We start from the raw sequence: 72,089 nt of genomic DNA on the forward strand, positions 1-72,089 counted from the left end.
TCTGTGGCACTTACTGGATGTACCTGGTGGGCTACTTTGCCACCAGGGACCTTCAGGATTCAAGGGGACTTAATAGGGATGTCACAGTTAGAAATTAGCATTTAAAAAAACATTAAAATTCAGTTAAAAAAACATAGGTTTCAGGTACGTTATAGTTAGAAATTAGCATTTAAAAAACTTTGGAAATTCACTGAAAAAACCATAGGTTTCAGGGACGTTATAGTTAGCTGGACATTTCACTCTTACAAAACCATAGAAATTCCACAGTTACAGTTAGTTCAGCTAACTATAACTCATGCACCCGCAATGCTCTTGGGTAACTTTTTGGAAACAAAGGTACACGGCGGCTCCAGGCCATGGAAGTGAAGCACTGCCCCTGGAATGTAAATGTAAATGTAAATGTAAATGTAGGAATTTGAATTGGGTCTGCTTGGGGGAGAGTGTTTCCCTTACGATGGACATGGGAAGGAAAATAAAACAAACAGGCTGAGTCTCAATCGGAGTCTCAAGGGAGGGCTGCGGTATTGGTCCCTTTAATGAACACAAGCAACTAACCCACCGGAGGGGTAAAAAATGTATAAATGAAACAGCAGGTCCCAGCAGGCAATGCATAAGTGAATAAATTAAATGGCACACCTGAGGCCAACCTGATTGTATTAGCGTGCAGAGGACAGTGCAGGTGCACGTAATGAATGCTGCTCGTTTTGGCCTCTGAAGAAAGGGAATGTTTCCCCGAAGCGCCTCAGGCCAAGGGGCAAAATCTTTTATTGAGAAGCAGCCTGTTTTTGAAATAAAGGATTGTTACCTACCTGACCACGGAGTGCGGCTTCATCTCTGGGCAACATTTTAGAAACAAAGGCCCTGGAAGCGACGCCCCACCCTTGGAAGCAACTGGGTCTGCGTGGGGGAGATTGTTTCCCCTTGCGATTGGCATGGGAAGGAAAATGAAACAAACAGGCTGAGTATCAATCGGAGGCTCAATGGAGGGCTGCGGTATTGGTCCCTTTAATGAACACGACGAGCAACTAACCCACTGGAGGGGAAAAAAATGCATGAATGAAACAGCAGGTCCCAGCAGGCATTGCGTAAGCGAATAAATTAAATGGCACACCTGAGACCAACCTGATTGTATTAGCGTGCAGAGGACAGTGCAGGTGCACGTAATGGATGCTGCTTGTGTTGGCCTCTGAAGAAAGGGAATGTTTCCCTAAAACGCCTCAGGCCAAGGGACAAAATCACGGATTGAGAAGCAGCCTGTTTTTTAAATAAAGGGTTGTTGCCAACCTGACCACGGAGTGCGGCTTCATCACTGGGCAACTTTTTGGAAATACATATATATATATATATATATTACCTACTGGCGGTCGCCAGTAGGTAGTTATAGTTAGGACCTATTATCCATAGGAAAACCGCAACATTCTATTGCCAATAACTTTGGCGTCGATTGATGAATCTTCTTGAAATTTTCCAAACTTTTGACCAGCTCAGTTCCGCTCCTCCCCTGAAAGGTCCGTGATTGGTGAAGCACGGGCCGAGAAAAAAGGGGTGTCCCAAAATGCGTTTTTCCAATGCAATTTCTAATAGGACCTTTGGCCACGGCTACAGCTCGAGCGGCTGAACGGAATTACACCAAATTTGGCAGTCCTCAGTTCCGACTTGTACCTTTGGCATATCTAGTGTCAATCTGTTCAGTAGTTTCTTTGAAAATTACGGTTAAAGACATTTATATATCTATGGGCGCGGAGGATCCACGGATTGTGCGAGGATTGGCCTCGTAGGATAAGCGCACCGTTCCGATCACGCGCTGAATTCTAATTGGCTGTTAAGCGGTTGTAAACATTCGAAACCAGGAACTGTTGGCAGCCATTTTGTGCCTCGGTAGAAGTGAGGGTGAAAAAGTCTGTGAAATATGTTGGCAAAACGTGAACAGGGGCAGGTTAGACACACCCTGACCCCCTAGGCCTGCGCAGGAGGTAACATAGGGACCCATAGGGAAAAAAAGTAAGAACATTCTTTTACAAAAAAAGTCGTGAGATGCGCGTAGGATCTGCACATTTGGTCGCTGAAAAAAACGAAGCATGTATTTTTGAGATATATATCAAGCTTATGTGTATAGATGTTGGGTGGTTCTACAAAGAGCCCTTGTGTTTATTGAGAGATTTTAGTAATTACAAGTAAGTACCGATGCAGAGTCTAAAGTTCATGTGGAAGGCTCGGTTTCCTTCATCTGTAAAATGCACACTACCTCTTTAATGGATGCCATGCATAATGAAATGCAGATTGTTGTGGTATATGGACAATATTCTATAGTCTCGTAGAAAAGTAGAAAGATTTATTCACATGTTTATTCACTTATCTGCGCAGATCAGGTGTTCCAGTCTTCCCCTATCTCGACGATTGGTTGTTGAAGGCGGGCTCGCCCCAGACAGTCGTCTCCAACCTCCAGACTACTGCGACCTCTTGCATCTGCTGGGGTTGTCCATCAACGTGCCGAAGTCGCACCTGTGCCCCTCTCAGAAGCTCTTCTTCATCAGAGCGGTTCCGGACTGGGCGCAGTTTCGGGTTTTTCACTCCGAACATCGGGTTCGGGATATTCAGGCTCTGATTCTAATCTTTTGGCTTTTATCCCGGGTCTCGGTCAGGTTGACGCTGTGGGTCCTGGGGCTGAAGGCCTCCTGCATCCTACTGGTGCATCACGCAAGGTGGCATGTGAATAAATATAAACATAGGCCACGCAGTTTGCCTCCCGTAATACACAAATTTCAGGGGGTGGTGGTTCTCAGGGCTTGATGGGGGTCGTTGAAGCCCACATACTTGTAATGTTGTAGGGGGGGTTGGGCGCGAAAGTGGTGCAAGGGGGTTGTAAATCTGCTACACAGTGTTTTGTTTTACTTTGCTTTCCTTTCTGTGATATAGAAGATCCTGGGTAAATATAACGGTTTTTGTACAGCCAGTAACTTTTAACCCTACCCCCAAACGGCTTTTTGCCTGTTACCATAGTAACAGTTCATGGAACACTTACGTGAGCACAGAGGTTAAATGTTCACCACACTATGTTGCTAATGAGTTAGCCTCAGAATTATACTTCAAATTATAAATATCATTTCTATTGTAGACTGCTACCCCCACAAAAAAAACAGACGTATGTACTTTTTTAATTAACTTTTAATAAAACAATAACTGGAACTATAACTAAAAGATAACAATACAATAAATAACTAGAACTATAACTAACAAAACAATATAATAAACAACATCTAATATGGACTCCAAAAGAAGTATTGTAGTCTGCAAAACAAAAAAGAAAATTAGTGTTTAAAATTAGATTGATGTGACTAAATGAGGTCAAACATTACAAGTCAAAGTAACACTTGAAGATATTTATATTTTTTAAAATGTTTGCAGTGTGCCTGAAATGCTTCCACTGGCATTGTACATGCAGACTTTGGTCCACCCTTTTTATCCATTTTTGAAGTTTGAGATATAACGTCCTACCTCTGTTATTCATCTCCTACTTTCTCCTTTCAAATTCTCTTGTAAAGACCTTAACAACAATTAAAGGGAACATTTTCTGCATATTTTTAATAAAGCATTTGACCCAATGCATAGTGACACCGTATGTATTGAATGTTTTGAAATTAATTTTCACAAGTCTTAAAAAAGGTGAATGCAAGAAAAGTTACTTGCCGCATATGCAAGACTACTTTCAAGAGAAGACCCCAATAAAGAGGACTGGTGTGGAACTTCAAGTATGTGGAAGCACTTGCAGACTAAGAATCCGGTCAACTTTGCAAAGGAAGAGTTAGGGAGATTGAGAGAGGCTCCTCCTGCTTCATGAGGAGGCCCAAGTACCAGTGGAGCAACACCGTCAACCTCTACTGCACAGCCTAATATTCGTCCCCAATTTGGAACCCTTTAAGAAACAAAGTAAGAAGGTTGGGAGCTCTGTATGCCATCCTAATACCTAATCATCCTTTAGTTATACAGAGATCTACCCTGTATCAGACCCATCCATACAAGTGTGAATTGGAGTTTATCTGCCACCAAAAACCCATCAAGTACTTATATCCATTACTTTTTAACTTCGTCGAGTAGTCGTATTGTGAGTATTTACCTTAAAGTGTCCGTTAAAAATGTGTCAATCTCTCTGGCTTCATACAACTAGTTCATGCCATATTTGAGACATCAGTGAAATAAACTGGAACAGGAGGATATACTTTTTTCAATGTTGGTAACTTGCTGCTGACTTATGTAACATTGTGGTAACTGAAAAAAGAGTTAAAATGTATATGTTGTACATATGTCCAAGCTTGATTTTAATGTTCATAAAACAATTGTTCTCAATAGGATTGGGGATGAAAAGTAATCATCAGAGGTTATATTTGGACAGCAAAATAGGAAATAGTATTGCATTATACAAATGTTAGGCCGAGATTGGTCCCTCACTTTATTCACAAACTCCTGGGCTTGATCCGATAGAACCTTTTTTGGACTTCCATGATCTAGAAATTGAGAAATAAATAGCAAGGAAAATTAACAGACAAGTTTAAAAAAAAAAAATTAAAAACAACATTTTTACTTTGTATCTGAAGCACAGACTGAAAACGTGTAACAAGCATTTAAATAAGAAATGGGTTTCAGAAAGAAACGTCTATAAGACTATCACAATGCTGATTTATATTTTATAAAAAATATTTATAGAAGCAAGAAAAATTATAACTCATACATTGTTCAATTTTAAATCACATATGTGGGCAATAAAATCGGGAGGACATGCTTTTTTATGTTTGGTTCATTTCAGAATGCCTACGAATTCTAGTAAAACATGACAATAACACAGTTATCCATCTGCAAACACATGAAATACACAAATGCTTATCTCAGAATGGTTTTCTATCATGAAATGTTGAAGTCAAACCTGATAACTCCATTAGGTCCATTGCAATTTTCGGCTGATAACATATGGAGAGCAGTCAGTGGATTTGGTGTGTCGAGTTGTTCATCACCACGTGGTATAGTGTATGGGCAGGACAGCTTGTGGCGACCAGTACGTCTCATGGTTGAGATATCTGTATAATGAGATAGAACAGGAGGCAAATGAAGTTTAAGGTTATTAAAAAACACGGAGAGTGTGCTAAAATACAACATTGACCAATCGATTACATGTGCAGTGCATGGGGAGGAAACAGCACGTGACGCACTACTTAAAAAATTATATGCGGCAGGATTAAGTGATTTGCCCAGAAACATCGCCTACCAAGGCAAAATATTTAAGTTATAAGAGCTGGAAACCGTGCTAAAATACGCTTTTGCCAAAAACATTACTTTTGCAATGCATGGGGCACGTGACGCACTACTTACACGAGAAAAACTACATCGCATTAACATGAACAGCACATGGCACACTGCTGCGGGAGCGGCCACGTGACACTTGGTAAATTAAACAAACCCAGCAGGATTAAGAGATTTGCACAGAACAAAGGATAGGAAATCAAGTTTAACGTTATTAAAAAAAAATGGAGATCATGCTAAAATACAACTTTGAACAATCGATTACATGTGCAGTGTATGGGGAGGAAGCAGCATGTGGGGCACTAATTAAATAATGAAAGGCGGCAGAATTAAGTGATTTGCGCAGAAACATCGCCTACTACGGCAAAATATTTAAGGTAGAAGAGCTGAAAATCATGCTAAAATACACTATTGCCGAAAACATTACTTTTGCAATGCATGGGGCATGTGACGCACTATTTACACGAGAAAAACTACATCGCATGCACTTGAACAGCACGTAGCACACTGCTGTAGGAGCGGCCACATGGTGCTTGGGAAATTTAAAAAACGCACCAGGATTAAGTGATTTGCACAGAAACAAAAGTTACGAAGTCAACTTTAACGATATAAAAAAGCAGGAAAGCGTGCTTAAAAACAGCATTGTCAAATCGAACATGAATTTGCATTTACAGGATATTTATAGATTGTTCAGATTAATTAACTTAATTATTCTTTAAAAAAGTGCTCACCTACGAAGAAGTGGATATACGAACACTCTCAATAGCTGTGACTGCGGAATAGGAAAAGTTCTAGAAGGTTGGCAGCTTATAAATGCTTTGCAGAAGGATGATTGGTTGAGCATGATGTCACTGGTTGTGAGAGCTGTGATTGGGCATGTTGTAATTGAGCATGCGCAAATAAAATAAAATACGTTAGGGGTACATAGCCAGACGGTGGGACGTATTGTGCGCATGCGTAACATTAACATGCATGCGCAAAGTGAAGGCAACTCCTACGAGGTACATACATAGATGGAGTTCGGATGTCCCTGTGGTCTTGAAGTGGCTTCAGGAGGGGGGCTTTTCAGCCCTCCTCCATAAAATATGAATATATAATTAGCCATGCCCCGGGGGCTGGGGACCCCGGTTCCCGGAATTGGGCACAGGACGGGGGCCACGCGGCCCACTTCCCATAAAAAAATGTAATACGTATTCTCCGCTTATTGTCATCGTACCATAAGCGCACCCTTCCGATCACGCGCTGAAGGCTAATTGTCTGTCAAATGGTTGTCAACATTCGAAATTAGAAACTGTTAGCAGCCATTTTATGTCTCGGTACAAGGGAGGCTGAAGTAGCGTGTGAAATGTGTGTTTAAAACGTGAAAAGGGGGAGGGTAGATACACCCTGATCCTCTAGGTCTCCTCAGGGGGTCCCACAAGGTCTCCCAGGGCCCCTATTTCTTTTTTTTTGGGTAAAAATCACGGGGTGCGCGTATGATCCGCGCATTCTACCGATATTTAGAAGAAAGAAAAAGACGTGGCCTTCCGCACGTCTTTGGTAATTTGCATTATTTCAACTGTTTAGAGGAGATGCAGCAGTGCTAGATCCAGGATCCACCAATGAGTAAGAAAAGGTACCAATAACACTATTTACCTGCTAAGCAAATTTCCACCCATAGGATAACAATGATGTACTTTTTGAGAAAATTATTAGAATAATAACCTCAGATAATCTCTTGTCTTAATATTTACATTAAATATATATAAATAGGTATTTCAACATTGAAAAAATTCACGGAAGTCGCGCACACACGCGTCTGATATGCATATGATGTCACGCGCTACCGCGCTGCGGTCACGTTGCGTTCTACGTACATCTCGCGTATGCGCAAGGCATCGCGCACAAGTCGCATCGCAACCGCGTGGGATAAGTTGTACCCGTCGCACACCCTACACGGATCCTAGACAGCGACCGTAAAATGGCGGACATGTTTCACGCAGTAAATGAGCATGGTGTTCGTAGGGTGCGCAACTGCAAAAAATAATAAAAATAATTTAAGTATATTATAGACAATATAAAATAATGAAAAAAATAGTTTTATGTAAAAATAATTCATTAAAAAATGTGTAATGTAATTTAAAAAATAACATCTAAAATAAAAAGATTAAAAATATGTAGTTAGAAAATATAAAAAAACAATAAAAATATTTACAAATTTACCATTGAAATTCCCCCGTTATAGTTAGTTGTACTAACTATAACTCACGCGCCCGCAATCCACTGCTGATGATGTCACATATTATATCATTCATGACATGGTCATTGACATCACTGATGACATCACTGGTGACATCTCAAATGACATCACTGATGACATCACTGATGACATCATCCAGTGAATGTGGTTTGGTTCGATATTTAAATAAGTATTTTATATATATAGCAATCTGCCTTGAAGACTGAGTGGATGTATAAGTGTGTGAATGGAGGATTTAGTAAGAATGTGATTGACTGTCTAAGTGACGAATTTAATGTGTCTCACTAAATGTATGGGATAGTGATTAAACTGTGTGAATACCTATATTACTCTATCTCTTGTTGTGTTAACTACTACATAAGTTGGTTACTAGCTATGTGAAAGTCTACATTAGTTATTAATTAATTAAGTGAGTATTTGTATGGGATAGTGAATGAATGTGTGTGTGGTTGGGTGGGACGTGTGTGACTGTCGAAAGATGTGTAAATAATTGATTTAGTAGGTATATGAGGTTAAGACTGTATGTGGAAACAGTTGTTTGGGTGAGTGAATCTCTTTATGGGTGTGGTGATGAGTAAATATATTTCTCAATGATATATGTCCAACAAACTAAAAATATAAATGGCAGTGTATAGACTCAGTGATTGTATGATTGATGTATGGGTAACTGAATAAATAAAGTGGTGTTTGTGTAAGTGTGTAGCTTAGTAAATATAAGTATGATCAATTGTTTGCATAAGTGAGTAGGATGTCTGCATAAGTGAATAGGATATGTGCTGGTGTGTAATGTTGATGAAGGTGTATAAGTATATTTAATAGTGTTGCATTGATCTTTGTTAGCATGTATGAGTGAATCTATAGGTAAGTGTTTAGATGTGTGTGTAGATGTAGGAATCACTGAGTGGGTTTTTAGAAACTTGTACTGGTGTGTCAATGGTTTCAAATATGGTGCTTCATATTTTATAATGTGTGTTAAAAGATTATGCTACTGTATGATCAGATGTATCAGCTTGTCACATGGATGATGTCATCTGTGATGTCATCAGTGATGTCATTTGAGATGTCATCAGTGATGTCATCAGTGATGTCACTGACCATGTCACGAATGATGTAATATGTAACATCATCAGCAGTGGATTGCGGGCGCGTGAGTTATAGTTAGTACAACTAACTATAACGGGCGAATTTCAATGGTTTTATAGGAGTGAAATGTGTAGCTTACTATAACACCCCTAAAACCTATGGTTTTTTCAGTGAATTTCTAAGGTTTTTTAAATGCTAATTCCTAACTATAACTTATCTGAAACCTATGTTTTTTCAGTGAATATATATATATATGTATATATATGCATATATATATATATTCACTGAAAAAACCATAGGTTATACACCATATATAGTTAGGAATTAGCATTTAAAAAACCTTATTTTACTCACACAAAACCAATGAAATTCCATATATAGTTAGTTGTACTAACTATATATCGCGCACCCGCAATCCACTGCTGATCATGTCACATATTACATCATTCATGACATGGTCAGTGACATCACTGATGACATCACTGATGATATCTCAAATGACATCACTGATGACATCACTGATGACATCTCAAATGACATCACTGATGACATCACTGATGACATCTCATTTGACATTACTGATCACATCACTGATGACATCATTCATGTGATAATACGATGAACCTCTTCAGACTCTATTATAACCTTAGATACACTCAGTGTAAACAGACACTCACAGACTGTCACTCATCCATGGAGTTACTTACACACCTAGTCAGTCATGCAAAGAATCAATCACACCTCCATTTTCACAACTATACAGTTATACACACCTTACTTATTCAAACATATACTAAAACATATTTACTCACTTATACAATCCTGGATACAAGTTCACAATGATCCATACAGCCACTCACACATTCACTGGCTCTTATGCACAGTTATTTATATATGTCAACTCTCACATGTACTGTATTTTACATATGTACTTACTTTGACATGTAGCACTGAGATATCCATTCACTCACCAATACACTCATGCACACAGTCAACCACCCATCCAGCTGTTTCCACATGCACTTTTGAACCCATACATCTATACACAGAGTCATACACCTCCCAGCCACCCACACACACACTCAGTCTCCCATACAAATGCTTGGGCAACCAATCAATAACCCATATAGTTACTCATATAGCTACTGATCAACACATGCAGCAGTTTACAGAAGAACAGACATAATGATGCACAAATTAAGACAGTTAAGTCACTAACCCATGCACTCAGTGAGACACATTTAACCACTCACTCATACAGTCAGTCATGCACCTACTAAATCCTTCATCCAGACACTTATACATCCACTCATTCTTAAATATGTAAGACATATTTTAACTTTACAGAAAAATACAGTCACTGGATGTTGTCATCAGTGATGTCATCAGTGATTTCATTTGAGATGTCATCAGTGATGTCATCAGTGATGTCATTTGAGATGTCATCAGTGATGTCATCAGTGATGTCACTGACCATGTCATGAATGATGTAATATGTGACATGATCAGCAGTGGATTGCGGGTGCGCGATATATAGTTAGTACAACTAACTATATATGGAATTTCATTGGTTTTGTGTGAGTAAAATAAGGTTTTTTAAATGCTAATTCCTAACTATATATGGTGTATAACCTATGGTTTTTTCAGTGAATTTTCAAGGTTTTGTAAATGCTAATTCCTAACTATATATGGTCTATAACCTATGGTTTTTTCAGTGAATTTCAGTGGTTTTTTAAAAGCTAATATCTATAGCTGTAAAATGTATTCTTCTTTAAATCCAAAAATATATTTTATATGTTTATTAATAATTTTTTTAAAATATTTTTTTTGTTTCGCTCCCGGTCCGCGAACCGGAAAGCTTTCCGTTAGCTCAAATTGATGCCGCGACCCGGTCCGCGAACCGGTAAGAAATCAACATAGTGACGGTATCGCGTTGCCGCGTAATGCGTCTTGTGACGTACCGCGTTAGCGCACCCGGAAGTGCCCCGGGGCGCGGACCGAGGCGCGAAGCGCAGCGACCCGGAAGCTAACCGGGGCGCGTTCCGCAGCGCGTAACATGAGCGTGAGAGGTCATGTGACTTGTTAATAAAACTTTTCATTGGTTCATTTCACTTTTGGTTTCATAATGATGTAAGGCTAGGTCAGGTGACCTAAAAATAACACTTTTCATTGGTTTAGAACTATTTTTTTTCCCAAATGATGAAAGCCCCCACCTTTTTTCTCACTCTGACTTTCAACTTTGAGAAAGGAAGACCTGATCATTTGCTCTGATTAAAAAATGGCTTCAATAGTAGCTTCAGCTTCTGCACCCCCACCACCACCACCACCATCTCCTCATAGGAAGAGAGGACCACCTGCACAGTTTATTGGAGACACAGAGGAGGAAGAGGAAGAACAAGACGGAGAGGAAGAAGAGGGACCACGATTTGTCAAAGAGTTACCCCGGGTATCTCATCGCAAAGTTAGCTTTATCTGGCAATTTTTTTCCATTCCACCAGGAGAGAAAAAAGTCAATGCACGCCATGCTACGTGCCTTATCTGCCAAGATAAGTTATCCCGGGGCACTAATAAAAAATACGGTTATGGAAATCACACGATGCACCGACATATGCAGAGGTGGCATCCAATCAACTATAGTCATGCAGAGATGCGTGAACTACAACAGAACCCCCCAACTTCGGTGACAAGAACATCTACTGATATCTCTCTCACAGTTGGAGAGGCCAACGAAACAGTGCCAAATATTCAAAAAAATGTTGTCCATATGAAGCTGACATGCTTATATTGTGGCACTTTAATTTCATGCGCAAACATGAGTCTGAAATTTATTAATTTGGCTTTCGAGAAACACCGATGCTCCAAACGCAGCAAGTTTTAATTTTTTTTTTTGCTCCTGTTGAGCCTTTTTCAATGCCTCTTTCTGTTCTTTCCCTTTGAAAAAAAACAAAAAAAACAAATAAGTGTTCAAAAAATACAAAAAAAACAAATAATGTTCAAAAAAGAAAAAAAAAATATAAAACAACAAAAATATAAAAAAAAAATTCTTTTCAGAACTACCTCCCCGTTATTAAAAAATTGCTAGAATGTTTAGCACTCTGGCAAGCTCTATTTCTTTTGGTTCGCTTCCCGGTTAGCTTCCCGGTACGCGGACCGGGAGCTAACCCAAAAAAAAAAAAAAAAAAAAAATAGAGTAAGTATAAGGAAAGTAAACAGAGAGTGATGTTAAAAGAAAGACAGCTATAGGGACTAAAGAAGAGATACTGTTTAATAGATCTATTTACCGAAGAAAAGACGGAAGAGGGTATAATTGTGAAAAACAAAATAGATAACGAAGTGAAAGAAAAAAAAAGAGAGTATAACATTAACAAAGAAGAGTTTCTTGGAGAATGTGAGTGAATGTTCAAAATAAGATTAAAACATGAAGAATAACAGAGAGAAAAAATAGAAAACAGAAAACAAAAAATAACAGAAAAAGATTAATTGAAACAGCAAAGAAATGTAAGTAACATAGAGCCATATCATCAACATATGCAATAAAAGTTTTGCAGCTTTTATTGGCAGAAATGTGTCGCTAAAGCTGCTTTTGCGGCAGAAAACTGCCGCTAAAACCACTTTTGCACCAGTTTTCTGCCAATAAAAAGAGCAATAATTTTATTGGCTGTGTTCATAATATGCCCCTTAGTGTGCTTCAACTACACAGAGAAAGCATTATGAACAAATAGTGATACAGTGATCAGTCAAAGACACTAAGAGTAATAGAGACGGAGTGAGTGAACAAGAGTGAGGAACTATGAGAAGAGAGGGACTGAGAAAAAGAGTGGAAGGAGTTGAGTAAGTAGGTAATAGAGAAAGGAATGAGGGAAGTAGCAAAGGCAGGAAACTGAGGGTTAAAGAAATGAAGCAGTGGAACTAATAGAAGTTAAATGTGATAGAAATGTAACGAAAAGAGTACAAAACATTTACCTTATAATTGTCGTTAAATTACTCACTTTTTGTTTTTATACTTTCAATCTGTGAAAGAGAGAACAAACATTTGAAAAATATTAAAACATGTATTTAAAAATTACAAAAGACAAGGGAAAAGATTGAAGGACAAACAGTTTTTCAACAACTTTGACACTTACAGAAGCTTCTGCTTCTCCAGGCCCCCTACACAGTCCTAAAGATATACATTTTAAACTAACAGTATCTTGATGCAGATGAAGTGAGGCCTATCTTAAAACATGGTGCATCTTTTGCATTGCTGTTGTCTCAGAAAAGTGTCGCAAGACACTAAAATTTTAAATGATTGCTTCAGGATGCCAATAAGATGTGTCCTATCCAGAGGTTTGTTTGAGGTGAGGCCTACTCAGGGTTGCAGATGAAATTTCGAGTTGTTGAAGAGAATAGAGGACATAATACATGTGAAGGTCTACCAATGAAGTGAGTCATGTCCACTGCACTCTTGAACAAAGTCCAAACCTCCTATGTTTCCCTGGACAGACCTAAACTTGATCTGCACAATGTGATTCGTAATGATAGGAAACACAGGTGATGTAAATGAAATACGTGCAATTTATTTTGCTCATTTCACAATCACATCACTTGTGTTTCCTTTGCTTAGGTATCTCATTGTGCAGATGTAGTCCAGCATATGAAAGAATACGCAGAAGTGCAGCACTGCATGCAACAACTTTGACACTTACAGAAGCCTCACCTTCTCCATGCCTCCTACACAGTTCTACATATACATCATAAATGCAAACAGTACAGAATTAATTATACATGTTAAATGGTTTATTTTTGCTGTTCTCAGAATGTATCAAAATTCACTAAAAACAGTGACTTAAAGGTATTCATCATATAACAGCGGGGAAAAAAAACACAATCAAAATGATTGTGTTTAAAAAACCCATACAACATAACAAATCAGAATTCAGAACTCCTTAAAGTTAACTTACTTTCCATGACGTCAAAGGATGTCCTATGAACAGCTTACACTCTGTTGTGCTGTTATTACTTTAAACCCGCCACTTTCTGAAAGAAAATCTCCATCGTTTTTAAAAACATGTTACATGCAATAAATGACTTCTTGCTCTCTACCACAAGTTTCCACAAGGCCAAATCTTGTCAGAGCCATTTATAACTCTTGGATTTCTTGTAAGCCAATCCCGTCATTTGGCATTTCTGCAACTTTCAGAATTAAAATGTTGAAGATCATTTTCACAATCCTGGAATAGTAATATCTTCCCCTTCTTGCTCAGTCATGTTCTACATTTCCTATGACACTGATACTGCTTACTATGAAGCAGACTTACACTACCTCTATGAGTACTACAATTATTTAATTCTCTACATCACTTTTAATCACAAAGCAATGTAAAAGAGTAGACAGCATTGCAGACTTACATTCCCTCTACTCTATGTTTTGATTGGCTGCTTCAATTAGCTTATAAAAAGAAATAGTTTTTCTGAACTCATTCAAAGTGCACTTATTTCTCCATGACGTCCAGTCTTATGGTTAGAAGTTATGTCTCTGAACTACACTTATCCTCAAGGCCAAATTGTGTAGGAGCCATTAGAACTTCTTGAAATTCCACAGAGCACATCCCGAGATTATTTCCCTAAAATTTTGGTTTTAAAAACACCAGGTAAGAGTTTTTAAGGTCATACGGCAATTTTTTTTTGAAAATTAAAACAGAATCATTGCAGAATGACCAGCCATTTCTAGACTTTAAATAAGCTGTGTAATGTCCTGATGTTATTGAAGGGCCGTCATGATATATAATTGCTGCAGTTACAAAAGTCCTTCCTGATATTGACAACTGCGAAGCTACAAAATTTTTAATTAAAGTTGTCAATTTTGTTCCATCAGGCCTACATCGTTGGAACATTAAAATGACATACTGGCCATATGTTCGTATAAATAATGTGGACATCATTTCAGATTTACATTGGCTACACTCCATGTTGTGATCAGCTGCTTTTACTAGCTTATTAAAGGAGACTGATTTACTGTCTGGCAAAGTTAAATATATAAATCTTTCTGAGTCTACACTAGTAGTACTTGATACCATACAGTTCTCGCAGTCATGCTGCCATTGATAAGAAAGCCCAAACAGCTGATCTACATCTACACCTTCAGCATGCAATACATCAAGCATATACATTAAAAACTCCTGACAATCTTGCTGAATATTTTGAGAGAATTGTGTTTGGCCTGAACATCTGTCTAACAGATTTCGAATTTCAGACACACTTTCTATGTTTGTTCTATCAGTGCTACATTTCTCTAACACAGAATTTAACAAACTGCAAAATCTTTGATCAGAATTGACCACAATCTCTTCTTTTACATTTTCTAGAGAAAACAAAACATTAACCACTACATTAGCATAGCAGTTGACACCAGAACTGTTTTCAAATTGAAAACCAACAACATCTTCAACAGAATCCTTTTTGTTTCTGCTTGTAATTTTAGGTTCATCGACTTTTCGTCTTTTTGCTACAACCTCCCCAGTATTGGTCACATTTCTTCGTTTCCGGCCTACCACACGTTTCTCAAACAAAGGATACTGAGGCAAATGTGGCGCATACTCTCTTCTTAACCTATTGTATTCCTTAACACAATCTAGATCCGCACAAATGTTTGTGACATCACACTCAATCAAGTACAATCCCAATAAAGTTCTAACTCGTGACAATGCCACATATGCCATACCCTCCTTGAACACAGAACTGCCAATATTCACCAATGCACAGTCTACACTTAAACCTTGCGATTTATGGATTGTCACCGCATATGCCAAGCAAACAGGAAACTGCTTACGGCGAACATATAAGTCTTTTACAAGCAAAAATCTAGCAGAGCAACGACCAATTAGCTGTACTTCCTCAATGCCATCAAATTTAATTTTTAAAAATCCAATTCCATCTCTATTTCTGTATTTTACAAAATCAACAACATTACCCATTGATCCATTTACCAGACCTCTTTCAACATGTAAATTCCTTCTTAAAATTATACGGCAGTTCAAGCACACATTCAGAGTCTTTTCAAAACCTGCAGTTTTAGATATACTCTTCTCTAATGAATCCAATTTTGTTTTCAGATTCTCAGACAAAATAATTGTTGATCCCATATGCTCTACTCTGTCAATAGCTTCCAGTTTCACAATCTCTTGCTTTTCTAAATGCAACATTTTGTTGTTGAATTTGGCACATTCTGCAAGAGTTGGCATCAAACATATTCCAGATTTCTTATCAGTAATTTTCTGAAAAATATTCTCAGGCACAACATCTTGTTCTGGATATAAATTTGACAGTAATCGTGCATGTAAAGCTTCTTTCCCATGCTCGGTCACTTTTCCAATTCTAACATCTTGTAGAATAGTCTTGTAAACTTCATCCTTCGCCTGACGCATATTTTCATGCAGTTCAGCATAATTGAAGTTTAACCATATATTGACGTTGCCAATGCTGCCTAGGCACTTCCTGGTATCTTCATGCGTGAGCATTTTGAACACAGGTTGCCCTTTCACTGGTGTCAGCTGCAAAAGATCTCCGAAAACAATGATGTGTTTGCCACCAAATAACACATCATACTCTGTTTTGAGAACTTCTTGCATTCTCAAATGCACAAAGGCAAGCATGACATTGGAAACCATGCTTACTTCGTCAATGATAAGAAGTTTCATTTTCCTCAAGATTCTTGAAACTTCAAAACAAGCATCTCCAGATAGCTTGTGATATTGTAATTTGTTGTCATGCTCCACTGGCAGCATCAGTAAACGATGTAAAGTAATCCCTTTAATGTTATGTGCTGCCAGTCCAGTTGGAGCGGTGACAACACAAGACAGCGATGACTCTGTCCTTTCCTGCAAATAGCATGAAATTGCTTTAATGAGGAAACTTTTTCCAGTTCCCGCTTCTCCACTCACGTACAGTCGGACAGGCTTCAACGACGTACATGAGCACTCTTTCTTGTCATGACTTAATCCATGATCAATTTGCATGGTAACTTCGTCATATATTTTCCTCTGCTCAACGTTGAGTTGTCTTTCCAACTCTTCTAAGTTAACCGCATCCTCCTGAGCATGTGCCATGGCTCTTTCCACTTCATTCATAGCAGTGGCAGCTTCATTTTCGATAACAGGTCCTCCTAGTGGATCCTGACTCAATGAAGCAGAACTCTGACTGTCCTGAGAACTGTCTCTGGCAATCTCGGCTGCAATCGTTGCTTCCTGCTCAATTTCCGCATTCAACATTTCTACATATTTGGGAAAAGCAGGACATTCTATGGTCTCCTTGGCAGCATTGAAAGAGTCTTCGTAACAGAGGAAATCTCCAAGCAGTTCCTCTTCTGCACGCCAAGGCTTGAAAAGTTGCAAAAGTGCTAAATAGAAAAACTCCTTTTTTTCAGGAGATTCGCCAGTCAATTTTCGATGGTTTACCAAGTGGCATTTTCTTTGCTTGACCAGACATCCCTCACTTCCTATTACAGCATACACTCCTTTCTCAGTATCTTCTTTGATGTTCCTCTTGAATATGTAATTTTGAAGAACCTCATACAGACAAACATTGTCGAGGTGACTGCTTCTATTTGGATAATATGTATCCAACATGTTGGTCTTCAAAATGTCAGTACTGTTTGGCTCCTTTTCTGCCAAATACTCAATTTCCTGCACAGGTTTCAGAACTCGATTACGCGTTGCAGCAAGACCAAGACTCGCCCAAACGATACTCCTGGACTTGGCATAGAGACTTGCTGAAGACAACCGGTCAGAGCATTCGTACGCTCCGATTTCTCGATGCGACAACATCTTCAGACTGAAACTGTACAACTTCTTGCTGAGGCTCTTTTCATGGGAAATGTCCTCCCACATATCCTTCAATTCTGTCTTCTCTTTTTTGGTGATGTAAGATGTCACATACCGAGCCACAGCCATACAGTTATCAGCCACAAACTGTATATCCATGTTAGCATTCCACATGGACAAAATCACCGGGTTGTAGTCGTTGATGTACTTTGACTCTTCGTTCCTCTTCAAATTGTATGTGTTTTTAGGTGATTTCTTCATCACATTATGTCGCAGCGAAGACATCAAACTGTTTACTCTTCCTTTAGAAATCACCGGTCGTGGAAAGCCGAAACGACATTTGGTGTAGAACTTGTCCTTGTTTCGGAATTTACGACGGCAGTACTTTCCACATCGATGGCTTTGGAAACGCAGAACTTTTTCTCTTAGGCTTTTCTTCTCCTTTGCGTTTGGAACAGCACACGTAGAATACTGTTGGATGAAACTCATCACTGAGTCTTCTGGATCCGTTCCAAATTTAGGTGCATCCTTGATCCACAGCAGCATATGTATATGAGGAGCACCTCTTGCTTGGTACTCCTTTCTCCAGAAGAAATCCAACACCTCTCCAAGAGGTGGATTCTTCTTATTCATGATGAAAGACATCATAGCTTCAAATCTATGATTGAAGTACCTACATACATTGACTGGATCCAAAGAGCACAGTTCTCCGGGTGTCTTGAATTCGATGTTATCTACGTTAGCATTTGCCTCTCGTAGAAATTCAAGTAAGTCTTCCCAGCCATACTCGGCACAGCTCAGAGTGAGGAACCATGTGGGAGTACCTAAGTTCCTCAGCATACATTTTAAATCACCATGACGACGGTACCAGTACTCATTAGTACCACGCTGACACGCCATGAGATTAATCAGGTGAGAATCCAAAATACTGTCTTGAACATTGACTTTATCCATAAAGTCACTTGCCGAGATGTTTTGCATGTGTATACCACTTTTCAAGATGTGGTTCACTGCATATGACAGTCCAGACAGATCGCTTTCAAACAGGAGATGAAACAAATAAGGAATGCATTGTCGAAACCTAGCATCTCCTGCATACAATCGCAAAGTCCGGTATTCAGAAGCAGGAATTTGATGAGGTCGCTCATCATATCTTCCTCCTTGACCTGTTGGAAAAAGCTGTGGGAAACACCGAGCTTCCAAACTTTCCTCCCAAACACTAATGGGACTCCCTTTGGCTTGTTTCATTTGAAACAACTCAATAGCATTCCCCATGACTTCCTTGGAATGCAAAGGATGAACACTATAATGTTCATATATTTCTTCACTAGTAGAGGGTTCTACTTTCTCAATTTGACCAGCACACAAATCGCTATCCTCTTCCTCACTTACTTCCTCTTCTGCAACATATACATTCTTATAGTATTTATTATTTTTTTTCAAATACAATGTTGCCTTTTTAACTTTCCTAACATCTACTAAATCTTGCCATATTTTCTTATTCTTTGTCGGAACCCCATTAACTAAGATAACCAGAGGTTCCTCTTCCACTTTTTCTACTCCAATTGTGTTAATGTTTTTCTTCAAATCTAGAGGCAAATAAACAACTCTTCCCTTCAATCCTCTCTGTAAATCTGATGGAGGCAATTTCCCTGTCTTTGGCTCCATTCTTACAATAGCCTGAAAGGGATGGATACTTTGAATCAAAATAGATTCATAAGTATTTAAATCCTTCAATTCAGAAGGAATCTCAACCAATTCCAGATTATTATGAACTGCTCTAGCAGGCATCTGGTTTTGATTTAATTTGCAACAACAATAAGTACACACACGTTGATCCAATCCCAAATCAAAACAATTTTCTACCATCAAGTATGTTGCGAAATCCTTCCATTCACTATTATTTTCCCTTTCACTTTTTGCATATAAATCCACTAACTTAGTCTGATTCTTATAATAAGTGCGTCGACAACACACACAAGTGAAATTTGGCCTCTCACTTGATTTGACCTGAAATGTGACAATTTCCCTCTGGAAATTATCTGTACTGGAAACCTGTACACTATCTTCCACATTACCCGCTTCTTCTTCGTCAATTTCAACATTCTCCTCTTTACTTCCAAAGTAAGAAAACTCAATTTCTTCACATATATTCTTCACATCTATTTCAGAACCATGCAAAAGAGCAGCACATAATTGTTTAAGCATAATTGCTGGACTCTTAGCATAATACAACATTCTAACTAATTTCCTCACTTTATTATGATGCACTGCTAGCATCCTGAAATGATGAAAACCACTCTGGCATACTCTCCTGGAAAGACAAGCCAGTGAATGACCATGCAAACCTGTCACTTCTCTCACTCTGCAAGGATCTAATTCTTGCAACAACCTTATTTTCTGCTTCAAACTTTTCTTATTAAATGACCGTACAAAATCACAAAGCAAATTGATGGAATCCTGTCGCACACTACAAATACTACTACACTTCCAGGTGTACACAGGACCCTTAGCACGTCTTCCTAAAACCTCATTACCTAACACCTCTTCTGCCTCTGTTGTCACAAGTTTTTCTTTTTCAACTGGACAACCATCTTTCACTTCATAAGCACGACCACTGGTGTCAACTGCATGCACCAAATCATTATCCTGGAAATAACGCTCCTCATTAAAAAATGCCTCACAGCTTGAACTATGCATCCATTCTCCAGAAAAAACTTCACAAAAATTACTACGATTAACTATTCTCTTCCATCTACTATTTCTTTTGAAATCATAAATTGCCTTGTTTAGCTTCCTAATTCTATTGATTATCAAAATAAATAACTTACGTTTAATTTCAAATGCCTGATCAATAACTTTCTCAACTTTTTTTTTTCTCTTATAAAAAACCACTTTCTGTTGACCTTTCGTAATATTTTTTAACAAATTGCCAATTATCCTGTTGCGGAACATTCGTTTACGAATGTCCCTAAACTGTTGTTTCCTTCTACTATCATGCACAGAGTTATCTCTTGCTCTAGCAGTAACATTTTTGATTGGTCTTTCCTTTCCATTTGAATTGCTTCTCTTTTTATGGACTGAAACATTTTCTGTAGTAATATTTTTTTTACTACACATATTTCTTATGAATGTTTTTGTACTCTTACCCGGTGCTTTCTTCGTGACTTGACAAATCTTTTTGTTAGAGGACTGCTGCTTCTTTTGATTGGCCTGCTGTCTTTGACGTTTTGCAGCCTTTCTCTCTCTTTCTTTCGTTGGCATGGTGAAATGTTGAAATGATCTGCAGTTGAATCTGTGGTAAAATATATTAAAAAATGTTATTAACCACTATTACCAAACAGTAAATCAATAACAGTGATCAAAAACTTAACACACTACTTGACATTTTAAATAGAAGATTTTTTAGTCCTTGGCAAATTTACAATACAGAAATAGCAGAAAAGAAATGGAATTTATATTCATGTTACCTGTGCTATTTTATATGTGAATCTGATCTAATTTTATGAGCATATTTTAATATTTTATTGAAGACACTACACATAACCTGTTTTTGAAGGTGTCTTTATTTTTAAATTAAACGGTTTACACTTTTACTTTTTATTTATTATAAATTTTAAAAATAAATGTTTATAGTTCCATAGGCTCAAGCAGGTCAGCTTCCCACCCTATGTCATATAATTCGGACAAATCTGCATCCTCATCACGCTCTTCTTCATCCTCAGGATTTAAATCATCCAAGGGATCAACATCCACTGATGTTTCAATTACAAGTTCAATGATGAGGTCAAAATCAACTGATTGCAGATTGTCGCTCATGTTGATGTTGTCTTTATCTTTAAAGAAAGATAACAACAATGAGATGTTGCAGAGTAAGAGACAAATCTCAGAGATTATAATAGTAAAATTGTTTAACAAGAGTAACATTTTGCAGCTATTATTTAGCCATGTCCAGCGATGCTGAGCAGGTGAAGCCTATGTCTAATTTTTCAGTGAACAGGACTCATCTCTTCTTAACCTTGGATAAGCCTCACCAACTCTGTGTCCCCTGCACATACTTAAATGTAAAGGGGCAGATTTATGTTAAATGGCACATCCCCAGGCATGCACCAGTTAACGTGCACCGCTGCTCTGCCACCCATGGTGTGCCGTATTTACAATCAGATAGGAGAAAGCTGCGTCAAAACCCTGCGCCTGCTTTAAGCAGGCATAGGTCTTGACGCAACATTGTGGAGATGGGGCACCCCTGAGCCTTGCTTGAGCTGCATCGCACTTGCGATACAACTCCAGCAATGCGCCACCTTTACAGCACAGATACGTCACGCATCTGTGCCATTTTTGCCCCATGCTGCGCCGCATTGTAAATGCAGCACACCATGGGTGGCGGAACAGCGGCGCAGGATGACTGGCACATCCCTGGTGATGCGCCAGTCATCATAAATCTATCCCTAAGCTTCTTATCTTGTTACAGATGAACCGCCATATGTACCATCAAACTATTTTGCATTTCCTAAATAGCGAATTTTAAGGAATAAATAGCAATTCTTTACCATTCCTAATTTGCAATGAGCAAATTGCTAATTGCAAATTACCCATTCATTTCCATGGGCTAGGAGGCTCATAGGAATGAAGGTGCAATTTGCGATTAGCAATTAGCTCATCGCAAATTAGGAATTTTTCCAAGGGTGCATGGGTGTCTCAAGAACACCCTGCTGCACCCCTGAAAAAGAAATTTGGGGGCATATGGCGCACATACATGCCCTAAGGGCATGTATTGGCGTCATGTGGCACCTTTTGTTTTTTTTAAAAAAATGCTTTTTGAAAAGAATTTGCAAATTACCACCAACTAGAAGTTGGTGGTAGTTTCCAAATCCTTAATGTCATTTTTTACATATTTTTAGTTTGATACATTGCATTTAAGGAATCGCAAAATTTGCAAATCCTTCAGTGCAATCGCAAAATAAGGAATAGCAAATTTTGCTATTCCTTATTTTGCATCAAACTTGTTTGATACATACCATTTGTCTAATTAGCATTCGCAAAGGCTGAAATTTGCAGAATTTTGATCTTTGCGAATGGTAATTAGCTTGATACATATGACCCCAAGTGAGGCCTGTCTTGCAACATGGTGCATCTTTTGCATCACTGCTGCATCGGTTTCATGTGGCACGTTTTTTTTACACCATGACATATCTGCCTAAATGCATCAATTTGTAATTTTCTCGCCTCATAGCAAATCTTTTGCACCGCCACTGCATCATAAAACTGACGCACAGTGGCGCAAAAGAGACATACACCTATCATAAATCTGTCTCTACCATTTTAAATGATTAATCCAGGATGACGATAAGGTGTGGCCTATCCAGAGGTTTGTTTATGGTGAGGCCTACTCAGGATTGCAGATTAAAATTACGCTTGATAAAGAATACAGAGGAGATAATACATGTAAAGGCCTACCAATGAAGTAAGTAATGTCCACTTTATTGCGCCAGTCATCATAAATGTATCCCTAACCTTCTTATCTTGTTACAGATGAACCGCCATATGTACCATCAAACTATTTTGCATTTCCTAAATAGCGAATTTTAAGGAATAAATAGCAATTCTTTACCATTCCTAATTTGCAATGAGCAAATTGCTAATTGCAAATTACCCATTCATTTCCATGGGCTAGGAGGCTCATAGGAATGAAGGTGCAATTTGCGATTAGCAATTAGCTCATCGCAAATTAGGAATTTTTTCAAGGGTGCAGGGGTATCTCAAGAACACACTGCTGCACCCCTGAAAAAGAAATTTGGGGGCATATGGCGCACATACATGCCCTAAGGACATGTATTGGCGTCATATGGCACCTTTTGTTTTTTGGAAAGAAATGCTTTTTGAAAAGAATTCACAAATTACCACAAACTAGAAGTTGGTGGTAGTTTCCAAATCCTTAATGTCATTTTTTACATATTTTTTGTTTGATACATTGCATTTAAGAAATCGCAAAATTTGCAAATCCTTCAGTGCAATCGCAAAATAAGGAATAGCAAATTTTGAATTAAGGACATTTTAAGTCATTTCCACATGTGCAGTGTTTTCAAATTATGATTTGAAAATCGTTTTTGGGGAAAAGGAATGGTTTGCAAATTTATGACAAGGACGTAATGGTGTATGCTTCTCTATAAGGCATTTCACTGTCTCTGATGTCATTTTTCCCATATTACATTATAAGACCTTTCCCCATGGAGCACATTCCTTGTAAATATGCTCCCACCTGTGCATGGTGAATTTAGATTTTGACTGTTTGAGTCACATAGCCATGTTAAAAGTGACCCAAAAAAATTGCAAACGCTTTAAAAAAACACATTCATGTGTCTTAAGCACATTTTAAGTCATTTCCCCGTGGACAGTGTTTTGTAAGTGGCGCAAAAGAGGCATACACCTATCATAAATCTGTCCCTAGCATTTTAAATGATTAATTCATGATGACGATAAGGTGTGGCCTATCCAGAGGTTTGTTTAAGGTGAGGCCTACTCAGGATTGCAGATTAAAGTTACGCTTGATGAAGAATACAGAGGACATAATACATGTAAAGCTCTACCAATGAAGTAAGTAATGTCCACTTCATTGCGCCAGTCATCATAAATGTATCCCTAAGCTTCTTATCTTGTTAGACATCAACCGGCATATGTATCATATAACTATTTTGCATTTCCAAAATAGCAAATTTTAAGGAATAAATAGCGATTCTTTACCATTCCAAATTTGCGATGAGCAAATTGCTAATTGCAAATTACCCATTCATTTCCATGGGCCAGGATGCCCATATGACTGAAGGTGCAATTTGCGATTAGCAATTAGCTCATCGCAAATTAGGAATTTTTCCAAAGGTGCAGGGGTGTCTCAAGAACACCCTGCTGCACCCCTGAAAAAGAAATTTGGGGGCATATGGCACACATAAATTTTAACAACATTCCATTACCTCAAAAACGATTTTCAATTCCTAATTTGAAAACACTGCCCACAGGGAAATTACTTAAAATGTCCTTAAGACACATGAAAGTGTTTTTTGAAAGCTTTTGCAATTTTTTTGGGTCACTTTTAACATGGTTATGTAACTCAAACAGTAAAAACCAAAATTAACATGCACAAGTGTGACCATATTTACAATGAATGTGCCCCACGGAGAAAGGTCTTTTAATATAATATGGGAAAAATGACATCAGAGACACAGAAATGCCTTATAAAGAAGCATACACCATTATATCCTTGTCATAAATTTACAAACCATTCCTTTTCCCCAAAAACGATTTTCAAATCATAATTTGAAAACACTGCACATGAGGAAATGACTTAAAATGTCCTTAAGACACATGAAAGTGTTTTTTGATTGCCTTTCCAGCATGGTTGGGTCACTTTTAACATGGCTATTTAACACAAGCATTCAAAATCTAAATTTGTCATGCACAGGTGGGAGCATATTTACAAGCAATTTGCGCCACAGAGAAAGGTCTTACATTAAAATGGGAAAAATAACATCAGAGACAGTCAATTGCATTATAAAGAAGCATGCACCATTATGTCCTTGTCAGAAATATTATAACCATTCATTTTCCTCAAAAACGATTTTCAAATCATAATTTCAAAACACTGCACATGGGAAAATTACTTAAAATGTCCTTAAGACACATAAAAGCGTTTTTTGATTGCCTTTGCAGCATGTTTGTATCACTTTTAACATGGCTATGTAACACAAACATTCAAAATCTAAATTTACCATGCACAGGTGGGAGCATATTTACAAGCAATTTGCGCCACAGAGAAAGGTCTTACATTAAAATGGGAAAAATAACATCAGAGACATTCAATTGCATTATAAAGAAGCATACACCATTATGTCCTTGTCAGAAATATTATAACCATTCATTTTCCTCAAAAACGATTCTCAAGTCATAATTTGAAAAGACTCCACAGCTCCTATGCAGAAAAACACCCTGTCAGTACTAATACTTCACATTTTCTCCAATTACATTTTCTCAAAGAAACAAAATCTATTTGTAAAACACTTGAGACAAAGCAACATTTGAAAAACACAACTTTCTTCATAATTTTCTCCTTAAAGCACACTATTCTCTATCTAAATTAAAGAAATATTTTCTCGCCTTAGCAAATACTTTGAGTTTGAAAACAGTCTCAGAAGCACACCAATTTGTCTTCAGCAGAGCAAAAGGTATGCACTCCAGAGTCTGCAGCTATCAAAAGCACAGAAATGCTGTAATTCTTCACACATATCTCTCATGTCACCCAATCAAAACTCTTCCCTCACTTTTTTTCAAATGAAAACCCTTCCCCCCTCTGCCATTTCATGCCTTTTCTGCATAGCAACCACCTCTTGCAAGACCTTTGGTGTTTGCAAGTTCACACAACAATGTTGCAATTGAACTCTGAACTCTCAGTGCACCTGCGTATCCACTGCAATCTTTCATTTAATGATTATTTATTGACCATTCAAAATACATCTTTCAAAGAACTCATCCATGCACCCTAACTTTCTGTTTTCAGCAATCAAAATCCACCAATCACTGTTACTGCTTCATTAACACAGAAACTCCACAGTTTTTTTCATTTTAAACTCTCATTTTTTCAACTGCCCTTTCATTGCCACACTTCATCTGACTGCAGCAGAACCTTCTCTCACCATGTTTTCTGTCTGGATTGTTGGACATAGTTATATCCACTGGGCTCACAGGTATGCTGAGAACAGAAAATTACCTAACCTCAATTTACAAGATGTGGAAATTAAGTGGTTTGGCCACAGAGGATTAAAATGTCACCAATTGATACCATTGGTGAAAACCTTTATGCATTTGCCCAAACCTGACCTGTTAATTGTGCACTGTGGAGGTAATGATTTGGGCACTTTGACTGGGGTAGGTCTGGAAATGCTTTTAAAGGACACCTTTGAGCAATTGATGGCACTTTTTCCTCAGACTGCCTTGGTATATTCAAATATATGCCAAAGACAGAAATGGAGGTGGTCAAACCAATTTTGTCCACAAATTGAGAAGTCGAGGAAGCATGTAAACAAATCTGTTTCAGCTTACATGAGAGACCATGGAATGGGCTCCATGTACAACAATAACTTGCGTTACTACATGCAAGATATCTACAGAGGAGATGGAGTTCACTTCTCAGATGAGGGCAACAGAATTTTCACTCTGAATTTAAGACTGTGCATTGGTACCTACTTATAAGTACCTAAATGTACCATAAACCCAAAAGCTCTTCTCAGAGCTACCCTACATCTGATCACTCACAATTATTATTTTACTCTAACTTTTTTCACTAATTTTCAACAAAGTACGCTCCCCGGGGCGCTACCCGGTACGCGAACCGAGAGCTAACCTCGCGAAATTTTTTTAAAAAATGTTTTTTTTTCGCACATATAAGCCTCCTCAGCCACCCTCACAAAACCTAGGGGGTCAAGATAAGTCTACCGTGCCCCCTTCTACCCATTCTGAACATTATTTGCCCTCCATTTTGTATCTTAATTCAACCGAAACACAAAATGGTGGACTCCCGTAACGCTTAAGGTTCGCGAACCGGGGCGCTCGCCAGTTCGCGTACCGGGTCGCTCCCTGGGAAGCGCACCATCAAAAAAGGTGGGAAATTAGTTTACAGAAAAACCACTGGAGACAATTTCACCAAATATAGATTAGCTCATACTACATACCAATCCCTACCATTTTCACAAATTTGATTGGAATTCCATTTAGCCATTTAGCCTGTAGACCTCTCTTAATACCCTGAGGTAAATTACTTCTCAAAACACATCTGAAGTGTTGGAATTGACAACCAATTAAAATGTTACTTTCATTTTCTACTTTTTTTACCTGACATTTGATTGGTTATGTACCTGAATATATATAAAAGAAGAGAATGAAACACAGCCATTTTGACTACTACTTCCTGGTGTACATTTCAATTGGATTTTCACTAATCACTTCAACTTCTTTCTAAAGGTAAGTTGTTATTTTAAAAACTGAACTATATTGTGCACTATCAGTTAATATGGTAAACTTTTTCTGATAGTTATATACTATCCCTCTGTAGTAGTTATAGATTTAGATAGACTTCTCTGTTATAGTTATGGATGGAGTTAGGCTTCTCTTTTATAATTATGAATTTACTTACGTTAAATCACATACACTTTTTTATATTCCTACTTCCACTCTGATACTATACACTGCCTAAAGATAAATTCACTGATAAAAAATGCCTATCTAAAATTAATCCCAACAGTGCCCTATCTCTACTAATATATATTTTTTTTATCCAAATTTCAGGCAACATGGAAGGCGAACAGAAAGTTTCATTTCAAATTGTCCTGCAAGAGAGCAGCCAAGAATTAATTGATCCAAATTATATAGAATTTATGGATGAAACTTGGGACTAAGAACTACTGCAATGTGTGCAAGCAGTGGATGACCTCCTTCAAAATGAGGACATTTTACACCCTCATAGATTACAAGCTATGTTCAATGAAAATGACGACATTTCAGACAGTGAAATGTTAGAAATGTTATTAAATTTTGAAACACAATCACAATAATAAATAATTGCTTAAAAAAAAAAAAAAAAAAATAATCAACAAAACCAACAATCAATTAACATACAGTATTTGAAAAAGTCTATCATTCATTTTTCATTGCAGTACGCTGCCCAGAACGCTTCCCGGTTCGCGGACCGGGCGCTACCCACGCAAAAAAAACAAAAAACAATTATTTTTTTTTGCCCCGCGGGGCCCTTTTAAAACCTCCACATTAAACCTAGGGGGTCAGGGAGGATCTACTATGCCCCCTTATGGTTATTTCCCCCTTTGTTTTGGCCTCCTTTTGTCTCTCAATCCTACCGAGAGACAAGATGGCGGCCACTCCGGACTGTTTAGAATGTTGACAGACACCGGAGAACCAATCAGCTTCGCTACGCGAAGTTCCGGTACGCGTAAGGTCCGCGAGCCGGGGCGCTGCCCGGTCCGCTGTTACAGATATATATCTTTTTTTAAACGTTAATTTCTCAAAATCCACTGGAGCACATATATTGAGACCTACAAAAGGCACATCGGGCTACCAGTCCCTACAATTTTGCCAAGTTTCGTGCAAATCCATTCAGCCGTTCGGGCTAAAAGTGAGGCCAACCGCCCTATGGAAAACTCAATGTTAAAAACACGTTTTGGGACCCCCCTTTTTTCTCGACCCCCCCTGGACGAAACCCCCCCCAATTTTCAGGGGCTGCTCAGAAACAAAATGTGCCATTTTCCTGACAATTTCAGCCAATTCCGTCCACAAACGCCAAAGTTATTAGACATAGAATTTTCAAAAATCCCATAGGGAAAAAATCCTAACTATATATACCTACTGGCGACCGCCAGTAGGTAATTTATTTACAGGTATACACACTATACAAACATATATATCACACTTCGGACTTCGCTAGTGCCAGGGTTTTGTTTCCTTAATAATGCTGGCACCGTGACTAACCTGCACAAAACTTTGTAAATAAATGTAATTCATCTTGGATTCGTCATGGAAAGCAGTGGCCATGACAAATGGTGGGGGTCTAAAAGTGCAATTTCCTATGTTAATTCCCATTGGAAAATGTGTTCTCCAATACTCAAAAAACTGCAAAACTGCATTCATTTCAAAATTCTTTATTTCGGCATGAATGCCATAAAAGAGTCACAGCACAAATCATTACATTAATATAAACATTTTTGTCAAAAAAGTTTTAAAACATCAGTAAAAGTACATTTCTTAATACAAATAAATCTAAGCACAACCGTTTGTATATACCAAAGATCCCCCTATAGTTACTAGGGCACATTCTAGTTCTGTTTTTAAGGATATACTTCATTTATAGCTGTTGCCCCTTTTTTTTTCTTAGGAAAAAGATTGAGTGTAAGAATCGACTAACACTAAATACTATTGTTTGATTTGTATTAGTTTTGAGTATTCTCAGGGCCTGGTTACATGATCTCAGGCCTAACAATAGGCATAGTGGTTTGATCCATCTTGTTCTAGCCAATACATAGGCGGGACAGAAAAAGAAGATGTGAGTCTCGTTTTCAATCTGGGTACAGTCACACATAGCACAAATTTCATCAGCCTCCAGGGATGAAGCATTAGACCTCCTCGACCAGCCTGCTAAGGTTGTTTTGGTCAGAAGATTACCATATCTTAGTTTTAAAAATAGAGTTTTAGCAAGTGGGGGCTCTATCTCATCAAGAAAAGTCTCAATTGTGGCTCATCCTTGAAGCTGAGAACATTTGTTACTAAGGTTCCAGCAGCCAAAACATTTGTTGCCATGTTCACCATAAAACTCCAAAAGGCCCTTTTTAGTATTAGTTTTGGGTTGGACGGTAGATGTTCTGGATTCTCCCAGAAATGTTTTAAACCTATTTTGGTAAGCCAAATTTTAACATGTTTTAGCCATGGGATGGTTATTGAATTATCAAACCCCAAGATTTATTTTAGACCATCCCTGTAGTCCTGCAATTCAGGCACCCGCCACAATCTAACCCATAACATCAGTGGACGAATTATGGTATAATGGTCAGTTCTTTTGACATTTAGATCCAATTCAAGGGGCACTAAAGAAGTGCCTCTTGGGACCCTTACCAAACTTCTCATAAAATTATTGTCCAGAACACGAAAAGTATCTTTTGACCCTGGCCCCCAGATTTCTGCACCGTACAACGCTGCTGGTTGAACCTTGAATTTAAAAAGCTCAACTACCGGAGACACTGCTTTACTAGTACTCAGACTTTGGGGTATATTATCAAGGGGTTTATCTCCGCTTTTTTGGCTTTAAAAGCCAAGAAAGCGGAGATAAAATTATCTCCCTATTACCAAGCTGTCGCTAACACCAGTTAGTGACAGCTAATAGGAGATAGCGACCATCTTGGGCCCCGCTTTGCATGTCAGTGATATTTATCACTAATGACATGCAAAGTGGGCGTGCCAAGATGTTAGCGACTGGAAACAGTCGCTAACATCGCTATCTCCTATTACCAACTTTTGGAGATATTCGCGCTAAGCGCGAATATCTCCAAAAGCTAACACCTGCCCTGAGCAGTTCTTCACCATGTTATCCAATGGGAGGTGGATAACATGGCTAAGAGCATTTGCTCGATAATGCATGAATATCGCTGACTTTTCAGCGATATTCATGCATTGCGGCCGTTTTTTATCGCATTTGCGATAAACCTTGCTAATAGCAATAAAAATCGCCGATGTGCGGCGATAATTTTTGTCTCTAAACAAGTTAGAGACAAAAATTATCGCTAGTTGTTGGTAATATACCCCTTTGTTTCCTAAGAATTGGCTTTACATTCTGAGTGAATGCCAGCTTGCTTTTTTCCATTTGGGCTCTCCAAGAGAAGTTAGAGTCTAAAGTAACCCCTAAATAAGAGAAATGTGAGACAGATTCTAATTTAACGCCATTCAGTGTTAAACAGCCTTTGTTATTTTTTGGTGGATTAAGGGTCATACATTTTGGGGTCGATCAGGATGGCGGACGGAAGAGCCACCGCGGCCCTGGAGTAGGCGGAAAAAGCCTTTTCCGTGTCCGCCTGCCGCGGATACTCCGTCCGCCATATCAGGATAGGAAAACGTGTCAAATTTCCGTCCGCGACGGAAAAACACGCTCCGCCGGCCAACTACACACGACCACGCGGCGGACGGAACACATCCGGACGCTCCGCCGTACGCACTGACGTCGAAGACCGTCCCCCAAATCAAGATGGCGGAAAACACACATAAAACCGCTGCGGAAAAACAACCTGTCTTAACACGGCGGAATCCCCACAGCGAACATAGGTGACACAGCCGAGATACCCACCGCAAGCTGACCACCACCATGGACCCGGCGCTACACGCTTTCCCGATGCTCTTCGCGATCCACCACGTCCTAGTCATGGCCTACTATGGACGACGACGCAGGTAAGGTACAAACCATTGGCTGTCTGGAGGGGAATACCAGCAAGGGACGTGACGTAGGGAGGGGGAGTGTCATGTTACCGAAACCACTGATGAGAAGCATATACGAATACACATTTGCAGTACGCAAGCAGGAATGACAACGACAGACCACGAGACTTGATAGACTACCTTTATTGTCAAATAATAGGGGTCAAATCACAGTGTATGCGTGAACATGGGCAAAGTGGGCACCAGAGCAGGTACAACATAGCAGGTAACGAGAGGGCAGCATGCAGTATCAGAGCATCAACAGGGCATTGTGCATTACAGAGCAGGTACATCAGAGGCAGGTAACGAGAGGGCAGCATGCAGTATCAGAGCATCAACAGGGCATTGTGCATTACAGAGCAGGTACATCAGAGGCAGGTAACGAGAGGGCAGGTTGCAGTATCAGAGCATCAACAGGGCATTGTAGAGTACAGAGCAGGTACATCATAGGCAGCACGTGAGAGGGGCAAAGTGCATCAACAGTCCATTGCACAGAACAGGCCCATCAGAGGCAGCACGTGAGAGGGGCAAAGTGCATCAACAGTCCATTGCACAGAACAGGCCCATCAGAGGCAGCACGTGAGAGGGGCAAAGTGCATCAACAGTCCATTGCACAGAACAGGCCCATCAGAGGCAGCACGTGAGAGGGGCAAAGTGCATCAACAGTCCATTGCACAGAACAGGCCCATCAGAGGCAGCACGTGAGAGGGGCAAAGTGCATCAACAGTCCATTGCACAGAACAGGCCCATCAGAGGCAGCACGTGAGAGGGGCAAAGTGCATCAACAGTCCATTGCACAGAACAGGCCCATCAGAGGCAGCACGTGAGAGGGGCAAAGTGCATCAACAGTCCATTGCACAGAACAGGCCCATCAGAGGCAGCACGTGAGAGGGGCTAAGTGCATCAACAGTCCATTGCACAGAACAGGCCCATCAGAGGCAGCACGTGAGAGGGGCAGTATGCAGTATCAGAGCATCAACAGGGCATTGTGCATTACAGAGCAGGTACATCAGAGGCAGGTAACGAGAGGGCAGCATGCAGTATCAGAGCATCAACAGGGCATTGTGCATTACAGAGCAGGTACATCAGAGGCAGGTAACGAGAGGGCAGGTTGCAGTATCAGAGCATCAACAGGGCATTGTAGAGTACAGAGCAGGTACATCATAGGCAGCACGTGAGAGGGGCAAAGTGCATCAACAGTCCATTGCACAGAACAGGCCCATCAGAGGCAGCACGTGAGAGGGGCAAAGTGCATCAACAGTCCATTGCACAGAACAGGCCCATCAGAGGCAGCACGTGAGAGGGGCTAAGTGCATCAACAGTCCATTGCACAGAACAGGCCCATCAGAGGCAGCACGTGAGAGGGGCAGTATGCAGTATCAGAGCATCAACAGGGCATTGTGCATTACAGAGCAGGTACATCAGAGGCAGGTAACGAGAGGGCAGCATGCAGTATCAGAGCATCAACAGGGCATTGTAGAGTACAGAGCAGGTACATCATAGGCAGCACGTGAGAGGGGCAAAGTGCATCAACAGTCCATTGCACAGAACAGGCCCATCAGAGGCAGCACGTGAGAGGGGCAGTATGCAGTATCAGAGCATCAACAGGGCATTGTGCATTACAGAGCAGGTACATCAGAGGCAGGTAACGAGAGGGCAGGTTGCAGTATCAGAGCATCAACAGGGCATTGTAGAGTACAGAGCAGGTACATCAGAGGCAGCACAACTACGTGTCCCTACCAACCCGTCACAGGGACCACAAGAGTGCCACGCAGTTCTCAATGGACACACCATGTGAATTAACATTTGAGTGAAGTGTACAGCACCTCACATCACAGAATCAGGGGGGACTGCGTGAACTACCTGCCTCGGACACACTGGCAGCACCAGCAACAGGAGTGTGAGACACAGCCACAGCCCGAGTGACACACACATGGGCCACGGACCCAGACACACTGGCAGCACCAGCAACAGGAGTGTGAGACACAGCCACAGCCCGAGTGACACACACATGGGCCACGGACCCAGACACACTGGCAGCACCAGCAACAGGAGTGTGAGACACAGCCACAGATGTAGTCACTGACACGTGAGCCACTGACCCAGACAGACTGCCAGCACCAGAAACAGGAGTGTGCAACACAGCCACAGATCTTCTAACTGACACGTGAGCCATAGACCCAGATACACTGCCAGGACCTGCAACAGGAGAGGGCACAACTGACACTGTGCCACCATCTGATACATGAGAGTCAACTGCACCGGCGCCACTGGGACAACTGAAATGATGAGCCACAGGGCTGTATGGGCCAGGAGGCAGGGTGGGCCTGGGAGCTGGGGATAGCTCACCTAGAGCCAAATCGGGGTTTGCAGGTGTCAATGGTGTGTGTCTGCGTTTCTTAGGGAGGTGTGAGTGCACCCTGGACAGGACAGGACTGCCAAGTGGTGGGGACTCCAAAGAATCACCACCCAGCATAGGTGGAGCAAATGCTGCCGGGGATCTGGTTTCGGGGGACGTGCTGGAGCCTGCTTGTCGTTTGCTCTGTGCCTGCCGCCTGGACTCGGAATGATGTGTAATGGGGGATGCAACAACAGGGGACACCCTCCTCTGCTTCTGACTGGCCTGGATGGGAGTGGAGGTATGGGGGGACTCCGCCGCGGAGACATCAGTTTGGCGTTTAGTAGAAAACATCAGCCTCAGTGCAGCCAGGGGTGAAGTATGCCTGTCCTTGATTGCGCCATTGTCCATGCTAGATGCCTTGTCCGTAGGATGTGCCTTATCCTTAGGTGGAGTGTTGTCTCTGGATGTAGCCTGTGCCCTGCTCGCCGCCCTGTTCCTGCCAGCAGACTTGTCGTCTGTGGTGCACCTGCCTCCAGCAGACACCTGCTCCCTGTGTGTGTCCCTGCCCTTGGGAGTGTTCCTATCCACTGCTGTGGGCCTGCTCTTGGGAGTCTCCCTGCTCTTAGTAGGTGCCTTAGTCTTCTCACTGTCCTTGGGAGTGTTCCTATCCACTGATGTGGGCCTGCTCTTGGGAGTCTCCCTGCTCTTAGTAGGTGCCTTAGTCTTCTCACTGTCCTTGGGAGTGTTCCTATCCACTGATGTGGGCCTGCTCTTGGGAGTCTCCCTGCTCTTAGTAGGTGCCTTAGTCTTCTCACTGTCCTTGGGAGTGTCCCTTACCTCTGCTGTGGGCCTGCTCTTGGGAGTCTCCCTGCTCTCAGTAGGTGCCTTAGTCTTCTCACTGTCCTTGGGAGTGTCCCTTACCTCTGCTGTGGGCCTGCTCTTGGGAGTCTCCCTGCTCTTAGTAGGTGCCTTAGTCTTCTCACTGTCCTTGGGAGTGTTCCTATCCACTGATGTGGGCCTGCTCTTGGGAGTCTCCCTGCTCTTAGTAGGTGCCTTAGTCTTCTCACTGTCCTTGGGAGTGTTCCTATCCACTGATGTGGGCCTGCTCTTGGGAGTCTCCCTGCTCTTAGTAGGTGCCTTAGTCTTCTCACTGTCCTTGGGAGTGTCCCTTACCTCTGCTGTGGGCCTGCTCTTGGGAGTCTCCCTGCTCTCAGTAGGTGCCTTAGTCTTCTCACTGTCCTTGGGAGTGTCCCTTACCTCTGCTGTGGGCCTGCTCTTGGGAGTCTCCCTGCTCTTAGTAGGTGCCTTAGTCTTCTCACTGTCCTTGGGAGTGTTCCTATCCACTGATGTGGGCCTGCTCTTGGGAGTCTCCCTGCTCTTAGTAGGTGCCTTAGTCTTCTCACTGTCCTTGGGAGTGTCCCTTACCTCTGCTGTGGGCCTGCTCTTGGGAGTCTCCCTGCTCTCAGTAGGTGCCTTTGTCTTCTGACTGGCCTTGTCCAAGGAACAGTCCATGGACATGTGAGTATCCCTTGCCTTCGGAGTACCTTTCGTGTTGAATGCCTGTGTAGCTCCGGAAGGCATGTCCCCCAACAACACTTGTGGATCCTGTGTGTGTACTCCAGTGCATCTGACGTCGTCTACGTGAACAGATTTAGCTGATCTAGGGGATGGGGTCTGTGCCCTGCGTGCCCTGACGTGCTGTCTGACGCTGCTTCTAGTGCAATAACCTGTATTTGAGTCCTGCTCTGAATAATCACTACCCCCTGAGACATCCAGCGGTGTAGATGGGGAAACAGAAGTAGCACCCTGTTCATTCGACTGTACTATTGCAGACGACACACTGCTTGCCAATGACTGCACTGTCCTGTGTAGACCTGCAAGATCGCCATGCATCCCTTCCATGAATGCCACCACCTGCCCCAACTTCCTATCATGATCCTGGAAAGCATTTGTCATATTGGTCTGACCCACACACAGCTGTCGCAGCAGATCAACGGCCTCAGCACACAGTGCATTTTGGCTCACCGTGGCAGGGGCAGCGGTGCCTGCACCGAACGCCACTCTGCTCCCCCTACTCCTTCGGCCACGAACAATACATGGTGCAGTTGGCGGAAGTGTGGGCCCTGTGTGCTGTCTTCCGACAGAAGGTGATGAGTGCCCACTCCCAGTCTGTGACAACAGTGCAGGCTCACCAAGAGTGTCCGACGAGGAGGACGATGGTGTCTCCACATGCGAGTCCTCAGGGACGGTCCTGTCCCCCTCTCTGGCGCTGGCCTCCTCCGTGTCAGTCTGCGTGTGTGCGAAGTCTGAGCCGGACTCATTTCCTCGGCTACTCTCCACCGTCTGTGGCTGAGTGTCCTCTGTCAAAGCTGAAATGCACAGAAAAGATGTGTGAGTCATGGGCACACTCACGTACAGAAGGAACAGGATAGCCAAATCACATAGCAGACAAAGGTTCATGAGCCCTCATCCTGCACATGGCCCACCCCTACCAGTCATCCTCACATTTTCTGCCATGGGGACATGGACCACTAGGGGATGTGCTTTAACACTCAACTACTAAGCAAGTGGCGTGTCAACATGGCGGACCTGGATGTCAAATGAGTACCACCCAATGGGACCAAAATGCCATCACAGGCATACATACGCAACACGGAACTCAATAGTGTGTCTGTGCACCAATACATGCATAGCACTCACAAGTTTCCTACACAGACAGTATGCTCACCGCTAGTTTGCTGTTGATCGGCACTCAGACGTTCGGCCAGTTCAGGATGCGTCACTGCAATGATACGGTGCATGAGAGGGGTCATGGAGCGTCGGGCCAGACGGGGCGTCCTTGGAATCAGGCCCAGTGTTACTTCCGCTACATTCTTGCTCAGCCTGGAAATGTCGTCCCAGCGTTTGTGGCAGTGTGTATGTCATCTGTTGCACACCCCCAATGCCCGTACTTCCCGTGCTATGGTCCTCCACAGGTCCTTGCGAAGGTGCAGCTTGACCTACCATGATGGGAGACAAAAGGGTTTAAGTCAGTGGACAGGTGGCCTGTCACACACATAGGGGCAAGACGTTACTGTCAGCAGCCATGCACAATCAGGAACATATGTCTAGCCCACACTACACAGCTAAGATATAAATAGGCCTGATCATTTGGCCCCCTCATGCACACCAACATGTCCCACACTGCACTTACCACCCGTCCCGGTGCGCCGTAGAGGCGTCCATAGTTGCGGAGTACACCGTCCACGAGGACATCAAGCTCCGCGGCGGTGAAGGGTCGAGACCGGATCTCTTTGCCACTCGACATGGCAAGATCACGGAGTATGGCACTAGAGCAGCAGTCGGTGGTCAGCTCAGCAGCAGCAGCAGGTCGAGGTGATGGTCACAGGCAGCAGTCGGTGGTCAGCTCAGCAGCAGCAGCAGCAGGTCGAGGTGATGGTCACAGGCAGCAGTCGGTGGTCAGCTCAGCAGCAGCAGCAGCAGGTCGAGGTGATGGTCACAGGCAGCACTGGTCCCCAGGGTAGGAAGTTTCATGTTGGCCAAGACACATATATAGGGCCCTCAGCACGTGTCAGTGGCATACGTCGCCAGCAATTGGTCAGCCCTGGAAGCGTGATCGTGAAATGGGCCAATGACTGGCCCTGTTGTTGCGGTGCACAGCTTCCGCTACTTGCGATTGGCCGTATGCGGCCAGCGTCCCTCTTCCCATTGGCTGCATGTGCAGGGACCGTGACGGGCACACATCGGCAACCGCACGTGCAAGCTTCAGGCACGGATGCTTCAGTTGCAACAATGTACTATCACTGGCGCCTCCATGGCGGTGCACGTACACAGCGGGGGAGGTGCAGGCCTATACACCCTGCAGATGTACTCAATGGACATGCCAGTTCATGACCCCCCTTACAGTCACCTTGCATCATCCACCGTACACCGGCCGGAGCGGCCGGCCCATGAACATCCGCCGTGCCCGGCCATGAACACAACCGCCATGGCCGGGACCGGCGGTTGTTCATGGCCGGGCACGGCCATGGCGGTTGTGTTCATGGCCGGGCACGGCGGTTGTTCATGGCCGGGCACGGCCATGGCGGTTGTGTTCATGGCCGGGCACGGCGGTTGTTCATGGCCGGGACCGGCGGTTGTTCATGGCCGGGCACGGCCATGGCGGTTGTGTTCATGGCCGGGCACGGCGGTTGTTCATGGGCCGGCCGCTCCGGCCGGTGTACGGTGGATGATGCAAGGTGACTGTAAGGGGGGTCATGAACTGGCATGTCCATTGAGTACATCTGCAGGGTGTATAGGCCTGCACCTCCCCCGCTGTGTACGTGCCCCGCCATGGAGGCGCCAGTGATAGTACATTGTTGCAACTGAAGCATCCGTGCCTGAAGCTTGCACGTGCGGTTGCCGATGTGTGCCCGTCACGGTCCCTGCACATGCAGCCAATGGGAAGAGGGACGCAGGCCGCATTCGGCCTTTGGGAAGTAGCGGAAGTTGAGCACCGCCATGGCGGCGCCAAATATGTGATCTTGTCAGACGCTGCACCGTGATGTGTTGTGTGCAGTTGCGTCATGAGGGATGTGAGCGTGATTGTGAAAGGTCATATGTCATACAATATAGCATGTGTGTCCATACAATGGACATCGGTCGGCACACAATGGCCAACAGATGTGCATTCGTACGTGTTGACGTCGGGTTTGACCCTACAGACGTTGTTACATCTTCACAACTACACAGTACATCACGGCTGTGTGGCCAATTCATGCATCTGTTGTCGGTTTATTGTTGTGTCGAGGTGACTACAGTGGTGGTGGTACACATGCATTCCGTGTATGTGATTTATACGTTCTGTCACCATGCATGTCATTACCGTATGCACATCATCATTGGTGGTGGCATTTGTGCTTGATGACATGGCGTGTGTAAACTTATCGTTTGTGTGCATGCAGTTGCATGAGTGTCTGTGATGTGTCTACGATACATTAGGGTGACGACTGGAGTTATGTCAGTAAGGTACACATGTGATGGAGTTGTACACGTATGCGTCGTTTGTACGTTGACCTAAGTTACATCTCTCTCCCACACAGGAGGGCTCCAAATGTGCATCGCCCATACACTCAGCTGGAGGATATGGTAGACGAGGAGGTGATTCGGAAATTCAGGCTGGATCGACGTCGGTTGCTGGAGCTTGTGGCTCAATTGTCTCCTCATCTGCAGCCACGTAGAACGTATCCTGGCTCGTTTACACCCACTGCAAAGGTCATGGCGGTACTACATTTCTTCGCTACTGGCACATTTCAGTATACAGTTGGAGGTGCCGGGGGTATGTCACAGGCAATGTTCAGCACGGTTCTTCGGGATGTGTTAACAGCTATGATGCTGTACAAGGATGAGTACATACATTTCCCACGTCCGGAAGAGTTGCCAGCTGTCAAAGCTGGTTTCTATGCACTGGGCCACATACCTCACGTTGTGGGCTCAATTGATGGCACGCACATCGCGCTCATTCCACCACGGGCACGCGAACAAGTGTTTAGGAATCGCAAACACTTTCATTCGCTGAACGTGCAGGTGGTGTGCCTGGCGAGCAACATCATCTCCCATGTGTGTGCAAGATTTCCTGGATCCGCACATGACGCCCACATCATGCGAACCAGCAATGTCCCACGACTCATGGCAAATCTGCCACCCGGTCAAGCGTGGCTTGTTGGTGAGTGTGCAGTGGGGACTCTTGTGATCTCTGTGTTGCATGGGGTACCCACCATATCTTGTTCTGATGTTTGTCTCTGTCATCCCCCTACATAGGCGACTCGGCTTACCCAAACCGGCCCTGGCTCCTCAGTCCCCTACGTAATCCGAGGACGGCGGGTGAAATGCGGTACAATGAGGCACATGGAGGACACGGAGAGTCATCGAACGTACCTTTGGACTGCTGAAGTCTAGGTTTCGGTGCCTCGATAAGACCGGAGGGGCACTGCCTTACTCACCAGGAAAAGTATGCAAGATCGTGATTGCCTGCTGCATGCTCCACAACCTGGCAGTACGCAATGACATTGAACTGCTGTTGGACCCTGAAGACGAAGGAGTTCCTCGGCCTCCCATCCCACCCATGTCGACTGATGAGGATAGTGGTGAGGAGGAAGGTGTGGACCAGAGGCGCCAGCTCATTGATCGCTACTTCCCTTGAATGTGAGTATCTACCTCTAGTGGCGGTTGACAATGCCTCATGTATGTTTTCTGGTGTTGTGTGGATATGGGGTTATTCAGCTGGGTGTGGTTTGTGATGGTTGCACATGTGTGTCTTCATGTCTTTGGACATAGGAGTGTCCATGATGTGTGTGCTCCCATCCCATGCTTGTGTGATGGTTGTCGTTTGTGTAATGTTGCTGTGCATTGTGTTGTGATGTGTGTGAATCTCTTTACTGACGTGTGTTTGCTGTCTCTGGTTTTCTCTAGGTCACTCCCGCAGCGCCATGATCATGTGCGACTATGATCCCTGTACCTGTTTACGTCTGTATCTGATGGCAATCATGTGAATAAACATGGAGGCAAAACATCATTGTGTGAGTAAATGCAATTTATTGACAGGTTGTGCTTTTGTGCTGGTGAATATTTACAAGTAAGTGGGAGGGAGGGAGTTGGAGTTGTAGGTAATGGCAGATGAAATGTCCGTGCTGACACCACATTGGGGGGTGTCAGGCTAGTCCAGCAGACCAGTGGCAATGATTGTCTATGTGGGACAGGATGGTTTGCAGGGTGAATGTCTGGCACAGGCAGTGGCATTGTCAAGGTCGTCCCCTCTTGGAGCGTGTGCCTGGCGCTCCAACACTGCTCTCAGCAACTTCCTGCCTCGGCCGCCCCCTCCGTCTCGGAGGTGGTACAGAGGCAGCTGGAAGGGCAGGTTGGTGATGGGCCACATCCGTCGCCAGGGGCTCAGGTGGTGGTGGCGGCGGTGGAGGCGGAGGCGGAGGTGACGGGGGAGGCGGAGGTGACGGTGGTGGTGGCGCTGACACACATGGTGGGGGGGGGGGGGGGGGGGGTTCCGGGCAACCCATTCCCTCCACATCGTTGCCTGCTGGCCCATGATCACCAACATCTGGCCAAGGATGCCAGAGATCTCGCGCAGGCTGTTGGTGTTGTCCACTGAGTCCTCGTGAACACGATCAGCGTTTGCCTGGGACCGGTCGTATGAGGCCTGGCACCTGGCAAGAGCTTGTAGGGACTGTGCCACTGGCTCGGGTAGCTGTCCCTCCTCTGACCGGCGGTGTGTGGGTCGCCTGATTGGCAGTTGTCCCGTTGCCTGTGTTTGTGGCCCACTCACCCTGCTTGTGTGTGGGGCCGTTGGACCAGCGTTGCGCGCTGGGTCATGCTGGGTGGCACCGGCAGGAGTCGTGGTGCTGGTGGTAGTGGTGGTAGTGGTGGTACTGGTGGTACTGGTGGTACTGGTGGTGGTGGGGACTGTGCAGATCACTGAGACGGGTGCCGCGGGAGTCACACATGCGACGTTGGTCGGTCCCGGGAGTCCCTGTGAGCCAGATGGCCCTGGCTGCGTGCTTGGTCCCGCTCCATCCTCCGCCCCGGAGCTGCCTGTGTCGTCGTCGGCAGAGAGTCCTGTAGGTGTGGGAGGCGAGGCTGGCGGCCGGGTACTGCTTTCCCCAGTCAGTTGACGATCACCTGAGGGACAAGATCGAGCAGGTCAGTAATGTGGACAGTACATGGTTACATTGATTTGTAGACATTTCTGTTTCCTGTCGCACACACCCCACCCTCCACCACCACCGCCACCCTCCCCGTGCACATGGGGGCCTGTTGGGAGTTGTAGTTTGGGCCTCTCACACACCCCACCCTCCACCACCGCCAACACCACCACCACCCTCCCCGTGAACATGGGGGCCTGTTGGGAGTTGTAGTTTGGGCCTCTCACACACCCCACCCTCCACCACCGCCACCCTCCCCGTGCACATGGGGGCCTGTTGGGAGTTGTAGTTTGGGCCTCTCACACACCCCACCCTCCACCACCGCCACCACCACCACCACCCTCCCCGTGAACATGGGGGCCTGTTGGGAGCCATGGACATGTTAGTGTGTTGGTGTCCGACGTGCATGGGTTGGGGCGTGGGGGATGTTTATTCTCAGTTGTGTGAGCCTGACCATGTCGTGCTGATCGTGGTGCTTGGTTTGTACTCACCAGTCTCTTCTCCTTCGTCAAGGCCGTCTAGGCTCTCTGGGTGTAGTATCACCAGCACCTTCTCCTCCCAATCGGTGTAGGGTATGGGCTCCGGGGGTGTGCCACCGCCAGTAAGATTGGCTCTGGCGTGGTTTTTCGCTCGGATGCCCTTGACCCTGGTCTTAAGGTCATGCCACCGCCTCTGAATGTCGTGCTTGGTCCTCGGCACAGTCCCCGACGCATTCACACGAGTGACGATCCTGTCCCACATGTGGTTCTTTTGCGCCACGGTCGTCTGCTGGACTTGGGCCCCGAAGATGTTGGGCTCCACACGGATAATTTCATCTACCATTACCCGCAACTCTGTCTCCGTGAATTTGGGGTTTTTTTTGGGTGCCATGGTGTGTGGTGCTCAGTGTGTGAGTTGAGTGAGTTGGGAGGTGCAGGTGTGTGGTGTGTGATGTGTAGGATTTGTGTGGTGGGTGTTTGTGTGGTAGGGTGGTGGGTGGGTGTCTTCTATGTGATTTTATGTGAGTTAGCAGTGTCTCGAATGGCCCTCTTGCTGGCAGCAATGCTGTGGTGCAAGGGATTGTGGTTGTGTGGGGGTGTCTTTTTATAGTCGTGTCTCGATGGTTGTTGGCAGTCAGGTGGTAGGTGGGCGTGTTGACTTGTGTGCATTATTGGATAATTGGGACGTGTCATGGTGGCTTGTGCTGGGGGGGGGGGCCTTGTCAATGTTCGTATGTTTGCTTAGGACTTGCGGTGCACTTTCATACATTTGTTAGGCGCTAGGGATGTTGTGCGTGTTGGCCTTCCGCCCTGATGCTGTGGTTCTCGTTGCATTGTTTCCGCCGCGGACGTGGATGGCTGTGAGTTCCGTTGTACGGGCGGATTTATCCTAATTGCGGCCACGGAGTATTCTCAGGGATGGCGGTACATGTTTTATTTTCCGCGGTCATTTCCGTCCGCGGCAGTGGTTGTTCATTGGACTCCGTCCGCCGCGGACGGACTTGGTTGTGTTCCGTCCACCGCGGACGGTGTTGGTTGTGTTCCGTCCGCCGCGGTCGGAGTTTCGTGACATGAATATCCTAATCCCAACCGCGGTTTCTCCGCGGCGCAGCCGGGAGTAAAATTTCCCCCACCATGGCGGACAGTACCCATTTCCGTCCGCCATCCTGATCGACCCCTTTGTCTTTTTCCCATTTATTTCCAGGCCTTTCTTGCTACAATAATCACTAAAGGAATTAAGTAGTGCCTGGAGACCTTTCTTAGTTTGGGAAATCAGGATGGTGTCGTCTGCAAACAATAGTGATGTTACCCTTTCTCCATTCAATTTTGGTGAATCGTTTATACACCCCTCTAGATGTGTAGGGATGTCGTTCACGAAAAGGGAAAAAAGTGTAGGGGCCATTACGCAACCTTGGCGAACACCACGCTCGATAGGAATTTTTTGGGTCAGTTCCCCACTTGGGCCCCATCGGATTTTCGCAAAATTCCCTTCGTGCAGCTCTTTTATCTGGACCAATAGGCTATTTGGCAACCCTACAACATTCAATGTTTTCCATAAAAGATTGCGTGGCACTAAATTGAACGCTGCTCTCAGATCAACGAAAGCAACGTATAGATGACCCTTTTTAATATGTACATATTTCCAATAGAGGCAGCAGAATCTGAATATCTGATCTATTGTGCTTACTTTACATCGGAAACCAGCTTGAAATTTGGTTAAAATTGCATTCTCCTCCATCCAGTCACTGACACGAGTTAATATATGTCGTGAGTAGATTTTCTGGAGAATATCCATCAGGCTGATTGGCCGGTAATTAGAGGGGTCCATCCGATCCCCTTTTTTAAAAATTAAAACAATTTCTGCTCCCCTCCAACTTTCTGGGAAATCTAAGCTAAGGGATAACATATTACACAAGTAGTTTATGTATGGTGCCCAAACTTTTAGATCCTGTTTGTATAGATCCCCGGGGATCTTATCCAGGCCTGGAGCTTTACCAGATTTTACTAGATTAATTGCCATCTCTGTTTCGACTAGTGTGAAGTCCAGGCAATCAGTGGGGTATTCAAGGTATAGAGCATCCACATCAGAATGGGCATCATCATACTTTTTATAGAGGTTAGTGAAATGGTTGACCCATGTTAGCTCGTCCAAGTGTACATCCTTGACCACTCTCCCTACATGGTTCCCATTGGCTACTAACCTCCAAAAACCTATGCTATCATTAGTTTTAACAGCTAGCAGCATGTCAGCCCATTTTTCTTCCTCCCAGGCTTTTTTGGAGGCCTTTGTACTGTCTTATAGTTATTCCTTGCCATTTTTATATCAGATAATGTCTTAGATTTAATAGCTGATATAAGCGCCCTTTTAGATTCCCTACAGATTCTATCATACCATGGTTTACTGTGGGACAGATTCTGTATCTTTTGTTGGTTTTTCTTGGGCATTTTTGTAACTAAAATTTTTTAATCATTAAAAAAAAATTGTGCAGTGACAAAAAATAAGTAGAATTTTCCTCGTCTACTTTGGAACCTATGTATGAACCAAAGGTCCCTGCAAAAAGTGTATATATATCAGCCAGAATCTCACCATGGTCCAATATAAAAGGCCATTTGAGTACTCGTCTATTATTACTGATATGTATCTCAAGGTTATCTCCATTATTTACATCTGCTTGTGATGTGCCCGCTACTCCCTGAAACAAGGAAGCTTCTATTAAGAGGCTCAGGGGAAAGTGATCACTTTCTAACCTGTCCTTTACCTCGAGGTCCAGGATACTCGACCAAATAGGAATAGAGACAATCACCAAATCTAAGTTGCTCTTGTAATTGTTTCTACTGAAAGTTGGTCTTTTCAGATTATCAAACGGAAGCCGTCCATTGCAGGCCCTGAGACAATACTCCGCACATAATTTTGTTATTTGGACTGCCAAAACCGAACATTTAACCGGTTTGACATTCTCCAATGCTGGGATTTTGTTAGCTTGGTCCTCATCTTCAAAAATGTCACTGAGCCCCAGGACTGGTTCGTAATTACAATTTAGATCACCAGCCAAAATGACGTGATCCTCTTTGCCATCTAATCTACTTAGAAAAGAGTCTAATTTGGCTAGTGTGGGAGATTCTTTAGATAGAGATATTGGTCTATTATAGACATTTATTAGGAGGAATTTTTTCCCTTCGCATGTGATGATTTTTAGCACCAATATGTCCGGAGAATTTACGTCTACCACCTCAATCTGTAACCTCAAGTTAACTTTCACCCAAATTAATAAGCCCCCCGAGGGCCATCCACTTTTGGATGGAGTGGCGCCTATTCCAAAAGACTTAAACCCTAGTCTATGGGGCGTTACCACCGCCCAGGTCTCCTGTAACAGACAAAAATCATTGGTATCAATGAATCTTGCCCATTCGGGGTCCCTTAGGTTCTTTGAAACTCCAGCTATATTCCAGGAGACTAACTTTAGAGGCTCCATCGCATCGGCCAGGGTCTCAGATTGAGCCACCAATGTTGTCTCCTCAATTGTTGACATTCGTGTCAACATTTCTTCTGCTGCTCCTAATGCATTGGGACCTCTTCCACTCTCCCCGCTTACACTTTCATCGATCAGCGCCATATTGGCCCTTGGTGAATTTGCTACAGTTAGACACCCTAGGATAACTCCTGTAGCTTGATCTTGACAATAACCCAAGGATCTCCGGACTTCAGACTCATTGGGGGGTACCATTAAGGCCAAGTTATGTCTTAAGCAACCTTCCCCATATATGCTTATGGCACCTGGGTGCTCGTCGCACCCCGTGGGCCTCTGGATATTGTCAATCAGTTTCGGAGCTACCATTTCTGTACTTACAATCGGACTACTTAAGATTATTGCAGTAGTTGAGAAGTTGGCCCCAGAAGTCCCCATCCCTTCAGCTCCAATATCAATGCCATCCATACTGAGGGAATGAATTCCACTTCCATCATCCCCTAAGCTCACAAAACGTCAATCACAGTCATCTAGGCCGTTAAAAATATCGAACCTATTTATGGTCTCCAATGGCGTGAATGGTTTTAAGTGGTCCATTCTCCTGTTGGAGGTGGTATTGGACCTAGTTGGTACAAGGTTCCACCCATAGGGATCAGGGACCAGCAAGGGATAGGGCGCATATAGAGAGTTCCTGACATTTTGTGTAGTTGAAGGATAGGTATTAGGATGAGCTTGTAACTGCATATATTGAGGGGGTTGGTGCTGGGATGGAAAAACCACTGATTTTGGATAGAAGTACGTCAGTGGTCGGGGAATAATGCGATTATTGGCATTATCTGAGGGCCAATTTAATATAAAGTGAACAGCATTAGGAGCCCTGAAGTTCACTACCACCACATCACCCTCGATATCCTTAGGTCTGCCCCCCAACCACTGAGTACGGCGAACATGTGCAATGTCGCCATTGATGTTACTTGCGATTGGCCTATTTAACCTAAGCCAATGAATGATCTTGTTCTTCAGTTGGGCAAAACCTTCTCGCTTATTTTCTTCCAACACAGGGACCCCTGGAAGGACTACAACGAAGGGTACTGCTTCCGGTGGAAGTTCTGGAAGTGGGGCCCGATTTGATCTCCCCTTGATATGCCTAGTGCTTTCCGCTTCCCTTATTGGTCTCCCCAGTGATGTATTACCTGGGCCCTTATTTGGTTTACTGACTAAAGCAGCCAGAGTCTGGTCGGGTTTGCTTTTTGGCAAATTAAGAGATGGATTATGTTGTCTATCATTTTTATTGTCAAGGGGTTTCAAGTTAATTGGATTCGTGTTTGAAGCTGGAGTCTGGACAGATGTGGTGGGTTGGGTAGACAGTGTAATAATTTGCGTAGCATTATTTGCAGCTGTCCTAGTAGAGACTTCCTTTTTCCCCAGTTCCTGCTCAATTTTCCCTAGCCTTTCTTCTACCTTGTTCAGTCTCTCTATGATTGCTAGGGAATAGCTCCTAATTAAGCTTTCAATGCTGTCCAATGTAACAGGGTTTTGGGCTGCTTGGGGCACAATGGCAACTGGGCAGGTATCAGTACTGGTCTCCCTATCTATGTGCATGGTAACTAACGGTAGGGACATTAAATTTGTAACCTCAGGTGCAGCTGTTAGGGCCTTATCACTCCTAGTGACAATCTTTGCCTTTTTGCCAAAGTCAGAGTGGCTCAACTTTTGTTGGTGGAGTTCCCCCCTTTTCCGCCTTTTTTTAATAGGGGGTGGGCCACAATTCCTAGGAGGCGGCGTAATTTTTTTTTCCCTGTTCCGTATATTTTTGCATAACGTAGGTGCAGGAGTGGTCAGTGCCTTAGTTATGCTAGGAGAACTATTATAATTAGTGGGCGAAAGACCATTTGTATTTAACTTAAGGCAAGTACTGGGTGTCGACGGGCAATCTCTACATACTAGAGGCAAGCTATCCAATAGTAGAAAACTTTCATTGTCATTTTGGCTCCCTTCATCAATAGAGGCAACAGGTAAAGGTGACTGTGACACTAGCCTAATCTTCAAACTTTCTACAGAACGACGGCGTTCCGCTCGTCGTTCTGCTAAAGCAATTTCCTTGGGGACATCACCCGCAGTCTTTGTAAAATAATTGTCCAGGGTTCCATTAAGCGTACCCCCTGACTTGTCCGACATGGCTATGTCTGTACTTAAAGAGGGCAGTGACATTTGTAAAAGTCAGCCGGCTATAAATATTAGAACAGGGTGGACTTACTTAAAGCTTGCACAAAGATAAAAATCGATCAAGGAGTTATGCCCAGTCCAGTCTCTTCAGGCCTCGGAGGGCCACAGAGGGCCCGCCCTTGTCCCGGGCTTCTCCCGGTCGCTCCCGCGCGCTCCCGTGCGAGGAACAAGAAGGCAGCAAGCTGGGTCCAGGTAAGCAGTAAAGAGTAAATATATTTCTCAATGATATATGTCCAACAAACTAAAAATATAAATGGCAGTGTATAGACTCAGTGATTGTATGATTGATGTATGGATAACTGAATAAATCAAGTGGTGTTTGTGTAAGTGTGTAGCTTAGTAAATATAAGTATGATCAGTTGTTTGCATAAGTGAGTAGGATGTCTGCATAAGTGAATAGGATATGTGCTGGTGTGTAATGTTGATGAAGGTGTGTAAGTATATTTAATAGTGTTGCATTGATCTTTGTTAGCATGTATGAGTGAATCTATAGGTAAGTGTTTAGATGTGTGTGTAGATGTAGGAATCACTGAGTGGGTTTTTAGAAACTTGTACTGGTGTGTCAATGGTTTCAAATATGGTGCTTCATATTTTATAATGTGTGTTAAAAGATTATGCTACTGTATGATCAGATGTATCAGCTTGTCACATGGATGATGTCATCTGTGATGTCATCAGTGATGTCATTTGAGATGTCATCAGTGATTTCATCAGTGATGTCACTGACCATGTCACGAATGATGTAATATGTAACATCATCAGCAGTGGATTGCGGGCGCGTGAGTTATAGTTAGTACAACTAACTATAACGGGGGAATTTCAATGGTTTTATAGGAGTGAAATGTGTAGCTTACTGTAACACCCCTAAAACCTGTGGTTTTTTCAGTGAATTTCTAAGGTTTTTTAAATGCTAATTCCTAACTATAACTTATCTGAAACCTATGTTTTTTCAGTGAATATATATATATATATGTATTTATATATGCATATATATATATATATTTATTTACAGGTATACACACTATACAAACATATATATCACACTTCGGACTTCGCTAGTGCCAGGGTTTTGTTTCCTTAATAATGCTGGCACCGTGACTAACCTGCACAAAACTTTGTAAATAAATTTAATTCATCTTGGATTCGTCATGGAAAGCAGTGGCCATGACAAATGGTGGGGGTCTAAAAGTGCAATTTCCTATGTTAATTGGAAAATGTGTTCTCCAATACTCAAAAAACTGCAAAACTGCATTCAGAATTACACCCCAAAATTAGAACTTTACTCAAAAAATATGTTTTTTGTGATTTGGTGTTAATCTTTTCACCCTATTTAGTAGCATGTAAAGCGTGGCTCTGGTTGGGCATGGGGATCAAACCTCAGTAAAAGTTGATGTATCTGGGCAGTTGGTCCTGAGGGAGTCTCACTGGATTCCTCCAATCCCCAAAATATTTTGCTGATTTTGATGGTTGAGGGAATATTTCCTACCATCGGCCATGTCAGTCCTGCTGAGCCAAAATGATCTGATTGTCAGGATTCATTGACTCAGCAAACGATGGCAAAGTTATTTGCAAATAAGCACTTTCTTCCCTGACCTTTACTAATGTCTCCTTACTGTATCTTTCAGTGACTGGTTATAGGAGTCAAGGCAAAAAGTGTTCATTTGCTAAAAATAACTTGTATTTCAGGTGGAAATTTCAAGGCGTTCCACTGGTGGCGGGTATATAATAGCAGTGGGTTTTGTAGGTGTGATGGTGAATAATAATGCCATTCTACCATGTTGCAGTCTAACCACAACCCCCACCCGCATTGCCTTCAGTCGGTACAGCTAAGGTTAACTGCAGGGTCTTACCACGAGCCCTGTCCTGCAAAAATCCACCTGCACAAAACCACTGCTGCACATAGCATAGCCTGCAGTGGTAGTTTCCTGAAGAAACTGACCCCCCACTTGCCAACCGCCTTGATTTACACGCATACCTGTTTTGTCCTGAGGATGACCACAATGTCTTATTACGGTCGAAACGCCGTCGACGAATATGTGGCATATGAACTGTAGAGAGCACATAATTTCTGTATATGTTGCATTCCTTCTTATACAACACAATTACTGTTTGCCACTTGTTTGGTTTTTGTATATATTTTTCATTTAAAAACCAGCAATTACTTGTTGAGCGCAATATTTATAATAAATTTGTAATAATTTTCTAAATTTGTTGACAATTTTTTTGATTTATATCTCATTTTTGACTCCTGGTGTCTCTCTCCCCCTCCCCTTTTCTCTTTTCTCTTTCTTTCTAAACGATCTCTTTCAAATTGATTTTGCTTAAATTGTAATTTGTGGTTTGCCTGAACTGTTGTTCGGAATATTCAAAAACACGCCAAGGCTTCTCGTTCAATTACCGAGTAGTTTTTCTCTGGTGGAGAAAGGTTCCTGGACGCGTAGGCAATGATCTTTTCCTCACTACCATCTTTCTGGACTAGAGTGGCACCTAATCCATAGTTTGATGCATCTGTGCCAGAATGGTTTTCTTAGTCGAATCAAACGTACCAAGCGCTGGAGAGTTGATTAGATCCTCCTTTAGAGCATTTGCAACAGCCTCCTGCTCCTCATCCCACACAAAATCCTTGTTCTTCTTTAACATCTCTCTCATGGGCTCACACTTTGTTGCAAAATTGTCCACGTACTTAGACATGTACTCCATGAGCCCTAAAAAAGATTTGAGTTCCTCTTTGTTACGTGGGTTTGGAGCCTCCTTCACTGCACAGATTAAACTTCCCTTTGGTCTAAACCCTTCTTCTGAGATTGAATGGCCCAGATATTCGACTTGTTGCACTTTTATTCTGCACTTTTCCTTTTTAACTGTTAGGCCTGCGTCCATGAGTTTTTTAAAGACTTGCCTTAGCACATTATCGTGTTCTTCTGAATTTTTTCCATAGACCAAGATATCATCCTGGAAACACATTGTGTGTTCTACACCTTCGAGGATATTCTGCATAACTCTTTGGAAAATGGCTGCCGCTGACGCAAGGCCAAACGGCATCCTTTTGAACATAAAAGCTCCAAACGGCGTAATGAACGCCGTGAGTGGCCTTGAATCCGGATGCAATTCGATCTGGTGGTACGCCATGGATAGATCTATTACACTGAAGTATTTTGCAGGGCCCATGGTGCTTAACATCTCATTTATGACTGGCAAAGGGTGTCTTTCAACCCAGATACAGTCATTTAAGCTGCGCAAATCCACACAGAGGCGGATACCTTCACCGTTGGATTTGGCTGCGAGAACAATCGGGGCCAACCACTCAGAACAGTCTATGGGTTGAATAATGTCCAAGTCACACAACTTGCGCAGTTCATTTTCTAGAGGCTCTTTCAGTTTAAGAGGCACGGTGCGCAGGCCGTGCACTACAGGTTTGGCATTGTGTTTTAATGTAATCCTATGTTGGAAATTGTGCAGACATCCTAGCTCCTCTTTGAAAAGCTGTTTGAATTCTTCACAGATCTTTCCACTTCCCGGAAACTTTTCTGTAAGCAAGACTTGTTCCGCACTATTAGGGTCCAGTATGATTCCCAACTCCTTTTGATGAACCCATCCCAAAAGCTTAGAACCAGACTTTACTATGTATATTGTCCCATAGGTTTTCCTATCTTTGAATTGAATCTGCACATCCTTCATCCCCAGAAGGGGTATATTGCCCTTATTGTATCCTGAGGGGGAGATATCTGGAATTTTTAGATCACTAATCTTATTTTTCCCCATGGAAACATAGTCATCCTTATTTATTAATGTGAGCGGAGCGGAGAACAGGAATCTGCAAACATTTCAAAACGTTCATCATTAATCAATACATTGCATTTTGGATAAATGGAATTCACGGTGTCATTAACATCCTTTACCTGCAAAATAAACGTTTCCATTTTCTGTTCAATACATTTAACTTCTTTATTTGCACCCCTTTCGGTACTTCTTTCATAATCTCTTGTGTGTAACTCTCCATCACGGCACACTCTGGCAAAATGCCCCCTTCTATTGCATTTCTTACAAGTAACATACCTGGCTGGGCATTGAAAATAGGTGGCAAAATGGTTGTTACTACCGCACCGGTAACACTTTGGACCCTTCTCTCTGTGCTCTACCTTGGTGTTGGTATTTTCCTTAAACCTCGTCTTGTACACATCAATCCTCTCCTCTGCATCACTAATGGTAGCCACTACCTCCCCTTCTGGTTTCATTTCTTTAAAACACCTTGCTGTGTGTTCCACTGACTTGGCTATTTCAATAGCTTCTTTTAGCCCTGGATTCTTAGCTAATAAATTCTCCTGGATGCGTGGATTATTAGTGCACCTCACCAATTGATCTCTTATTAGAGAGTCTGTGAGATCCCCAAACTCACATAGCTGTGTCAGTCCCCACAAAACTGCAATATAATTCTGTACTGACTCCTGTTTCCCTTGACATCTTTTAAAGAATTTGTGGCGCTCTAGGACCACATTGATTCTATCACCAAAATGTTTCTCTAACTTTTCCATGGTCTGCACAAACACATCAACTTCCCCTACAGCATTACCGTCCTGCTCTGGCACGGGTAGGGATTCATGCACTTTGCGCCCTTGCACACCCAGATTATGGAGTAGGATATGTTGTTTCCTTATAGAATTGAACCTTTGTCCCCCAATGGCTATAAGGTACGACTCAAAAAGTTTCACCCATTCCTTCCAGCTTATTTCGGGTTCCCCTATGTCATTTAGAAAAGGCGGGGGTTGGTTCATGCTTGCTGCTGCCATTGTGAACCAGGAAAGATGGACCAATAACTACACAAAACAGGGGGGGTGAAATAACCTTAGGAAGAGAATTCTACCCAGCGTGCAAAACACGTAGATCAGGCACTATTTTTTTCCCTCAATAAATTGGAACAACACACAACCAGAAAAACGCTGCGAAGGAAAAAAATTATTAGGTTGTATGGAAGAGTTCACACAGTTTCATAAAGCACCAACAGTCAGTCTCTTTACTAGCGGTGCGCAGGTTTCTTACTAATGTTCCCTTCTCTTGTTACTCTGCTCTCCACTCGACTTTCCCTGTGGAGGTCCTTGAGTGGAACGTGTTTTGGTAAAAGAGCTGCTCCGTTCTCTAAATTGCCGGCCTGCACAAACTTCCGGATACAGACGCTGTCATAAAGATTCAACATGAAATACCGGCCCTTTGTACCTGATGCGCCGGCACTGCTCCCCCGGCGGAAACTAGGCACACGGACACTCTTCTGAGAGAACGATCTGAGGTACAACGCAGGCGCCGTCAAGAGACACCACCAAGGCCCCGGATATTGACGGCTCCAGGGACTGTGACAGGAAATAGGCGGGCTTAGGCTTCCGATGCGCCGCTATGACAGGGCACTGTTCTCACAGGCAAACAATTTTCTTTCCACATAGCGGCATAGCCTTACGAGTCAAAATTCGTCAACAACTTGGTTAAGGGCGGAGCGCTCTAGCAGGAACACTCGCTGTCAGCGCTGTTACCGACCCCAAACGACGTAGACCTCACTCGATACGCCGCCACTCTGCTCCCGCCGGTCCCCAGCAACAGCAAGGTACGTTTAAACGACAAAAGGATATATTTCACGTCCGGATGTACACGTCGCACTCAGAACGGGGTCAGGCTCTTCAGAGACACACAAACCGCCCTCCTTCAGTCTCTTTAATCACTTTTACTGCACTCCCACAGTAAGCACACGCAGCTCATCCGGTAGGTCAGCTTACGTCTTCCAATGCTTCTATGCGATCTTGATACCTGCTTTCATTCTGGAAAGGTCAGTATAGATAAATTCCTTACTTAATAGTCCTTGGATGTTAGTGTGTGTGGAGAGAGCACACAAAGGGGAGATGGTCACTACCGCCCCCTGCGCAGTTCCGTCGCCAGTGTTGGAATTTCTGAAGAAACAGGACACAGCTGGTAAAAGGAATACTGGTTTATTGACCATCCACTCTCCTCACTGGAGAACACCCCAACATTCTACAAAGAGCTTCAGGGTGGGAGAACCCAACAGGGGTCAGCAAGAAGGGGTGAACGGAATGTACCAACAGGCTAGTTGTAACAGTTTTCTTGGTTGTTTCGGCCGGTTTTGGCCTCTTCCGGTCCTCCCTGTGGGGACTTGATTTGGCTGTATTTGTGTTTTTCAGTGGCCTCGGGGGGGGGTGGTGTTTGTGTGCTCTTGTGGTGTACATTAATTTCCTGCTTTGTGCGTTGTGTGTTCGTTTTGGGCAAACGCCTTCGCAAGATGGAGCATTCCTCTCCTGTGCCTCCCTCTACCGCTGGTTCCAGTGTGGCCTCCTCTCCTCCTCCTGTGTAGCGTGCCGAGGGGGTGGATGATGTTGGGCTTCAGCGCCTTATCCTGGTGGCTCTTTCCGATTTGGAGGCGGACAGGAATGGTGCTGCTGGTCTTTCTGGTTCTGCTGCTCTTTATTCTGTCGTTTCCTCCTCTGCTGAGTCTTCTCTGTCTGCTGTTGGGCTTCAGGGGATGTGCTTTCCTGGGTTCTCTTGCCTGACGTCCTTTCCCGTGTGCGGGTTCGCATGAGGTTCCCGGATGTTTCTGCGCCTGGTACCTCTCCGGATTCTCTCTTGCCGCAGTTTAGGTAGCCTGTTGCTTCTTCCTTGCCAGTGCATCCCTTTGTTTCTGATGTCTTGCTGCAGGTGTGGATGGTCCCGGATCTTCTTTCCATGCCCTGGTTTGTGTCCGAGCTTTCTCCGTTGCCGGATATGGCAGACGCTTGGCCTGTTTCCGTTCCTGTGGACTCGGTTGTGGCCGGTCTTGTGGGTCGTCCTTCCATGGCTGCTGCTGTCATTCTGAAGGACGGTGTGGACTATTCGATGGATGCTGCCCTTACGTAGTCTTCTGCCGCTTCTCATCTGGCTGTTCATTCTGGCGTTTATGGGGCATGCATTGCCCGGTTTTTGCTGCCCGTTTCAAGTCCCTGTTTTTTCATCTATGCGGGAGGGTGCCTGTTGTCCGGAGTTGCTGGTGTCTATGGAGCGCCAGGCGGTCTTCCTGTCGGACATCGCCTTTGTTTCTGTGAGGGCTTCTGCTTTGTCCTGTGGTTCCTCTTTTCCTGCCCGTCGTTTCCTGTTGCTGCGGGTTTGGTTGTCGGACGTGGCCCAGCGTTCCTTGGCTTATGGCTGCCTTTCACTGGTGCCCGTCTGTTTGGTGACTCGCTGGAGGTGTCGCTGCACAACGTGTTCAAGGAGCGCTGACTTTTCTTTGTCCTTTCGTGTACTTCCGCCCCGTCGGGGTTCCTCCTTCTCTGGTGCCTGGTCTTTCCGCCAGCCTTCCGGATTTCTACAGTCCTCGTTTTCGGTGTCAGCGTGGTGCTGGCCGGTCTTTCCCCGGTAGTTTCTGCTGGAGTCCCGGTGGAGTGCCGGGTCTGGTCTGCAGCGTTCCTGTCTATGCCAGCCTCGGGGGCGTTCTTGCTGGTGGTCCGCCTCTGGTTGCTGGGTGGCTTCGCCTGTTCCTTCCTGCTTGGCGCCTGACGACCTCCGACAGATGGGTGCTGGATGTCTTGTCGAGGGCCTCCCGGATCGAGTTCCTGTTCCCCCCTCCCCCCTCCGGGGTGGTGGTGACCCCTTCTCCTTGGGATGCCTCCTGCCATCTGGCCTTGTCTGACGGGGTTCGTTCTTTGGTCGGCAGGCTTGCGATTGTCCCTGTCCCGTTGGCGGAGTGGGGGTTGGGCGTCTACTCCTTCTTCTTTGTGGTGCCATAGGTCACGGGGGGCTTCTGAGTGGTCCTCAACCTTCGGGGTCTGCACTTATTCGTGTGGCAGTTCCCGTTCTAGATGGTGACTCTCCTGAGGCTTTTCCCGCTGATCCTGTCCGGTTGGGGGTTCTCCACTCTGGACCTCCTGGATGCGTACCTACGCGTCCCGGTGGCTGTGAGGGTTCCGCGTTTCCTGCGCTTCTGCCTGGAGGGCCAGCACTGGCAGCTCTGCGTCCTTCCCTTTGGTCTTCGGTCCCCCACCCGGGTGTTCGCCAAGGTGGTGGCTTCCTTGGTGGCCCTTCTCCATCTCCTGGGGGTGTCGGTGTTCCCGTATCTCAACAACTGGATGGTTCCGGCTCCGTCCCTGGAGGTCATGTCTCGCCACCTTCTCTAGACCATGTCTACGCTCGGGGTCCACGGGTTCTTGATACACTTGCCGACGTGCCACCTGGAGCCTGCCAATCGGAGGTCCTTCTTCGGAGCTGTGTTCGATTCTGTGTTGGACTCTGTGTTCCTGCCGGAGGCCCGAATTTGTCGCCTTCAGTCTTTGCTGAGGATGTTGTTGTCGCGGACCTCGGCTCCCCTCCTTCAGTGGCTGGAGGTTCTGGGCCACTTGGCTGTGTCTGTCTTCTCCATGCCCTGGGCCGGGGTTCCTCTGCGGCCTCTGCTGTGGCGTGTGCCGCGTTGGACCCCCTTTCCTGTCCTGGATTTTGCAGTTCCTGTGCCCGTGTCTCTGGACTTTGTGTCTGCTCTTCAGTGGTGGCTGGATCCTTTCCTCCTTTCCGCGGGGACGTTGTTCAGTCTGCCTCCTCCTCTGGTTGTGACCTCGGATGCCTACGCTTCCGGCTGGGGCGGGCGACTCTGGTCCATTGGGCTGTGCTGGCTCGTTGGCTCCCGGTGGAGTCTCGCTGGTCATCCTTCTGGAGGGGGTTGTCTGCGGTGGTGAGGGCTCTCTGTTTTTTCCATCTTCATCTGGGGGTTGCCGTGTCCTGGTGGGATCGGCCTTCTCCATGTCTGTGGCCTGCCTCAATCTCCTCAGTTCTTCCCGGATTCTGGTGGCCTGCTCAGTTTTCGGACTGGGCGGAGTGGGCTCTTCTGGCCCTGTCTGCTCAGCATGTTCGTGGGGTGGATGACGTGGTAGCGGTTTCGTTGAGCCGGAGGTTTCCTTCGTCTCTGTCCCTGTGCCTGGCTCCCCGGTCTTTTCGCTTGCCTGCCTGCGGTTCGGGACTCCGGGTCTGGACCTGTTCGCCTCCCGGCCATGTGCCCTGGTTCCCCTGTTCTGCTCCGGGTCTCCGGTGGTGGACGCCTGGGGGGTGGAAGCCTTCTCTCCAGTGGCCTCCTTGGCTTCTTTATGCCTTTCCTCCCTTTCCTCTGATTCCTGCCTTCTTGTTGACGGTTCGGCGGGAGGGGGCTCTGGTAGTGGCTGTAATTCCACGCTGGCCGTGGAGGTTCTGGTTTCCTCTGCTGCTGGGTCTAGCGGTGGGCCCTCCTTGGCTTCTGCCCCACTGCCCCTCTCCTCTACGGTCCCCGTCCCTTCTTTTGGTTCCCCTCTCCTTGGCGATCTGGAGGTTGCACGGTTGTCTCTTGGGGTCCGTGGTCTGCCCGGCCACGTCATTTCAGTGATGCAGGCCTCTTGTAGGCCGTCTACTTTGTCTTCCTGCTCGGGGCTCTGGTCTTCTTTCTCGGGGTGGTGTTCCTCTTCTAGTTTGTCTCCTCCCTCTTGCCCTGTGTCTTCTGTCCTTCAGTTTTTTTCTGGTTGGCTTTCGGCAACACTTTGCTGTGTCTACCTTGAGTGGCCAGTGGGCTGCTATCCGGGCCTTCCGGGACCCGGATTCTTTTTCCGTTCCTCTCTGGAGCTGGTTCTTCCTTCTTTATGTCCTTCTTTGGGCCTGGGCACGCCTTGTCCACTTCTGTGGCTCGTTCTGGGGAGTTTCGCACTTCGGTCTCTCTCTCTTTGTCTCCTTTGGTTTGGCTGGTGAGGGTACGGCTGCTTCCGGGCTCGCCTTGGGTCGTTGGTTTGAGGCTGTCTTCACTCTTGCCTATCGTGGAGCTGGTTTGCCTTGTCCGGCGGGTGTTCGGGCACGTTCCCCTCGGGGCGTGTCTGCCTCCTGGGATGCTTTCCGTGGTGTGTCTCTTGCTGAGATTTGTCGGGCTGGGGCCTGGGCCTCCGGGTCCACGTTCGTGCAGCACTGCGGGTTGGTTTGTGCCCTGTCTGACCGGACCATTTTTGGTCGTGGGGTGTTGCAAGCTATGGGGGTTCCCCCTCCGCTCTGGGTTCTGTTTTGTTTCTTGGGCTTTTGTGCTTGCTGCCCTCCTTTGTGTCTGGTCTGTGTTGTTTGCTGTGTTTGGGTTGCCAAAGGCCTGTTTGGGCGTTGCTTTGGTATGCCTCATGAGTGATGACTGGGTCGAGGACAAGGGACGTAGAGGTAATGCTATGATTACGTACGGTAATCCCCATTACTCTTAGTCCTACTCGTCCTCGACCCAGTCATACTTCCCGCCCTCCCTCCCTGTCCAGGCCTTTGTTGCTTGGTGTGTCAGGATGTGCTTCTGGTGGTTGGGTCTGATATAGCACCTGGCAGGAGGGGGGGTGGAGCCTAAAAGCGTTTCCTGTTTTGTTTCCTGTCTGTGTGGAATACCTCATAAGTGATGACTGGGTCGAGGACGAGTAGGACTAAGAGTAATGGGGATTACCGTATGTAATCATAGCATTCTGTGCAATGCATCTAATTAGCATTTCGCTACTTCAACAAAAGTGGCCAATTGTTTCAGAAAGATACCGCACAATGATGCACATTTTATTTTCCTGGCAGACTCCACCGTGAGCTTAACTCGTCCCTCAACTTCGGGCATTTGGCGACAAAGGCTAATAAAGTCTTTGCCAAATGGCAATCCCTTCCATTGAATTTAATGGTCCTTATAGCCTTGTATAAGATGATCATTCTACCGAGATTTCTTTATATCTTTCAGAATCTCCAGATATCTATACTGCGGACCATGTTCCATGCTCTCAATAGGGTTGGAACCTCTTGTGTAGCACGCATCCAGACGCCGTCTCGTCTTGTCCATTGCCAAGATGCCCCTTACGATGGAGGTTTAAGAATTGCCAATCTATACCTTTATTAACTGCCTCGCAACTGGTGATACATGACTGGTTTAACAGGGGTTGGTCGGACCCTGCTTACAAACTGAAACTATCGCTTTTAGGGTTCCCTTGGATTGTGGCTATGTTTTACGGATCCCTGATCCCCCCACGATCCTCCTCCGGTGACCACAGTGGTTTTCTTCACCTAGAGGGCTACACTCCGTCATACTCATTGGGTTACCACATGGTCCACAGTGGCTGTATGCTATCACCCTACCAGAAGGCCACTCATACCTACCAAGCAGTTTCTCCATTCCCCAGAGCACTGGTTTTCTCAAACTGTACCACAGAACAATCCTCAACTCCTTGATCATAACAACCCGTTTCGGTCATCATGACCTCGCCCTAGGGTGGTGTAAATTTTCATTTTTTTCTGGTGACCTCTGGTTGTGCCAACAATGCAGATCTCCTAATTGATCACAACTGCAGTAACGCGGATGTCTTCATTGACCACAACCGCTTCGCCCAGACCACATCAAGCAATTTTCTTCCATTGTTGTTTGAGCCATGGCCTTCACGTTCTGACCACCATTGCTTTACACAAGCCTCTGTCTCTAACAAGCATTTGTCTCAGGCATTAATTGTCTTGTGCTGATGATGATCCCAGTACTGTGTTAAAAGGATCGAAACATCGTCGACTTCTCGCACTCTGACACAACCATATACCCCTCATTATTATGTGCTATGGTGTTGTAATGTATTTTTCGCTGGCTTAACTGATGTATGTTTTTTTGGGCCACGCTTCTTCCTCTTTTAATTTATTTCAAATTTTATTTATTGCGTTTTTATGAAATACGCAGAAACATGTTAATGTCCAAACAAACATAAACATACAGGGATATATTGTCCATAAATAGCTGGTAGCGTTGGGATGAGCAAGTGATATTCAATACAAGTTAGATCAGGGGTCTCCAACCTTTTCTGTAGTGAGAGCTAATTCTGCTCAAGGAGAGTCCTGCAGTGCTACTAGCATATTTTATCACTGTAAAATGCTGATGATATGTATTAACATTACACTATGACCACCCTAAGAACGATTTATCAGTAGTAACTGCCCAAAGATTCCAGATGAAATTATCAGCAGAATGCTAGGAAAATGTTTATCAATATTAAATGCTTGTAATCAAGTAAAATTCAAATCATCTCATGCTGTGTACCACAAAAGGTACTACCACAGCAGTAAGTCTCCCCAACTCAAATTGAATTATCATTCAGCTAACAAACTTTAAATGTGTTTTAGAATTGTAATATTTTTTCTTCATTGGCATATTCGTTTTTAAAAATAAACATATTTTTCTATCAAAACCACTTTCCACTTTGAGCAATCAAACTCAATTTTCCAAAAGAAAAACCTTTTCAGAAAAAGCATAATTTGTTCTTTAAAAATCAAATTAGTTTTCATGGTTAGAAAATACAGTCCCTAAACATCAGTTTTTCGATCTCAATGAGTACCTTCATGTAAAAATGCCTCTGATGGACAAATTCTGCTTCAAATACCGAGGAACTGGAATCATAGGCCATGCTTGCTCACCATAACACTATTAATGCATCTGTTATGCTAATAATGCCCACCATTAAACCGGGGCTACCACTGTGCCACAGCTGGATGCCCAACATATATCAGTTACGGACATTATTATGGGAGAAGCAGTTGCCACTCTGTCAGGAATGGCTAAAAGCAAGCCAGTCATGCTTTTAATATGTCAGTGATGGCAGCAAGTATGTAATTACTAGACTTGTATGCCCAAAATAGTAAAGGATGAAAATATTGTGGCAATGGCACAATCATACCATGAACTGGTACAATTGCCTCAGAGATAATACTCTTATGATGGGGACCAGCATTCATATTTTGCAGCCCTTGACACTAGGAGTAGCTTTAAAGAACCAACACTGTTCATTAGGGAAGGACACAATGTCACACACCCACACAAAAATGAACCTGATGCTTCTAATTTTCTCTGCCCTGGATGCATACTCTCTTCCCTCAGCCCTTTGGTTGATCATGCTCCCAACTAACACATTTTCATTCTAGTTCTTGCAGTCACACACTTTGGTGGGTCTGCCCTGGTTACTGCTGCCACTATTCTTTGATGTCACACACGGTGTGACTGACAGAGAAGGGCATATAACATGGCCAATCTCCTTCTTAGGTAGATTTAATGTGGATAATGATGGTTCATGTGGCAGACCCATAGGCCAACACCGTAGCCTACACATGCTTCAACACCCTCCGCATACTCCGCCAGACCTTTAAATGGATTCCCCCCGAATCCAGGAAGACCGTCATCCATGCACTCGTCACCAGCAGACTGGACTACCGGAATACCCCCTATGCCGGAATCAACCAATCTCTGCTCTACAAACTCCAGACCGTCAGAACGCTGCAGCCAGACTCGTCCTCAGCATCTCACGACATGACCACATCTCCCAGCACAAACGAGACCTCCACTGGCTCCCCTTCGAAAAAGGAGTGACCTTCAAGCTGCTCACACACACCTACAAAGCCCTCCACAACACCGGACCCCAATAACTCAATGAAAGAATCTCCTCAAAGAGAAACCTCCGCTCTGTTGACCAGACTTTGGCCGAATTCACCCGCATTCACAGAGCCAGGACACGAGGCAGATCCTTCCCCTACCTCGCGGCCAAGACCTGGAACAAACTCCCCCCTCAGGATCAGACTGAACACTGAAAGCATTCAGGAAGAGCCTCAAGACCTGGCTTTTCAAATGACCGGAGCTGCCCACATGCCCCCCCCCCACCTTCAGCGCTTTGAGACCCTCATGGATGAGTAGTGCACTCTATAAATCCCTGATTGATTGATTGATTGATTGATAGGCCAACAGAGTGTATGTGATTGAATGTTGTCAAGAAGTCCTGCCATAGGTTTGGCTGTCTGTAACTCTTACGGGTAATGAAACGAGCAGTGCTGCCTTCTTTAATATACACAGAATCACTGAGATCAGATTGGTTTGGCTTCCCCTCTGAGAGCTACTTTGAGGGTGCTGGTGAGCAACCAGTAGCTCCCGAGCTACTGGTTGGAGATGCCTGAGTTAGATCATCAGTAATACAAGCACTATTCATTTATATTCCAGAGGAGGCATTGTCTTCATCACATACCAATTTGGGGTCTTTCGATGTAACATATTGATTTAACATTCATTCTGTCTCTTCAGGCTGTAGAAGCACGTAAGATCGAAGTAGTTGCCAAATGTTTTTGGGTCTAGAAGTGAGTGGTTGCATGGAGGCGTACATATCACTAGTGGTGTCACAATATATAAGGTCCTTTCTCTAGGCCTTAACCGCCGGTACCATAGGACTGCACCAGTGTCTAGAGACCTGCTGTCTGACTTGAAGTAAGGCTATAGCTGAAAAGCAGCGTACAGCCGGTTGGAGCGGCTTCACATAGCCCAATAGCGCCATTAATGGAGAGGGGGTCAGTTTGGCTTCAATCATCTCTGCAAGGTAGGGGAAGACTTCGGTCCAGTATTCTAGCACTGGCGTAGAGTTCCATGCCATATGAGAGAAGTCTGCAGCCTCGGTTGCACATCTAGGGCAGGTGTGAGGTTTGGTGGGGTCCATTTTTGCAATAGTGTAGGTATAATGTACGGTATGTGTATGTATTTGAAGTGTAAAAACGTATGATGATGATTAAATGAGCCATATTGGATGTGTTCACAACAGAAGGTCCATCTTTTATCAGGTAGGAGCTGACCCAGATTATTTTCACAAGGAGCTCGTGCACCCATGCCCACTTGTGGTCTAAGTGTAAGAGCCAGATGATAGAGTTTAGAAACCAAATGGGCCCCAGAAGCTGAGATGATGATGAGTGAGAGATGGGGGGAAGTCTTCCAGCTCTGTGGTAGATGTTCGCAGTGCAGCTAATAATGAAGTGGTGTTCTATGCATCAGAAACCTGTCCATGTAGGACACATCCCATTGCCCGTCAAGGTCTTGGACAGACCGCGCCTGAGCATTCTGAAAAACTTGTCAGAGCGTGTGTAGCTCACACCAGATTAATTGTCTCTTTGTCAGGGTCTCCATGGCTGGAGAGAGCCATGGACTATCATGCAGTGGTATGTGTTGGGAGTATAGGAGGACGAACCGAAGGTATCGGCATGGTCGTGTCCAGGCCCAGAATGTTGATTGGAGTGTCTGTATTTCGGAGGGTATTTTGGGTACTCCGTGTGGTATAAGAGCAGAAAGTGAGTGAGTTCGAACCTGGGTCTATTCAGGCTTCAAGTATTGCAGTAGTGCGTCAGGTGGGACCAATGATAGGCATAGTGTGCCTGCACAACTAGAAAGTACAGATAAAGTCAGGGACTCTGAGACCACCGCACTGATATGGCATTGTTAATGTCTGCCAGCTAATGCGCAGCTAACCACCCGCCCACATCAGTCTAATGAGCATACCCCTCAATGCGTTGAAGAATTTAGAAGTGAGATGAATGGGAATAATTAAAAAAATAATAAAGAAGCCGAGGGAGAACCATCATCTTAATAATGGCAATCCTTCCTGCCATAGATAGAGGAAGTTTGATCCTCTATCAATTTGCGTCGATGAGCACTCAACTGCAGGCCCATAATTGAGTCGGATCACTTCTGCTGCGCTACAGTGTAGGTAAATTCTTAGATATTTAGGGGGTTCATCTTACCACCGAAGGATGAACTCGAAAGTAAATGGGACGTGGCTTCCGTTAGCGGAAATATTTCAGACTTGGCCCAGTTAATAACAATCCCAGAAAAAAACTAATCACACCACCTCTCGAAGAAGGTGATGGAGGTTAGTCTCAGGGTCGCGAACGAATAGTATAACATCAGCATAAAATGACGCCAGCAGGGGACCCGACGGAAGCGGAGTCCGTGTTGCAGGTGGCGAACTAAGGGGTCCTTTGCGATAATGAATAGTAGTGGAGACAATGGGCAGTCCTGTCTGGTCCCCGGTGACAACTCAAATGTATCCGAGAAGCAGCCGTTTATACGAAGTCGGGCATCAGGATTTTTGTATAATATGCGAACAAGGTTAAAAAAGTTTCAGAGAATACTGAGTTTCTGCAAGGTTGCAACAAGAAAGAACTACTCCAAGGAGACTAATGCTTTTTCGGCATTTAGTAGTATCGCTGCAGCTGGAAGTTCGGGCGTAATCTGGTTAATTACTGCAAAGAGCATACCTAAATTAACGGGAGTTGAGCGATTTGGGACAAATCCCATTTGGTAAGGTTATATAATTTGATCCACGAGCCCCGAGAACCTTAGCTAGGATCCCTGGCTTCAATAATAAAGATATAACAGACTCTCGCATTGTGGGGGGAAGCCTACCATTCTTGAGGGACTCTGAGTAGACTTCCAGCAAATGGAGAATAAGCAGGGGTTTAAATGTTTTAAAGAATGTGCCAGACAGTCCATCCATACCCGGAGCTCCACTGAGGTCATCAATTGCCTGGGATAACTTGTCTGCAGTGATAGGGGAGGACAGAAATTGCTGTTGCCCTTTCTCGATCCAAACCATGGCTATCTCAGCCAATTAGTCAGTGAGTGCCATATCCAACAGAAGGGAGCGAATAGTTTATAGATGGGAATAATAAGAGAAGATGATTTCAGCTTTGTTATTGCTTAAGGTTCCGTTAGGCTTTTGGACCTGTGGTATGTAAGAGGATTGATATTGAGGGCGTAGTAACCTAGTCAGTGTCCTCCCAGGTCTCTTCCCCATCCCATATATCCTGGTCCGTGCAAATAATTGGCTTCTCGAGCAGCAAGTTCCTGAATTTCTGTTACCAATTCCGCCAGTGGAGCTGGGGTTCCCCCCCTGGGAGAGGTTTGCATCAATATCACTTTAGAGTTTCTCCACCCTCTCCAAGTCGCAGCGAATGGCGCATAGGACCCAAACTGTTCAGCAATACAGGTTCTTCGAATGCAAACCTTAAACCCCTCCCAAAGTGTAGTGTATCTGGATACTGATAGTTTTCAGCTGAAAATATTCTGCTATGGCTTCACAGATCTCGGCACGAAATACGCTATCTTCTACTGCCAACGCTGGAAATCGCCAGGGTGCACGAGTGCATATTGGATCTAGAACAGAAAGGGTCAACAGCCCTGGTGAGTGGTCAGACAGTGTTCAAGGAAGATGATCTAGGGAAGTGCAGCCAATGTAAGGTTGGGTGACAGATACCAGTGGTCTATGCAGGACCAGGTCCCGTGAGGACATGAGTAAAAGGAACATTTCTTGTGTTGTGGGTTGCGGGCACACCACGCATCCTTCAGCAGAGAGGATTGTAATAGACTGTTCAGTACCTGTACGGACTGGGGTTTAGTAATTAGTCCCGTTCCTGTTGTATCTAAAGGTCATTTAGTGAGGTTAAAGTCACCACTAATGAGTATTGTATCACTGCCTAGCAGGGATATATGTGTAGCGATGTTGGGGAATTAATCCGCCGAGTCTATATTGGGAGCATATATATTTACTAGTAATATACTTTGGGGACCCAAGGTACCGGCCACAAGTAGCCAAAAAGACAAAGACACCCTGCCCCAACACTATATGTAGGTCCCACAAGGGGATCCTATTTAATGAAAGCGACTACCTGGTAGGAAGAGGAGCCACACACACACACAGCTGGTATGTATTCTCAAGATTTCATTTTGTTTTATTGAATATTTAGCCATTTTTATATATGATATGCTATAGTTTCATGGAATTAAAAATGATTACAAAAATAGATAACAACAATTAATTAAATAACACTAGGGGTCCCTCACACATTCTTCCTGTCTCCAAACATTTCTCATTCATCCCATACAACAATCAAACATACATTTCATTCTATAGTACATCAGTGCCTGTTAGAATAACAGAGATGGATCAAGTTATAATAACACAGAGGGGGGATAGTCAGGAAGGGGTCCGAATCACGCAGATCCAATAAACATGATCAGATGGACAATCATCCCTTCCACAAGTCACGCCGACGCGCGTTTCGGTGTCAGGTCCGCAGGGACCACACCTTCTTCAGGGCAGAGAGGTACTCAATGTGAGGGGGGACACACAACTTGTGTCAAGCTACAAATGCCTCCACTTAGGTGTCACGAACATCCAGATGTCAGAAAGGCAGAGGATGGTTTTAGTGTATGATTCACAACCTTAGAAAATGCCCGATTTTGGTCAGTGCGTCCCAGAGAGATTCGTCACGCTCCAGGATTGGTAGAGGTCTTCTCGTTCTGTTCAAGCCTCAAGTGGAATGATTGAATAGATTCAGTTGGTCCCATGAATAATTTTCGATCAGGCGTACTTCAGACACAGATTACACGGGCAGTTCTTTAAAAGGATAGCGGAGGTTGGTTCCTCTCGCGTGGTTCGTCTCTCGATTCGATGGGAAGAGATTAATACTCCGTTCGCCCAGCGTCTATATTGGGAGCATATATATTTACTAGTAATATACTTTGGGAACCCAAGGTACCGGCCACAAGTAGGTAACGGCCCTTGGGATCTGCAATTTTCTTGTGTACTCTGAACAGTGCCGTTCTGTGAATGAGGATACATACACCTCTTGAATATGAAATGTAATGCGCAAAAATTCAGTTGTCTCCCCAGTTGGAGGTGAAACAATTAGTCGAATTTGGGGCATAGTGCGTCTCTTGTAAGAGTGCCCCCTGAATATCATGTCATGAAAGGTAGGCCAATATCTGTCACCGTTTACGAGGGTTAAATAGACCTCATACATTCCAAGTCATACACCTCAGCCGTAGTGCCCCAGGGCTCCTCCCTGGAAGAGTCATGTATACTGTATGGTTGCATGTAGATTGGGAACAGTGCTTGAACTGGGCTGAGTGCTCATCAATGCCCTGTAGAAAAACATCCAACACATAACAAATAACATCCCATATCCCCCACCCTCCCACCCACATTGGATAGCAACTCAAATGGTATCCGGTGAATCCCAACATTTTCCCATCAAAACAGTAGGAGATCTCCTTGGGGAAGGCAACGCTCAAAGGAGATCGCCGCCATCATCCATGAATAAGCATCATCGGAATTTGGCCAAAGCAGCAAACTCTACTGAGCGTATAGCAAAAAGAAAGAAAGTAAGGCAGGGAAGTTGCAAAAAACAGGTTTAAATTGCTCAAGAGGGCTTACAGCCAGTTCAGGACCCCTTCATCTGCACGTAAAGGTAAGTTTACCAGTGAGGCAGTCAGGCAGGGAGGAGCACAGCGGCCTCAGTCAAATGTATTCTGTAAGTTCAATTCACCTCAGCCGGTGGGGGATGTGCTTGCTGAGTCTTTCCGGGTGTCCACCCTTGGAGAGGCGGTATCCACCAGGTGTTGTTTCCAAAAATCGGCTGCTCAGCAGTAGAGTTGAATATGTGAGTTTTGCCCATCAACTGGATCCTCAATCCCGCTGGATATAGCATTGGGTAGCATATACCTGCTTTCTGTAAGACATTTTTGATGTCCAGGTATTTCCGGATGGCTTCCTGTACCAAGGGGTTGAAGTCAGGATAACAAGCACGTGTCATACCTTGGAATTGAATGGAGTCCTTTCCTGAGCCAGGCAGAGGGCACCATCTCGGTCATGATGGATAAGGAGCCGGGCAATGATCAAGTGCTGGGGCACCAGGAACCGCCTGTGGGGTCAATGATAGATGAGCTTGCTCCACTCTGAATGTGGATGAGAATGCGGCGTTCCCAAACGGCTCTTTTAGTAGGCATTTGACATATTAATTCATGGTGCCGGTATTGGTAGACTCCGCTACTCCCGCTATGTGGATATTGTTCCGGCGGAATTGTGCCTCCAGGTCTCTGGCTTTTGCGGTGACCATCTTAAGTAGTCGTTCTGTGCGTTGGAATTGTTAAGCCGGTTGCGCATCCTCTATCTCCGAAATGCGCTGCTCCGCTGCTTCAATGCGGGTGTCTTGCTGGTCTATATGGCCTCTCATGTCGTCCAGCTGCATGACCAGTGTGTCAAGACTTGTGTCAATGGCCTTGAATCTGGCCCACAGCTCCGCCATAATAGCCGCAGTTCCATCCGGTGGGGGAGGCCCTGGCTCAGCCTGTTTTCAGGGGTCCTCATCTTGGGGGCCCGCTTCCTCCTCATGCCAGGGGGTCTTTGCGGCATCAAAGGAGAGTTGATGTTGTTTTGGGTATCCCCTCCCCATAGTGGAGCCAGGACGGGTACCACGTTTAGGCAGGTTAGTCCAGGTTCTGTGTGTCGGGGAAGGGGTTAGGTTTATTGTTGATCCCAGGTAGATGTGCTGATGGCTAGGGGTCAGCGTCATGGAGGAGCACAGTAGTGTGCGAAGTTAGAGGGCCACCTGTTCACACCTCACTGTAGGACTCAAAGTCAATTACTCTGCGATATGTCCATGCATCTGCAACAGGAGCCTGCTGGTTTTTCTCACCTCAGGTGATCCACAGCCCACCAGCATAAAGGGCCATCGCCCGTGGGGCCAGAAGACACAGCAGTTGCCCAGAGGCACAGGTCGCACCAGGACAAGGGCCCAGTCCACTGGGAGCAAACCGCGGTAAGCACCGGCCACGAGGGAGAAAAGAAAGGGGTGAGAATCACTGCTACGGCCCAATGCCAGGGCTCAGCGAATGGATCAGTGCCTGCTTTTTAGGCCTCCAGGCAACATGATGCGGGGAGAGGTCCGAGTCCAGTTGCGCTCCACGCAGCACCATAGGCCACACCAGATGCCAGGCCACTGGCAGGAAGAGCTCACCGCCACGGCCCAGGGCCAGGAGCCGACATCTTAGGTTTCTTGCAGCGTGGCAGCAGAGGACCCTCCAGGTTGAGTGTGTTCACAACGGGTATTGCTTCTGCCAGCAACCCCGCCCTCAAGCTCGCTCGCAGCCCCTATCGCTGTGGGGGCTCTTAGAGCTGCGTCAGGTTGCTGGGCTCGCAGCTCGTTGCATCAGGAGTCATCAGCCCGTCATAGCCCTCATGGATCACTAGGGGGTCAGAAGTTGCCTCATCTTCCCCCTCCCTCCCTCCCCGGGCATGCCATGAGCCCCTGGCTTGACTGCTAGAATCGTGGAGTAGGAGAGGCAGCTCCGGACCTTCAAAGTTGGGAGGCCATCTTGGTCGCCGTTCAGGCCATGCCCCTGAGTTCTTCTTCTTTTTAATGTTGTACATGTTCCCACTTGTATGTTGTTCTTTTAATTCCTTACATTAAATGATCATGTTCAGTTGGACAGCTAAATATAGACATCATTGTAATTTTATTTAAAAAATATTTTCTACAAATTGTTTCCTTGTTAGGGACTGTTGTTTCTGTAAAAATGCTCACTAGGGTTGCAACTTCTTTTTTGTGGCACGGATCCATACCGCGTCTCACTCTTGCCCATTGACAACATGCCCCTTACGATGGAGGCTTAAGAATTGCCAATCTATACCTTACTAACTTGCCTCCCAACTTCTGGTAATACAGGACAGGTTTAACAGGTGTTGGTCGGATACTGCTTACAGACTGGAACTATTGCTTTCGGGGATCCCTTGAATTGTGGCTATGCTGAACCCCCACATCGCTCCTACGAGGACCAGAGTAGTTTTCCTCACAGGGAGGGCTGCACTTCATCATACTCATTGGGTTACCACACTTTCATAGCAGACGCCCCTCTGGCATGGAACCTGGCTGTAAGAGGTGGTGGCATGGCAAGGTTTTGGGAAATGGGATCTCATTGGCATCTCGCAGCTGGGTGAAGTGTGGTCAGGGTCACACATGTGATAATTTCAAGAGCTCCAGATTACCTCTTCACTCACCTCTACCCAATTCTACAAATATTTCCAATTGCGACATGCACTCCTCACTCATGTATCTCAAACCGACCAACAGACAGAAGCAGAAACAGCAGGCCAACCCAATAAAGCAACACATAGCAAAGGGGCAGGTCTGCTCCTCGCAGCTCTTTAGCTCTTCTTCTTCGCAAGACCCTTTTAGTTCCAAAACTGATCTAAAATTCTGGGGTTTAATGTCTACTACTTATACCCCATTTTCTCTCATTAGTCTTTGTTCTAAGAGTCTCTGAGCTCAATAAAAACAGTTCTATTCTCCATGATCGAGCTTCACCACAGGAGGTCGAGACAGCATTGTGTGGAGCAAACACAGGTTATTCAGGTGCTAGTGAAACTCCTCACACCACTCTAAACGCATTAAGGTCTATTTAGCCTGGCTATGAGTCACCCAGAAAAGGTAGGACACACCCCAACCCCGCTTGTAGCTGTCTAGAGTGAATGCACATCCCTAGCTCCTGTTACTTCAAAACCAGACGGTGAAACCCCAAACAGGCAGAAGCACACAGGAAATGCCTACTTTCTAAAAGTGGAATTATCAAAAACATAATTTAAAAATCACCTTTACTAAAAGGTGTGTTATTAAATTCTGAGTTCAGAGAGTCTAAACTCCAAATCTCTAGCTTTTCCCAACTAAAAGTTACACTTGTAAAACGTTACAAGACAGCTCCAATGATAGCCTATGGGAGAGCTAGTCCTTGCAATAGTGAAAAATGTAATACATAATATTTCACGATCAGGACATGTAAAATTCACCAGTACATGTCCTACCTTTAACATACACTGCACCCACTGCATCCTGCCATGGGGGTACCTTGGGCCCACCTTACGGGTGACTTGAAATGTAAGAAAAGGGAAGGTTAGGGCCTGGCAAGTGGGGGCACTTGCCAGGTCGACATGGCAGTTAGAAAGTGTGTGCGTAAAGACTGCATTTGCAGGTCTGAGAAACCTTTGTAAGCTACTTGTGTGGGTGGCATAACCAGTGCTGCAGGCCAAGTAGTAACATTTGATTTAAAGGCCCTGTGCACACTTGTGCACTTTAATAGGAGCTTACCCGTTAATCAAAAATGCCAATCAGGGATAACCAATCATAATCATAATTTACACAGGGAGTACTTGCACTTTGACACTGATAAGCAGAGGCAACGTGCCCAAAGCATCTAAGCCAGTAAAACGAAATCCAGCACACAGTAAAAAAAGCAGGAGGTAGAGGCAAAAAATCAGGGGAAACCACGTCAAGGATGCCAAGTCTAACACAGTGTTTTAAAAAACATATTTCACTCGCAGATAAGCTTATCACACAATTCCTGTGAAATAGAGAGTTCATCCAATGGGAGTCCTACTCTCAACTTGATTGTGACAATACCTGTGAAATCCTAATTTCCTCGAATGAGAATCTTAGTCTCAGTTTAATTTGTATCCCACCATCTAATTAGGCTCTAAGCATCAGGATGCATGTACTTCCCATGAGATTTTATCATTGCCCTTTGTTTAAACAGAATTGTCTTCATGGAAGATAAACAAAATCCAGACTATTTAATTACAATCAGGACCTAGTGCTGAAAGTACATTAAAAGATCTCAACCTTTTACAGAATATATTTTTAACAAAGCAAGATGTGTTTTTCCTTACCTCACAACTTTTAAACCCCCTCCTAATCAACATTTTAAATGCCATTTAAAAATGATATAAGGATTATTACTTGCAGTAAGGTCCTGTGTTGAGGTTAAGACATTTACAAGTGACTTTGCTTTTAGTCTCATGGTTTATTATTAGTCCTGAGAGAAATTTTGTTTACGCTGGGATAGTCTTACATAACCTCCGGCATCTCGTAATACGATTGTTATACGGAATGCCCAAGATTACATGATTACACCAAGTCAAGTAGTGCACAATTCTACAGTCCATTCAAGTGCTGTGGCAATGAACTATAATTGACATGTGGGTGTGTTTATTCAAAAGTGGACTTGTATGTGACTGGAATGGCTGATGCTGTGAAATATACGCTTATTTTTTTTTTGTTTACCTGTCACAGGGAATTTGGTTGGCAGTGTTTCTATTCCACAAGTACTGAATTTGTAGGCTCTGTGTTTTGAGATTGATTTGGAAGTTGCCCTGCACATTTGACTGTGGCTTCATTGTGGCACGTCAAATCATTGGTTTAGTTCTAAAGCATAATACAGCAATGTGGTGGCCATGAGGTGTATGGCTTCCCGCATGCTCTCTTAATGGCATGTGATTGTCTGTTTTTGGTGCATTAATGAGAGTTTATGTGAACCTGCTTAGACAGTCTACACGATTTTGTACTGTAGTTTGTATGCCAAACGTGTGGTTGAATGCCACATTGTTGCTTATGGGTTGCCAAATCTGTTCAGTTGTGTGGCGTTGCTCGGAGACACACTACATACCACTTAGGATGGCTGTTTTTCTCTTTTTGACATGGCAGTTTCTCTTTTTTAGCCCGCGTTGCTACATTTGGTTGCTCATTGTGTCAATATAGTTGCCACTCTCTGTGGTCACAGGCTACAAGTGATTCAGATTGACTGTGTGTTCATTGCTTTTCAGATGTCGTTGCGATGCTTGCTTGGAGTTGTTGCATGAATACATCTAAATATATGGGTGTTTAAATGTATATTTATGCAACACCATTGTAGCACACGATTAACACAAGCTTCATTTCATGTATGATGGCAATGTGTTGATGTTATTTGAGTGTGTAAGGTACGTACAATCATTTATCTGAAATAAGGTGGTGTTATGTTTCTCGTGGAAACCATACTTTTGTT

This window comes from Lissotriton helveticus, chromosome 11 (genome assembly GCF_964261635.1).
Source record: "Lissotriton helveticus chromosome 11, aLisHel1.1, whole genome shotgun sequence".
Classification (NCBI taxonomy): Eukaryota; Metazoa; Chordata; class Amphibia; order Caudata; family Salamandridae; genus Lissotriton; species Lissotriton helveticus.